The 72,089-nt window shown below is 39.7% G+C and overlaps 2 protein-coding genes across 2 annotated transcripts; one reads left to right on the top strand and one right to left on the bottom strand.

The window, feature by feature from the left end:
- Nucleotides 23,334-25,971, bottom strand: LOC109230037 (reticuline oxidase-like). The gene has a single exon (XM_019395575.1). It carries the CDS (start codon nucleotides 25,841-25,843, stop codon nucleotides 24,140-24,142), a length of 1,704 nt encoding a protein of 567 aa, XP_019251120.1. The 5' UTR covers nucleotides 25,844-25,971; the 3' UTR covers nucleotides 23,334-24,139.
- On the top strand, nucleotides 50,578-55,021 carry LOC109238130 (serine/threonine-protein kinase Aurora-2-like). The gene is made up of 2 exons (XM_019404561.1): nucleotides 50,578-50,823; nucleotides 54,827-55,021. Exons 1-2 carry the CDS (start codon nucleotides 50,578-50,580, stop codon nucleotides 55,019-55,021), a joined length of 441 nt encoding a protein of 146 aa, XP_019260106.1.

Below are 72,089 nucleotides of genomic sequence, written 5' to 3'. Positions count from 1 at the left end.
ATGGCAGCATCGGGAGGAAGAAGATACCGGGCTCCTAGACCGGTGTTCTCTAAAAGAACCCCTCAACACTACTATCCCCACACTGATATGGCTTACCCTCCCCCACCTTATGCGGTCATGAATGCTCAACCTTTCGGCCGACCGCAACCACAAGCTAACAGAAATCCACCTCCATTCCAAAGAAACCAACCTCCTTACCAGAACCAATATAATCCCCGACCACCGCAAAATAATTTCCGCCCTCGGGAACCGCCCAGACGTCCAAATTTTATGCCGATTGGTGAACCCTACTCCAGTCTGTTCCCGAAGCTCGTTCAGATGAATCTGCTGCAGCCTATCCCCCAAAACAGGCAGAACCCGGAATCTCCAGCTTATCAACGAGGTGTCCATTGTGCCTATCATTCAGGAGCTGAAGGGCATAGTACTGACAACTGCTGGACATTGAAGAAAGCTGTGGAAGATTTGATTGAACAAGGGAAAATAGTGTTGAGGGATGAAGAAGCCCCGAATGTGACCAATAATCCGTTGCCCGCTCACAACAACGGGCCGGTAATCGGGATGATCTGTGAAGACAGAGAATTTGATCCAGCATTAAAAGCTATAATTGCTATTGCCGACGCAGAAAAGAAACCCAAGGTACCCCCGAAGCAAGAGAAAGGGGAGAAGAAGAATAAAAGTGTCAAAACTGAGCCTGAGAAGAAATCTGAGACAAAAGCAGAGACGGAACCTCCTAGGAATGGAATTCTCTATGTTCCGCGAGGACGCCAAGAAAAACCATTAGTTGTCAGTGCTCCAAGGAAGTTTGAAGTAAAAAGGGAAACGCAAATATATGTGCCAAAAGGAGCTTATGTGGTACGGGGGACAATTAAGCCGCCTCGGCTGTATGAGCCAGTGGTTATTGGACGCGTACCACAGAAGCCAATGACAGACCCCTCTGCAGTGCCATGGAACTATCAGCAAACAGTGGTTACATGAAAGAGCAAAGAAATTTCGGGGGAACATCCAGGGAAAACCTCTGTTGAGAAATATTCAAATATACAGGAGGTAAACAATGCCGCTCGAAAGCGCTTTCCGTCCAAGAAGCCAGTGAGTGCTGAGGAAGCAGAAGCCTTCTTCCAGAAAATGAAGATGCCTGATTATGAAACAGTGGATCAATTGAGGAAATATCCTGAACAGGTGTCCCTGCTATCATTGGTGACGAAATCCTCCGAACATCAGAAGATCTTGATGAAAACTTTGAATGAGGCGTATGTGCCAATTGAAACTTCAGTCGAACAGCTCGAAAGGATGACAGAAAGGTTGTTCGCCATCAATCAACTCTCTTTTAGTAAAAATGACTTGCCTCTGAAAGGCGCAGCTCACAATAAAGCCTAGCATCTGACTGTCAAGTGTGAAGGTTATTATGTCAAGCGAGTCATGGTGGATGGAGGCTCGGGGGTCGACATTTGCCCACTCTCCATATTGCAAATGATGGAAATCGGGACAGGAAGGATTCGTCCGAATAATGTTTGTGTGAGAGTTTTTGATGGTGTTAAGAGGGATACCATCGGTGAAATTGATTTGTTATTAACCATAGGCCCGGTCGATTTTGAGGTGACTTTCCAGGTATTGGACATGGATACATATTACAATTTTCTTCTGGGAAGGCCTTGGATACATGTTGCGGGAGCCGTGCCCTCCACCCTCCACCAAATGGTGAAATTCGAATATGAAGATCAGGAAATCGTGGTCCACGGAGAAGACGAGCAGTCCATTTATCGTGACCCATCTATCCCATGTTTGGAGGCGAGGGAAGGAAGTGAGCATATTGTTTATCAAGCCTTTGAAGTTGTGGTGGCAGATCAGCACGAGGAGGGAAATCCTTGTCCTCAGCCTTTCCTGTCTAATGCTTCAATCATGGTGGCCAAAGAAATGATTAGACACGGTTTCAAACCAGGAAAAGGGTTAGGAAAAGCTTTACAAGGAATATCTGAGCCGGTAACTCTACCCACAGCAGAAAAGTTTTTCGGGATAGGCTTCCACCCTACCCCAGATGATGAGAAATGGGCCGAGGAAAGAAAGAAAGAAGGATGGGTTCTGCCACAACCATTGCCACATCTCTATGATACTTTTGTCAAGACCAAGTATGGCAAAGAAGAGGACGATGAGGTGTTCACAGCTGAGGAAATCGAAGATATATGTGGAGCTATGAGACAAATGCTTTATGAAATCAACATGGTTCAGCCAGGCGAAGGGACTAGTACCGCTGAGGTGCTCTATATGGGACTAGATGCTAAACTCCAAAACTGGAAGGCTACGCCATTCCCGATCAGGCGGGAGTCCCGGTAGACTAGCCCTGTCACCTTTTCTGCATCCCGAGTTATTTCAGGGTGTAACTCGGATGTTTCTTTTAGTTTCTTGTCTTTAAATTCCTGAATGTAAACCTTGTTATCTTTTCAATTCCAAGAAATGAAATCAATATTTCATCGTCTATTTTTTCTTTTTATTCTTTCTAATTTTGTTGTTTTTTCCTTTTCATCTTCTCTTTTCAGTCCTAATAATGCGGCTTTAAATAACATGACATGCTTGCGGACTTCATGCCCAGACTCAAACGCGCTGTCTAATTGTGAAATAATGAATCAAGAACCGGAATATGATGAGGAAGAGGCTTTTAGGGAAATCAACCGAGAATTGGAACAACTTGAGAACAAACCTAAGCCAAATCTGAATGACACTGAACCAGTTAATTTGGAACTGCCGAAGAAATAAGGGAAACCAAAATAAGCATTAACACAGATGAGCAAACTCGAGATGCAATAATCCAACTCCTGTTCGAATTTAAAGATGTGTTTGCTTGGTCGTATGACGACATGACAGGACTGAGTATGGATCTAGTGGTGCACAAATTGCCAATTTACCCCGATTGTCCTCCAGTACAGCAAAAGCAAAAAAAGTTTAAAACTGATATCAGTGATAAGATCAAAGAAGAAATCACAAAATAGCTGAAGGCAGGGGTAATCCGAGTGGTCTGATATACTACATGGTTAGCCAATGTGGTTCCAGTGCCAAAGAAGGACGGGAAAACTCGGGTGTGTGTGGACTACCGAGATTTGAATGGGGCAAGTCCCAAAGACAATTTCCCATTGCCTAACATCCACATCCTTGTTGATAACTGCGCCAAACATGAAATACAGTCCTTCGTGGATTGTTACGGAGGATATCATCAGGTGTTGATGGATGAAGAAAATGCCGAGAAGACAGCTTTCACTACACCTTGGGGTACCTACTGTTATTGGGTCATGCCATTTGGGTTGAAGAATGTCGGGGCAACATACATGAGAGCCATGACCACCATTTTCCACGATATGATGCATCAAGAAATAGAGGTGTATGTGGATGATATAATCATTAATTTCCGAACTCAGAGTGACCACGTGCGAGATTTGAGAAAGTTCTTCGAACGGCTGCGCAAGTATGATCTGAAGTTGAATCCAGCTAAATGTGCCTTCGGAGTCCCATCAGGCAAGCTCCTGGGTTTCATAGTCAGCAGGAGAGGTATTGAGTTAGATCCAACAAAGATAAAGGCCATTCGAGATTTACCTCCTCCAAGAACTAAGAAGGATGTGATGAGCTTATTGGGCAGGTTAAACTATATCAGTCGGTTCATCGCTCAACTGACTACCACCTGTGAGCCCATATTCAAACTGTTGAAGAAAGATGCGGCAATCAAATGGACATCCGAATGTCAAGAGGCCTTCGACAAAATCAAGGAATATTTGTCAAATCCTCCAGTATTGGTCCCACCGGAGCATGGGCGACCTCTCTTCTTGTATCTAACAGTGTTGGAAAATTCTTTTGGCTGTGTTCTTGGGCAGCATGATATAACTGCCAGGAAAGAGCAGGCAATTTATTATCTGAGCAAGAAGTTCACCAGCTACGAGGCCAAATACACTTTGTTGGAAAGAACATGCTGTGCTCTGACATGGGTCGCTCAAAAGTTGAGACACTATCTTCAAGCCCACACCACCTATCTAATAACCAGGCTGGATCCTTTGAGGTACATATTCCAGAAACCGATGCCCACTGGGAGACTGGCAAAATGGCAAATCCTGCTCACCGAATTTGACATAGTCTACGTCACTCGCACGGCAATGAAGGCCCAGGCATTGGCAGATCATTTGGCTGAAAACCCGGTTGATGAGGAATACCAACCATTGAGCACATATTTCCCAGATGAGGAGGTAAATTCAGTAGAAGCCATCTCTGAGGACACTCGTGCTTGGAAAATGTTCTTTGAAGGAGCAGTAAATTCAAGAGGTGTAGGCATTCGGGCAATCTTGATATCACCCAATGGTCAACACTACCCAGCTACAGCTAGGCTCCGATTCTTCTGCACAAACAATACGGCTGAGTACGAAGCTCATGGGCATGAATATGGCAATTGACCAAGATGTCGAAGATTTATTGATCATGGGGGACTTTGATTTGATTATCCGGCAAGCCCAGGGGGAGTGGGAGACTCGAGATGTTAAGCTCATTCCCTATCGACAGCATGTGGAAGATCTCACCAAACGCTTCAAGTCGATAGAGTTCAGGTATATCCCTCGGTGTCACTATGAACTAGCCGATGCACTCGCCACTCTAGCTTCAATGCTGCCTTACCCAGGCAATGCCCATATTGACCCTTTGGAGATTCAAATCAAAGAAAAGCACGGGTATTTTAATGCGGTCGAGGCGGAACCCAGCATTCTGCCTTGGTATCATGATATCAAGAGATTTCTGAAAACACAAGAATACCCCGAGCAAGCCACTGGAGATCAGAAGAGAACCATTAGATGGCATGCGAGCGGTTTCTTCTTAAGCGGTGATGTTTTGTTTAAAAGGACCCCGGACCTTAACCTGCTAAGATGTGTTGATGCCGAGGAAGCCGGAAGAATTATGCATGAAGTGCACGCAGGAGTATGCGGACCTCATATGAATGGTTATGTGCTGGCAAAGAAAATTCTACGAGCAGGGTATTACTGGATAACTATGGAAAAGGACTGTTTCAGCTTTGTTCGAAAATGCCATGAATGTCGGGTGCACGGTGATTTGATTCATGCACCTCCAACAGAACTCCATCCGATGTCAGCACCTTGGCCATTTGTTGCTTGGGGTATGGATATCATTGGGCCGATCGAGCCAAAAGCTTGGAATGGGCATAGATTTATATTGGTGGCAATTGACTATTTCACAAAATGGGTTGAGGCCATCACTCTCAAGTCAGTCACCAAGAAAGATGTGGTAGACTTTGTGCCACTCCAATCTCATTTGCCGCTTTGGCATTCCGGCAACTATCATTGCCGGCAATGCTGCAAATTTGAACAGTCGTCTGATAGGAGAGGTATGTGAACAATTCAAGATAATGCATAGAAACTCTACTCCTTATCGGCCAAAAGCCAATGGTGCCGTTGAAGCAGCAAACAAGAACATCAAGAAGATTTTGAGAAAGATGATTCAAAGCTCCAGGCAATGGCATGAAAAACTACCTTTCGCATTACTCGGGTATCGTACCACAGTGCGTACATCAATTGGAGCGACACCGTACTTGTTGGTTTACGGTACTGAAGCTGTCATACCTGTAGAAGTAGAAATCCTTCATTCCGGATAATTGTTGAAGCGGAGATTGAGGACAGTGAGTGGGTTAAGACCCGGCTAGAGCAATTGTCATTAATTGATGAAAAACGGATGGCCGCAGTTTGTCACGGGCAGTTATACCAACAAAGAATGGCCCGCGCTTATAACAAGAAAGTGCGTCCCAGGAATTTTGAAGTGGGACAGCTTGTACTCAGACGCATCCTCCCTCATCACCAGGAAGCAAAAGGAAAGTTTTCCCCTAACATAATCCGAAAGATATTTCCAAGAGGAGCACTGTACCTGGGAGACATCGAAGGAAATGACCCTGAAACAGCAGTCAATGCAGATGGAGTCAAAAGGTATTATGTCTAGGCCTCCTGCGATGATGGCTTTTGTGCAATTGAGATGACGAAGGCTTTCTTTCTCGCTACCCAAATACTATCAACCCTTCGTAAACCCCTTGAGACGGTTACGCTTCTTTGGCTACCCTCTTTGGAACCCGAAAGTAAAAAAAAAAAAAGAGAAAAAAAAGAAGAAAAGAAAATATGATGAAAAGAAGAAAAGAAAAGAAAAGAAAAAATATGATGAAAAGAAAAAGAAAAATAAAACAAAAACAAAAACAACAAAACCAAATGTTTTGCCTGAACTACGTTTGACTTGATTCCGAAAGGATGCGTAGGCAGCCTCTCGCTGAGGTTCAGTCACACCAAAACAAAAATCCCAATTTCCCCAAAAAATGAAACTGGGGCAGATGATATAATGGTTCGGCCATGAACCCGCCGAAATGGTTCCAAAGTTGTAGTTCCGCCCAAAATCCTTTTTACCCCAAAACCTTGTCCAAGTCCTTCCGATCAATTGGCGCAGGCAGGGAAGTGGAAAACGTTATTGTGGGAATATGACACAATGTAAACTGAGAGAAATAAAATGAGAGAGTCTTATCGGTGAAAACCTTCGGGCACCATAAAGCGATGGTGAGTAGAGAAACTGAAAATGAGAGAGTTCGCTTGGTGAAAAATCGCAAAGAGCACTATCGGGCGACGGTGAGAAGAGAAATGAGATAGGTCAATTGGCGAAAACCCGCAAAGGGCACTGTCGGCCGAAAAGAAGACATCTCGTCACTAAAAGAGTCCTGGCAAGTTTCCCTGGTTTTGAAATGCGGATCAATGGGTTTACGAGAAGCTGGAAAGTTTGTGTGGGTCGGGCATCCAGTCCAAAAAGCATGTCATGTTCATTTGAAGCGAGCATGCACCCCAGATAAGTCCTCCTTTTCCCCCGAAAGGGACGCTTCTCTTTAAAATCATATGCTTGCCTTTTGCATACGTCTTCTTTGAATCCCTTTCGGTTTAACTCTGATTCCGTAACTAGTACAAAGAAAAGGTGGCAGAACCGGCTTCACAGGGCTCCGCCTGGTCAGAGTCGAAGAAAATGCCCAGCCTCAGCGAGTGCGTCAGGCCAATCCCGACTGACCATGGTGGTTGATGCTTTCAAAGCAAAAACATTGGAAAAGAAAGGAAGTCAAAGGCAAAGGTCCCAAGGGCAGAATAAAGTGAAAAGGCTAGAGCCCACACGGGCGAGTCATCATGAAGTCCTAAGGCTGAACCCGATCGGTTTGAAAAGAGATTCACCCTCAAGGCAAACGAGCAGTAAAGTTCTCAACGGAAATGGGGCCGGGATCAAGCAATTGAGACGATCAAGGCCACAAAACCAACCACCGTTTCAAACTAACAAATTGTTCTTTGTTGAAAACAGGTCTAATTCAAAGCAACCGTGCAAGAAGCAGGTGCAATCCAAAATTAAATGAAATGTGCAAGCGCTAAAACAGCTTTGCAGCAGGAAAACGACCAAAAAGGAAGTTTCCCCCCAAATTCTTTCATGCGTTTTGCTAAATAAAAAGGAAAACATAAAAAGAGGAAAACAAAAGAAAAAGAAAGAAGAAAAGAATTAAAAATGAAAATCCCAAAAGAAAAACAAATCATTGTAGCATAGGATCCTATTCCTTAAATGTCCCGGCCTAAAACCGAGGATATCCCGGCCAAAAAACCGNAAGTCGGTCACCAAGAAAGTTGTGGTAGACTTTGTGCACTCCAATCTCATTTGCCGCTTTGGCATTCCTGCAACTATCATTACCGACAATGCTGCAAATTTGAACAGTCGTCTGATGGGAGAGGTATGTGAACAATTCAAGATAACGCATAGAAACTCTACTCCTTATCGACCAAAAGCCAACGGTGCCGTTGAAGCAGCAAATAAGAACATCAAGAAGATTTTGAGAAAGATGATTCAAAGCTCCAGGCAATGGCATGAAAAGCTACCTTTCGCGTTACTCGGGTATCGTACCACAGTGCGTACATCAATTGGAGCGACACCGTACTTGTTGGTTTACGGTAGTGAAGCTGTCATACCTGCAGAAATAGAAATTCCTTCACTCCGGATAATTGTTGAAGTGGAGATTGAGGACAGTGAGTGGATTAAGACCCGGCTAGAGCAATTGTCATTAATTGATGAAAAACGGATGGCCGCAGTTTGTCACGGCAGTTATACCAACAAAGAATGGCCCGCGCTTATAACAAGAAAGTGCGTCCCAGGAATTTTGAAGTGGGACAGCTTGTACTCAGACGCATTCTCCCTCATCACCAAGAAGCAAAAGGAAAGTTTTCCCCTAATTGGAAAGGTCCATACATAATCAGAAAGATATTGCCAAGAGGAGCACTGTATCTGGGAGACATCGAAGGAAATGACCCTGAAACAACAGTCAATGCAGATGCAGTCAAAAGGTATTATGTCTAGGCCTCCTGCGATGATGGCTTTTGTGCAATTGAGATGACGAAGGCATTCCTTCTCGCTACCCAAATACTATCAACCCTTCGTAAACCCCTTGAGCCGGTTACGCTTCTTTGGCTACCCTTTTTGGAACCCGGAAGTACAAGAACAAAAGAAAAAGAAAAACAAAACAAAAACAAAAACAAAAATTTGTTTTCCTGAACTACGTCTGACTTGATTCCGAAAGGATACGTAGGCAGCCTCTCGCTGAGGTTCAGTCACACCAAAACAAAAATCCCAATTTCCCCACAAAAAATGAAACTGGGGCTGATGATATAATGGTTCGGCCATGAATCCGCCGAAATGGTTCCAAAGTTATAGTTCCGCCCAAAATCCTTTTTATCCCAAAACCTTGTCCAAGTCCTTCCGATCAATTGGCAAAGGCAGGGAAGTGAAACACACCATTATTGGAATATGATATAATGCAAATTGAGAGAAATAAAATGAGAGAGTCTTATCGGTGAAAACCTTCGAGCACCATAAGGAGATGGTGAGTAGAGAAACTGAAAATGAGAGAGTCTGCTTAGTGAAAACTCGCAAAGAGCACTATCGGGCGACGGTGAGAAGAGAAATGAGAGAGGTCGATTGGCGAAAACCCACAAAGGGCGCTGTCGGCCGAAAAGAAGACATCTCATCACTAAAAGAGTCCTGGTAAGGTTCCCTGGTCTTGAAATGCGGATCAATGGGTTCACGAGAAGCTGGAAAGTTTGTGTGGGTCAGGCGTCCAGTCCAAGAAGCATGTCATGTTCATTCGAAGCCAGCATGCACCCCAAATAAGTCCTTCTTTTCCTCCGAAAGGGACGCTTCTCTTCAAACTCATATGTTTGCCTTGTTGCATACTTCTCTTTGAATCCCTTTCGGTTTAACACTGATTCTGAATTACTACAAAGAAAGGTGGCAGGATTGGTTCCATCGGGCTCCGCCTGGCAAAAGCCGGAGAAAATGCCCAGCCTCAGCGAGTGCGTCAGGCCGACCCCGACTGACCATAGTGGTTGATGCTTTCGAAGAAAAGACATTGGAAAAGAAAGAAAATCAAAGGCAAGGACAGAATAAAGGGAAAAGGCCAGAGCCCACACGGGCGAGTCATAATGAAACCCTGAGAGTTGAACCCGGTCGGTTTGAAAAGAGATTCACCCTCAAGGCCAACGAGCAGTGAACTTCTCAACGGAAATGGGGCCGGGATCAAGCAATTGGGATGATCAAGGCCACAAAACCAACCACCGTTTCAAACTAATAAATTGTTCTTTGTTTGAAACAGGTCTTATTCGGAGCAACCGTGCAAGAAGCAGGTGCAACCCAAAAGAAATGAAATGCGCAAGCACTGAAACAGCTTTGCAGCAGGAACACGACCCAAAAGGAAGTTTCCCCCCCAAATTCTTTCATGTCTTTCACTAAATAGAAGGAAAACATAAAAAGAGGAAAACAAAAGAAAAAGAAAGAAGAAAAGAAATAAAAATGAAAATCCCAAAAGAAAAACTAGCATAAGATCCCATTCCTTAAATATCCCGACCAAAAAACCGACGATCTCCCGGCCAAAAAACCGAGGAGCCATTTCTTTCCAAATCCTGGTCAAAAAATCGAGGAGCCTTTTCTTTCCAAATCCCGGCCAAAAACCGAGGATCTTCCGGCCAAAAAAACGAGGAGCTTTTTCTTTCCAAATCCCGGCCAAAAAACCGAGGATTTCTCGGCCAAAAAACCGAGGAGCCTTTTCTTTCCAAATCCGGGCCAAAAATCGAGGATCTCCCTGGCCAAAAAACCGAGGAGCCTTTTCTTTCCAAATCCGGGCCAAAAATCGAGGATCTCCCTGGCAAAACCCAAGGAGCTTTTCTTTCCAAATTCCGGCCAAAAAACCTAGGATCTTTTGTTTTCTATCCGTCCCGGCAGAACCCGAGGACCTTTCTTTCTTTTTCGGCATAACCCGGTCATTTTCCAGCATAACCTGGATTCATTCACAAGAATACACAAACCTAATTTGACTGCTTAGATATATGTCACAACTAACTCACGAAATTTTTCCTATTGAAAACTGGGGCAGAAAATTTCGTTCGTTTGTTTGTTTTGATATCTTAAGCAGATTGACCTCAAAACACAAGATGCGAGATGACTAATGGAATGAATTTCGATCCAGAATCAAGAAAAGAAGAAAAGAACAAAAAGAAATGAACTCAAATGTGAAGCAAGCAAGGGTGCGGATTGCTCAAAATCTGATTGAAGTCACAAGCTCCGCTGATCCGGTTTTGACCCAATGCTGCATGAAGAAGTAAAACACCTACAACTTGCGAGCATCAAGATTCAAATCGAAGTTTACAGCAAAATCAGCTAAGACTCAAGATCAAGTTTCAAGAGAACTATAGATAGGAATCTTGTAACTCATAGTTATTAGGCATAGCTAGCTTAGCTTTGATTTTTCTTTTTGGTGTAATAAGGAGGTCAGCAAGCAGTAGCAGCAGCAACAGCAGTGGCAATCACAGCTCCTGGTAGTCCCAGCTACCAAACCTTCCAGAACTACACTGACCTGACTCCTTTATAGCCAAGGATATGTAGGCAACCTTTGAAGTAGGGTTCGGTCAGACGGTTTTCAAAATGCTTCTCATGGAGTGCTGAGCAGGCAAAAATCCTTCATGGTGCTCATTTATCTTTGCCCGAAAACCCTTCGTGTCTTCGAGCAAAGAGGGGCAGCTGTGAGCACGTGATTTTTGCCTCACTCAAATATTCCTATAGAATTCATTAGAATTAGGATTTTTCTTTATTATTATTCGAATTTTAGGGAATTAATTGCATGATTTCGTGTTTTGTTTGCATTTTGTGTGCATTATTAATTGATATAACTCATAAAAAATACAAAATAGCATGCTTGCATTTAGGACCCATGTTAGCATTTTTATTAGTCAGTTAAGTTTACAAAAATGAAGAAAATAACAAAAATACCCCTTTTACATTTTTTTATCTTTAATTTCGTTTTTTCTTAGTTTTATTTAAAAATTAGGATTTAGTAAATTTTAGAAAGTTAATTAGTTTAGTTATAGAATTAAATTAGGTTCTCATTTTAAGTTTGTATTAAACAAAACAAAAAAAATAATACAAAAAGAAAAGAAGAAAAATAAATAAAAGAAATTGAAATAAAAGGCAGGCCTGTTTAAATACCCATTTGGGCCTGTTATCAAATAATGCACCAGCCCAAACCAACCCCCTGATACCAGCCCACACCCCAGCCAAATCTTACCCGGTCCAGTAGCTTAAATCCCCAAACGACGTCATTTCTGCTCCTCAGTTGATCTCAACCGTCGAGATTGATGGATCCAACGGTTGAGAACTAAGGAGCCCCGAATATATATATGTCCAAACGACCCCCTACCCGCCCCCCGCCCCCCTTTGCATCGTCTCTCACACCTAAGTACACAAACCCTAACGCCACCGTCCCCCGCCGTAAGCCGCCGGCCGGAAATCGCCTCCGCCGGCGGCGATGGTCCAAACAACCCCAAAAATACACCCCTGAACCACCTTCCTCTCCCCTCTCCAAATCCATGATTAGTTTTCTTCAAATACTAGCCAATCCTCTCGAATCTTGATTAGAAGATTCCGTTCAAAACCCTAAATCACCCAAGCCCAACCAAATTATCACCCTAGTATCCTCTCCCTCTCCTCTTTCCACTTCCGACTTCAGTTCCTCTTAAATCCCACTGGAGTTCCTCGAATCCGCAAAACCCTGCCGCCACAGTTTCTCCGGTGGCGGCGCCGCCTCCAAATCACTTCAAAACAACACCCTATAATCTTCATGCCCCCTTCACACCTAATATGGCACTGGTTTCCTTCGAAGTCGACCAGAATTTTTCAAACTATCGGATCTAATTTCGAGCTTCAACAGTTCAAGTCATGTCAACTCAGGCCTTTGTTTTACGAGACTTAGGAATGATTAGCTTCGAGCTCATATGAACCGGAACATTAAGCAGAGTTTTAAGTTTAATCAGTAAGTTTTCCTAAATTTCTTTGTTTCCTTTTCTTTGTCTGTAGAGTTTTTCCTTTTTTATGCATTAGCTGTCTCATTTTGATTTGTTCGTCTCAGTAGTTCTTTTGTTTTAGGACTAATTTAGGGTTTTAATTCAATTTTGCCTTGTTGATTTCGTCTGTGTGTTTTAACTCTTGTTGATCTTATTTGGTTTGGTTTTGGATTTTCTACTGATTTGATGACTGAAACTATGATACTGTTCTTTTAATCTTGTTATTGGAATTCTTTAATTTTTAAACAACAGTTTTCTGATTAAATCCATGCTTTGTTTGGTTAGTAGTAATTTGTATTCTAGGTTTTGTAGTTTAGATTACTTTAAGTTTCTGATTTTGTTGCGTTTTCTCTTAGGGCTATAGTTGTAATTTTGCTCTTGGATAATTCATGTTTGCTGTTAATTTTCTCCAGTTCTTTTGTTATTTTTGGTTGTTACAGTATAGTTTATTTGTTGGGTTTGTTCCAGCCGTAGAACATAGTTTAATTAGAATTAATTGTAGCTCTAATTAGAATTAGTTAGTTAAATTGATTAATCCATTTTGGGAAGTGTTTGGTTATAGCTGATCCTCTTAGTTTTGGGCAGTTAACTATAATCAAATATTAACAAGCTCAAAAGGGGTTTTGGGTTGGTTAGTAATTTCAGGGGCAATCAAGGGTAGTTTAGGCATTGAAAATGGTTTGGTTTGTTAAAGACCAGTAATTTCAAAACAAAAACAAGGGTAATATAGGTATTCCATAGGTAGAAAACAAGGCTAGAACACTCTAGGGCCTTCTAGAAGGGGGCCTTAGTGTAAGTTTCTGTATTTTTAATGCAGTAACTTGGGCAACAAGCCATAAAATTAGGGATTAATATATAATTTTTGAAAACAAAAAGGGAGAAAATTAGTAAAAACTTCCAGAGCATTCTGCCCCCTTTCTTTGCCTATAAAAGGCAGCCCTAGTGCCTTGATTAACAAGTTTGAGAACTCTGAAAATTTCCCAAACTCTCCAGCTCTTAAGCTCACCCCAAAAATCCCCTTCTTCAAGTTTAAACTTCAAATTTAAACCTCAACACTAAAGAGGTTCAGATCTGAAATCATATAGCTCTAGAAGCCTTTTGTTTAGATATGAAACCCTCCAAAAACAAAAAAAAGAGAAAACTTTCAAAAACCCCAAAATATAAGTTACATTGCATCTCTTAGGTTAATTCTGTATTTAGCGTGGTTTTTTTTAGTTGCTGAAGCTTCAGAAACTTCCTGAGTCAAATTCAAGTGATTTTGAGTGTATTCAAGTTGTTTGGGTGTTATAGTAGCTGAAGTTGATTCGGATTTGGTTTAATATCGCTTCCTGGGTTCCAATTAAGTCCAAATTGATTCCGGTTGCTGTGAATTGCTGTCTGAATTTGCTGTTAGTTGCCAACTGCTGCTGCCTATTATTTCTCTTTGTTGATTCGATACTCAGGTACATTTCTCCAACTTAGAAGTTCTGGAAACAGACATCGCTATGTATGCATGACTTTGAAGTCCTCTAATGAAGAAATACAAGATTTCTATTTGAATTTGCCTTCATAGTTGCTATTAGTCTTAATACTAGTAAAATTTATTTAATCTATACCTATTTGTAATTGAATGGACTGTTTAAATAGGACTGTTGACATGAATTGGAATTATTATGTGACTGCTAAATCATATAGGATTGTTAAGTATTCAATGACTTAGCATAGTTGTATCTGGTAACTATTGAGCTTTCAATATTAAGCAAGTAGCATAAGGAAGTGGTTTCAAATGTTCACTTGTAAAACAGCAAACAGTGTGTATATATCCGGTTTCATTTCAGCCATTAGTCTTTAATATAATTCAGTCGATTCATTTGTGTAATAGGTCAGGTCAGAAACGGAAAAATAGATATGATGTTATTTGGATAACTTCAGATTTGATCCAATCCTTGCAATTATGTTTTAGATTGATGAACTTGGTAAACCTATTTTAAGTTGAGAAGAAGTAAATAACCAAGAGTCAATATATTTTGCAACTACACAACTTTGTGGAGTAGGCTTTGAGCCTGGATTAACGGTAAATTTGGGCTCCTTAGAAGCCCAAGTAGCCTCATCAGTCTATCTGAAATTAATTGGGCTACTTGCCCAAAATCCCTTCAGCCTATTTTTGTAAGGCTCAGGCTAGTTGTGCAACAACAGGCCCAATGTGCATGGCACCAAGTCCACGCCTGAACAGCTTCACGCACCAGAACTGGGCCAAACCTTTAATGCCCAAAAAATTGTTATAAGTCAAAAAGCCAAATTATATTAGGAACACGGGGAATTAATTTGCAATGTAAATTTAGGTTTTCGAGTTAGGTAGCGGGTTCAAACTAAGAGGGTCCTCCCTTTTGTTTGAATTCGGACTTGAACTTGAGGCTCGAATTTATAAATGCAAATTAATTAGGCCTTGTTAGAGACAAATTAAATAGAAAATCATAGTTTGCTTTAGGTTGGCTTTTAAATAATAAAGTGAGATGAGCCTCGCAAAACAACACACACAAATTGCGGGGCCCTCATTAAATGCTTATATCAAAATACTTAGAATTCGGGACGTGCCGTTTAGCGAATTTCACGGCCTCCCGCAAAGATAATAATACGTTATTCACTTTAGGCGCGCTTTTTAATAATTTTACCTTCCTAAATACGGGTGTGCATTTCATGTGACCCAAATCCAAATCCAAAAACGTTGAATAAAAATGTGTCGAGGATCCGGGTACATTTCATGTGACGTGATCCGAAAATACGTTTTTAAACGACGTTCACTTTCTTAAAATTTAACAAAAAGCGGTGAATAATCTTAAAATTGCACTATAGGGTAGAACATATATAAAAAATTGGATTTTAGCCAAATATAATAGTTTAAGCGACCGTCCTAGAACCACGGGATCCGAGGGTGCCTAACACCTTCCCTCGGGTCAACAGAATTCCTTATTCAGAATTTCTGGTTCGCAGACTCCAATTGGGAAGTCGAAATTTTTCCTCGATTTGGGATTCAAATTAAACCGGTGACTTGGGACACCAAAAGCCAATCCTATCCCAAGTGGCGACTCTAAAAATAAATAAATAATCCCATTTCGAATAATGTCACTTTAAATGGAAAAACTCCCTTATACATTACCTTTCGGGGTAGGTGAGTAAAAAAGGAGGTGTGACACATATCCTCATCGAACCATCCTTCTTCTTCACAAACAACACGGGCGCTCCTCAGGGCGAGACACTAGGTCTAATGAAGCCCTTATCAAGTAAATCTTACAACTGTTCCTTCAATTCTTTCAACTTTGGCGGGGCCATACGGTATGGCGGAATAGAAATGGGCTGAGTTCCCAAAGCCAAATCAATACAGAAGTCGATATCTCTGTCGGGAGGCATCCCCGGCAGGTCTGCAGGAAACACCTCTGGAAACTCATGAACGAACGGTATTGTATCCATGGAAGGAACCTTCGCACTAGAATCGCGGACATAAGCCAAATAAGCTAGACACCCCTTCTCGACCATATACCGAGCCTTCACATAAGAGATAACCCTGCTGGTAGAATGGCCCGGAATCCCTCTCCACTCCAATCGAGGCAACCCCTGCAAGGCTAAGGTCACCGTCTTGGCGTGACATACAATATAGCATGATAAGGTGACAGCCAATCCATCCCTAAAATGACATCAAAATTGACCATATCAAGAAGTAGGAGATCTACACGAGTCTCAAGACTCCCAATGGTAACCACACACGAACGATAAACGCACTTTACAATGATAGCATCTCTCACAGGGGTGGATGCATACATAAGGGAACTCAAAGAATCACGAGGCACAACCAAATATGAAGCAAAGATAACACACACGAATAAGTAAAACCCGGATCAAATAGTATTGAGGCATCCCTACTGCAAACTGAAACCGTACTTGTGATAACACCGTCAGATGACTCAGCCTCAGGCCTGGCTGGAAAAGCATATCATCGGGGTTGCGCCCCACCACTCTAAACTACATCTCGAGGATGGGCCCTGTCTGGCTGGCCTCCACCTCTAGTGGCCTCACCTCCACCTCTAGCTGTCTGACCCCTACCTCTAGCGGGCTGAGCAGGCAGCGAAACACCTGGTGCCGGGACCATGGCACGAGAACCCTGATGCTGAGAACTACTCGATGCTCGAGGGCAAAACCTAACAATATGCCTCGGATCTCCACAGGTATAACAAGACATCAGCTGTTGTGAATGCTGAATCTTAAACTGACCCTGTCGGCCTGAATAAAGACCCTGAAAACTATGGAGCGGAGGTGCACTGATTGGAGCTGGTGGTGCATTGTAGGCTAGCTGATCAGAATAATGCATATGAGGACCACGACCACCTGAAGCACCATGGGATGCTTGGAGTGCTAAATGAAACGTTCTGGAAGGATGGCCTCTACCAAAAGTACCTCGGTCTCCAAATGAGGCCCCACTGAATCCACCGGAGTGACGCGGCCTCTTGTCAGATCCCTGACCACTCCCCTGAGCTAGTACCATCTCGACTCGCCTGGCAACATTGGTTGCCGCCTAAAAAGAAATCTCACTCCTAGTCTCCTTAGCCATCTGCAATCTGATAGGCTGAGCAAGTCCCTCAATAAACCTCCTCACCCTATCTCTCTTTGTAGGAAGTAGAAGAATAGCATGACGAGCCAGATCCACAAATCGAGTCTCGTACTGAGTGATAATAATAGAGCCCTGCTGCAGGCGCTCGAACTGCCTCCGATAGTCCTCTCTCTGAGTTATAGGAAGGAACTTCTCACGAAATAGCTGAGAGAACTGATCCCAAGTAAGAGTCGGCGACCCTGCTGGCATGGTCAACATATAACCCTTCCACCATTTCTTTGCAGAAACCGACAAATGAAATGCAACAAAGTCAACCCCATTGGTCTCCACTATCCCCATGTTCCGTAACACCTCATGACAACTGTCCAGATAGTCCCGAGGATCCTCCGAAGATGCATCACTAAAGTGAATTGGAAAAGCTTGGTAAACCCATCCAGTCTCCATAAAGCCTCAGAAGACATAGATGATCCATCACCGTTCTATGCCGCAACACCCGACTAAACTACCCCAACGGGCTGAGCTGCTGGAGTCTGAAACTGAGGAACCATCTGCTCAAGAGTGTGGGTAGCGGGAGTCTGTGCTCCTCCCCCAACTTGAGAATTGGCTGGTGCTACAGGGAATGTGTCGGTCTGTGTCATACTCTCCATGAGGCCCACTAAACGGACTAAAGAAACCTGAAGTAACGGGGTGGCGATGAATCCCTATGGGACCTGAGTTGGTCCTGCTAGAATGGTCTGGGCTGGAACCTCCTCTTCAAACTCCACCTGAGGCTCTGCCGCTAGTGCTGCTGCTCGAGCTCTGGGCTGAGCCCTACCCTTGTCTCGGCCTCTAGCACGGCCTCGGCCTCGTCCTCTGCCCCGTGTAGGAGCTGCCACTGGGGGCTCTGGCTGCTGCTCAGCTGAAGATGCGCTACGTGTTCTTGCCATTTGCGAAAGAACAAGAGTAGAAGAGTTCGATTAGCATTGAGAGAATAAAATCGCCAAAAGAGAAGAATAGAAGTGACATTGTTCCTAAACTCTGCGGCATCTGAGAGATAAGTACAGATGTATCCGTACCGATCCTCCAGACTCTACTAAGCCTGTTCGTGTGAGACCTAGGCAACCTAGTTCTCTAATACCAACTTGTCATGACTCGAAGTTCCCACTGTCGGGACCGTGAAGGCGCCTAACATTCCACTTACTAGGCAAGCCAACGATACAGATCATTAAGCCAAATTCTTAAGTTTTTAGTGATAAACACCAAATAAGCCATAACAAGGTAAAAAGAAAAGCGCGGAAATCCATAATAAATTTAATACTTATACACAACTACCTAGAATCTGTTGTCACACTCCACGAACTACTAAGATTTAGCTACAAGTAAGGTGTCTCAAGGAAATACAACTGCTTTCGATACAAATGACACAGTAAAGGAAATGCATAAAAGGGGATGCGAGGGCCTGCAAATGCCAATAGGACTACCTTGGGTCTCCAAACAGATCAAGCCAGCAGCTAGACTCAGGGTCAACTCGGTCCGGTACCAAAATTTGCACAGAAAGTGCAGAGTGCAGTATCAGTACAACCGACCCCATGTATTGGTATGTGTCGAGTTTAACCTCAGCGAAGTAGTGACAAGGCTAAGACAAGACACATTCATAAACATGTGTAGTTAAACAATATACGAGCAAAATAACAACTAATAGAAGCTGAACAGATAATAACGGGAGGGGAAACATGCTTAGGAGAGTACAAGATAAAGAAAATTGTAATAGTAAAGAAACCACAGCAGACAATATGTTTTGCACCAATGAAAGTATTAAACACAGTAAAGACAATTGCACGGCATCACCCTTCGTGTTTTTACTCTCGACCTCACCATAATAATTAAAAGAAACGGCACGGCATCACCCTTCGTGCATTAACTCTCATCCTCACCATATAAACAAAAGAAACGGCACGACATCACCCTTCATGCATTAACACTCACATATCATGGCACGACATCACCCTTCGTGCTTTAACATTATCCCTCACCAAAACAATGAGCAATAACAACACAGAGATAGAAATATTAAGAACTGGTCTTACTTCAACATTTAGTTCCACAATACCAACCTCAACTTTGAGTCAATACTCAATCAGTACTAAATTTCGTAAAACATGATAAGAGTTTCTCAACATAACGAATAGCTAGTCTAAGCATGAACAATATGATCAAAGAATACAACAGTTACAAGAATAAGACTCACTCGCATGTTATGACTCGACAACAACACATAGGTGCTCGTCACCCCACCTATACGTTGTACTCAACATCCAAACACGTAGCAAATAGGCAAATAATACATAATCCCTCAAGTCAAGGTTAACCGCGACACTTACCTCGCTCTAATGGCGAAACTCACAGCTCAATCACAGCTTTTTCCTTCGCACAAGCCTCTGGACCAGTAGAATCTAACAATTTACCAACCAAATGATTCAAATGAAGCCTTAGGATCTACCCACGATTGCAAAGAATTTAATTTAGGCCATTTTTGAAAAAGTCAAAACCTGGGCTCGCTTGGTCCAAACCCGAAATTCGGACCAAAACCCGATTACCCATTCACTCCTGAGCTCGGATATATAATTGGTTTTGGAATCCGGCCTCAATTTGAGGTCTAAATCCCCAAATTTTGAAATTCCTAGTTTCTACCTAGAAATCCCCAATTTCACCATAAAAACCTTAGATTTTTGGTTGAATCTTATGAAAAAGTAGTGAAAGGTTGAAAGAAATTAGTTTCAGATCACTTACCTAATATTTGGGGAAGAAAAGTTCTTTGAAAAATCGTCTCTTGTTGTTTAGGTTTTGAAAATTTGGGAAATGAATCAACAATCCCGTCTAAGTCATCTTTTGTTCAGCTGCAGGTATCGCATTTGCAAACAAAACTTCGCATTTGTGAATGAACAGTGTTTTCGCAATTGTTAATAAATGGTTCGCAATTGCGAATGAACAGCATTTTCACAATTGCCATAAAAGGTTTGCAATTGCGAATGAACAGTGTCGCACCAGAAATCAGCAAAATCTAAACTTCTCCGAAATGATCTGAAACAACCCCGAAACTCATCCGGAACCTCCCGGACACATACCGTATATGAATTTCAATCATAAAAACGGTACGGACCTGCTCGCGCACTCAAAACACATAAAAGAGGTCGTCTTAACCCGATATTGACCATGGTCAAACTCACAAGTTTCTTAACTTTACTAGTCTCTCAACCAAAGATCCAAACATACACCCAAGCCCCTCGGGTCTCCAAACCAAACAAACACACAAGTCTTAAAACATCATACAAACTTGCTCGTGTGATCAAATCACCAAAAAATACTTAAGCACCTAATCAAATGAAATTCTCAAGAACACTTTGAAATTCCATTTTCACAACCGGACGTCCGAATCACGTCAAACCAACTCCGTTTATCACCAAATTTCACAAATAAGTCAAAAATATTATATTGGACCTGTACCGGGCTCCGAGACCAAATTATGGACCCGATACCAATGAGATCAAACATCAATATCTTCTTAAAAACAAATAAATTTTCAAACTTTCAATTTTCAACAAAAATTCATAACTCGGGCTAGGGACCTCCGAATACAATTCCGAGCATACGCCCAGGTCCCATATTTCGATGCGGACCCATCGGGACTATTAAAACGCGAGTTTGTTTACCAAAAATATTGACCGAAGTCAACTCAAATGAGGTTTTTATGCAAAATTCCTTATTTTTATCAACTTTCAACATAAAAGCTTTACGGAAACACGTCCGAACTGAGCACGCAAATTGAGGAGGAATAAAATAAGATTTTTAAGATCTTGGAACACAGAATTCGATTTTAATTCATAAGATGACCTATCGGGTCATCACAAATTACTTATTGCTAATACAATTATATTTAGCTCACTAAGAAGTTGTCAATTAATAGCACTCCGTGAGATTATGTGATTAATTGAGTAAAAACTAGTGACGATTAAACCGAAATATTTTTCTTGCTTGAATTGTGTTAAGAGGTAGTAAAAACTTCGTGAGAATACTTTTACTAAAAAGTTAATAATCTTGCCCACGATAATTCCTCCGTGAGAATTAAAACTGAGGCAAACAAGATTATGAACTTGAAATAATAGTTTACTAAAAATTACTCTCACTCTATTATTGTATTCATTGGTTATTATATATCAATTTTGCTTCGTGAGAATTACAAAATTAATATAAGAATAACTTAGAGATAAAATATGTAGAAATGATAGTAATGATTAATTAAAACTATTATTACAGCACAGTACAAAGTATAAACAGAAAGTTTCAAGCCAGGGATGTATTAAAACTGATTATATATATATATATATATATATAAGCTTCATCAACTATCCCAACAAAAAAAGTTACTCCATTACAAAGTAATAAAAACTAATTTAGAAACAAAGAACTTATAAAGAAATATTATTCTTCTAAAAGAAACACAACTAGTAGAAAATACTAAAGAAAAGAGAGAGACCAAAGAGTAGTTTCTCTCAACAAGACTCTTCCCCTCACAATACAATATAAGTGACTATTTATAGAAAATGTGTAGCAAAGGTGAGATGATGTTGCAACTTTAAGTCTTGATGTTGTGACATCAAAAGTTGATGTTGTAACTTCACAACTTGATGTTGTGACTTCAAAATTTGATATTGTGACTTCAAAGTTACATTCACTCTTGTTTACCACGTGCATTGCTCTTTTTCCTCGTTGTTTTGCTTGTAGTCCTATTTCCTCAATTCATCTTTCCTCCGCAAAACTTGTTAGAAAATATAGGAGAATCAAATATATTTATTCATATTTTATTTAAAAATCCTTATTTATACGTATGAAATACATGAATAATTTATATTGATCATTCCCCTTTCCCCTTCTTTCGCCACCTCTCCTCTATCTCTTTTCTCGTTCTCCCATTTTTCCTTTCTTGTTATTCATCCTTCCCATTTTCACAAACTTTAAACTAATATTTGAGAAAAATATATTAAAACCCCTTTTTTGAAGAACAATCACCATTAGTTTTTCTGAGATGAATTAGATCTATGGCTACTACAGTGTTGAATCTGTTTTGGGTAAGGATCATTTTAGGACTATAATTTTCAGGTTGTTGAGTCGATATTTAATGGTGGATTTATTCAATGGAGAGATTCTGATTTTTTTTTTCCAGTTTATGGTGAGATTCTTGAGATGCGTTTTGGAGGGTGTGGTTGGCGGAGGTCTTTGCGAAATTAGGTGGGATATACAACGTAAAATTGTGTGGACATATGAGTATATTGAGCATTTTCACTGGTGGTGCCTTGGCATCAATGGAGGAAGGAGTTCAAGGTTGGTTCATATGGTGGATTGAAGTAGTGAGTGGCGGCATTGGACAAAAATCTTTGTAAGGGAGATGTGGACGATAGGAAATTGGAGAATGATGATTGTTTGGTTATCCATGGTGGTATTGTTGCTGGTAAAGCTAGAAAGTCAGAGTGTTGTTTCTTGCTTTCTGCTGTGAAAAATGGAGAGAGATGGTAAGGGTGGGGGAGGAGTCCGAGTGAAAAAGAAAAAGAATTTTTTCTTGAAATTAAAGTGAAAAAATAATGATGTGTCATAAAAAATTTGATGTGGAGGACGACGTGTCATCCGCATTGTGCATTTGAAGAACACGCGAGGTAGGGAGAGTTTAAAGTAGTGTGTTTTAATAACTATGAGTGTTTGGATAAACTCTTGTGGAGTATAGGGAGCGGGATGACAAAGCGGGACAAGTAGAGATATTTATTAGGCTATTATGCCAACTATAAAGGATTGTATCAAACGTTAGTTAATTTACTTGTTGAATTGGATCAATATCGCACACTAATCTAATTGAATCAAATATGTCTTGTTTAATAACACGTAGATAAAATCAGAAAAGGCCAATTATTTAAGGATCAATTTTACTAGGAAAAAAAGGAAAATTAACAACGGAATCTCTCACCTAAACAAGTGCAAAGAAGTACTCTGGGGCTACGCAGAATTTTTTGTAAGCCGAGTCGTATTTATATAAATAAATAAGTGTTATCTAATACCATTTTCTCATAGTTGAAAGCTTTGGCTCAATGGCTTAATTGAATATTATTGCAAAGGAAAGTAAAATAACAATAACCACAATAACAAAACCAGTAAAATCCTACAAGTGGGGTCTGAGGAAGATAATGTGTAAGCAGACCTTACCTCTACCTTATAAAGGTGGAGAGATTGTTTCCGGTAGACCATCGACTCAAGAACAGAGAAAGGAAGCAATAATAAATAAGTAGCAACAACAAGGTAAAAGGCAGCGGACGGAAGCAAATGGCAAAACATGTAATAACCAAGATCAAGGAATACAAGAATACAATACTATTGCCAACTACTGGTAATAGTAACGCACCGTGTAGTAACAAGGAACTAGGAATAGGAAAATACAAGACTAGTGCTAATACTATTAGTAGGACAAGGAGAAATTCTCGACTACTTGTCAACCCACAACCTTAATTCTAGACCTCCACACTTTTCTATCGAGGGTCATGTCCTCGGTAAACTGAAGTAGTGTCACATCCTACTTAATCACCTCTCCCCAGTACTTCTTAGGCCTCCCTCTACCCCTCCTCTGACCCGCCACGGTCAACCTCTCACACCTTCTGATCGGCCTCTTTAGATGACCGAACCATCTCAGCCTCGATTCCCGCAACTTGTTTTCCATGGGAGCTACTGCCACCTTGTCTCTAATGACTTCATTCCTGATATTGTCTTTTCTGGTATGCCTACACATCCATCTTAACATCCTCATTTCTATTATTACAAACAGAAGTGTAAGTTCAATTCTCTTTAGCCTCAATTTTTTTAACAAAAATTGTTCACTCAAAAATATTCAAAAAATAGAATATCAAGGTCCATCCATGAACCTACGGCCTTTACAAGCCCAAATATGAGCTTGACCAATGAACCAAGAAGTACTCTTTGCTAGGAATAATCGGTGCCATTATTATATATTGCTTTATTTTTATATAATATTAGTATAAATATTTTATATTTTTTCTGCGAAGCGCCGTCGGATGCATGACACTGCTTCCACCCTTGTGCATGCACCCCTAGCAGTACAGTTGATATCTCATTCACTACTATACTTATGCTCTTGCGTTGAACCAAGCATAGGAGGTATACTCTGTTCATGTCGAAAAACATTTAGTGGATCAATTTTTGTCTTAGCTTTAACCAACCTATCATAGTTATTCAAGAAATACTTTTCACCCCATGCTCTAGCTCTCTCCACAGCATCAACAGAGGAAGAATAATGACTACTAGCATTTCGCAGTAAGTAGTCGTCGTCCATATTCACTCCAAGATCCATATCCAAGTAGTTGATATAAGCTCCCCTTGGCGAGCTTGAAACAAAAGGCGCCATTTTATTGTAAAATCCTCTTAACCACTCTATGTACTCGTTGCTCTTGGCATCGTCCTCTTCATTCCACTGTACATAATATTGAACCGCGAAAAGGTTACCCTTACGATGAGGGAAAGCAATAGCTTGATCACTAATCTTGTCCATGGCTCCGCCATAAGGATCGAAGATAAGGTATCCCATCGGGTTTTTCTCGAGTTCAACAAGAAATGTTAGCATCCCATCCATTGAAACTGGCTTCTTCACATAGTCCGTTTTGCATTTGAAGAAACCTTTTGCGTCCATATTGTAACGTTCTTTCAGACGGGAGATATCACCAGAGGAGTTTCCGCTAAAGTCAGCTGATTCGGAGAAGTAAAGTGCTGACTCTACCCAAGTCATTTCCTTGCACTCATCATTCTTAACGCCTAGCTCCGGAAGTTTCTCATTTGATATGGAAAGAGCTTCAGCTTTTGGACCCAAATAAAGCGCGTTGAATTGGGCAAGTATTTCAATAGGAGTACTATTACCATATTTCATATCCGCCGGTAGACCTGCAGGTCCCAGGAGTGCTCCTAGAGTAAAATCATCGACCAAATTTGGAGAAACTATTTGCCATTTCTCAAGTATTTGAGCCACGTATTGTTTGGATCCAGGCCTATAGATCATACAAGTTGTTACGATTTTAGGCACTTTGAGTAATCGAATTTTCCAGGCATAAACAATTCCCCAATTTCCACCGCCGCCACCTCTGATTGCCCAAAACACGTCTTCTCCCATAGCTTTTCGGTCTAATAACCGTCCCTCAGCATCAATAAGAAGAGCGTCAACGACATTATCAGCAGCAAGTCCGAATTTTCTAGATAGAAGTCCAAATCCGCCACCAGAAATATGACCTCCAGATCCTACCGTTGGTCCCGAACCTGCTGAAAATGCATGAACGTCACTTACCTTGGCAATGGCGTAATAAATTTGGCCAATTGTTGCGCCGCCCTGGGCCCAAGCAGTTTCGGAATCCAAATCTACTGAAACGTCGTCTAATTTCATCAAGTCAACGATCACGAACGGGGAACCGTCAAAGGAAACGCAAGATGTTCCCTCGTAACTGTGTCCGCCGCACCTTACTCTGATTTCATAAGATGCTTTTCTGCAACAAAAAATGGTGCTCACGAGCTCCTCCCTGCTGCTTGGTAGGATAATGAACGTTGGTTTCGGCATGTAAGATGCAGCAAATCGAAGATTTTGAATGGAGAAGTCGAGCAAGTTAAAGTAATTACTATTTGGATCATTCCTTGTGGGGTAAATAGAGAAGTTATGGATATTGTGGTTGATTAAACAGGTTGAAAGACTTGTAGCTCCTCCTTCTGCTCCACTAGTAGCAGTAGCAGAGAGGGAAGTAAGTGAAAAGCTGATCAGAATTATGAGTGGAAACATGTTGTATGTATTTCTTCCAACTAATTGCTTCACCTCTCCGAAAATACATGTATAGCAGATATGAGCAGTTTGAGAACAAAAAGATAATAATATTATAAAGTACCGGGGGGCTAAGCGGCTTCACGTGCTTCAGGGGTGCGTAAAATTTATTCCCATCCAATATTTATAGTAATTTATTTGGATGGTTCTTATGTATTGTACCTTACTATTGTTTTAAATATAATATTTTTTCCGTTTTAATTTAGATGAGTTAGTTTGATTCGGTATAGTGTTTAAGAAAAAGAAAGACTTTTGAAACTTGTAGATTTAAAAGCTTAAGGGGGTAAAAGCTTTATGGGCCATGACATTTCTGTAGTTATAAAAGCTTCGCACTAAGGGTAAAATGGGTAAAATGAAGAATTAAACTTGAATTATTTTCAATTGTAGAAATGTGTCATTCTTTTTTGAACGGACTAATAAGGAAAGTGTGTCATCTAAATTAATACAGAGGGAGTATTTATTTTGATGGTTATTTTAATTTTATTGTATCATATCGTTAAGTTCATTTTTCACGTAACGATAAAAGATATGTAATGACAGATTTGCTATGATCGCGTCGTTGCCTTTTTTTCATCTTACCCTTACTATAATTTCTATTTTATTTTTACACTCCCTTTTTAATAATTACTCTACTTCATATTCTATTTTTACTTTGTAATATTTTATGTCTATTTTCAAATTGTTGGTGTATGATAATATAAAATGACGAAAAATGATACAATATATCTAAATATTTTATAGACTAAAATAATACAGTAAAATACAATACAACAATATATTAAGAATCTATATGAAACAACCCTCCAAAACAAATATTGAATCAATGAATACTTGGCATATGTATTGACATATACTCCTATCGTTAAACCATAGTTAAACTAATAAATATTCTCACCTTAGTTTAGGAGTTTGCAATAATTTGACGCGTGTAGTTAAATTTTTACCCACGCGGTACATAGATGTCCCTGTCCTGCCTTGATTAAAGATTCCCCTTAGTCACCCTTTTTTGACTATTTAATTTGTCTCTTTCTTTGTCTGATTGCTCTAAAAAGATTGATTTTTTTATTTTCTTACCTACCTCCCTATTATTTATACTATTTCTTCATCCTTTTTAATATATAATATAATATAGTTTGATTTAGTACAGTGGTTAAAACTAAAATAATTTTTTGAGCCGTAGAAACAGTTTCTTGCAGAAACAGAGTAAGACAACGTACAATAGATATTTATGATTCGGCCATTTTCCTAACCCCGCGCTAGCAGGAGCTTAGTGCAACGGGCTACCTCTTTATTTGTTTATTTATTTATTTATTTATTTATTTATTTATTATTATTATTATTATTATTATTATTATTATTATTATTATTATTATTATCATCTTAAACGTGTGATAATATTTATGTGCATATAAGTAAAACCTTGTCATAAGTATAAACAAGAAGTTCAAATAACATTATTCTAAAATTTAGAGATAATTGTGAAGAAAAATGGCTTTTGCCCAAACGTAAAAGAGTTTGTTTTGTTTAAAAAATATTTTGTGATAATCAAACATTAGCAAAAATGACTTATTATATTCTGAAAGGTATTTTCCAAATTAAATATAGTTTTTATCATACCAAACACACCTGCATCTGTTCTAACTTTTGCTGGGAAAGAATATCAAGTTAGGTATATATGTCACTGCTCAATTAATTACTAGATGTTAAACAGAAGATGCGACTAGCTTAAAAAATGAATACTATTATCTTTTCATGGTTGCTAAAAGCAATCATATAAGAAAATTAGAAAAATGAGAAGCAACAGGAGTGAATAATTATTAGTTGAGCTGTATTTGTCTAGAGTAATTACTATATAACTCAGCCTCTTACCGTACGTGTAAGCAAATTCTAAATTTATTCTTGACCATTAATACTCCCCCGTCTCAAATTATCTGTGGTAATTTCTAAAAATACTTGTATCAAATTATTTATTATTTTAGAATAAAGATAAATTAATTACTTTTTTTCATTTCACCCTTAATAATAATTATTCTTGAAGACAGAGATAACACATAAATTAAAAAAATAATAAATGAAGAGAAATTATATCTTAAAACATAAATAAATATTACTTCTGTTTCCATGTGAATGAATACGAGCATTCAATCTAAAACCTTAATATTGTAAATAAAGTGACCAAGTAATCTATATCTATCTATATTATTATAAAAGCACGAATATTATACACTAAATGTCGAACGACAAAAATATCCCTGAAATATTAATCGACTTTTATACCCTTTACAAATTAAATTATTGCTTTGTAACTATAATTTCGTGTGGGATAGTAATGTCATATTTTAAGACTGTCTAATTTTACGTCTATAAAACAAATTCTATATCCACAAGGTTATTAGATTTACGAGTCCTTCGAGTATGAACAACAATGAAATTGATCAAGAGGTTGAATCCTTCCGTGAAACTACCACTGAATGTTTAAAGAATATCTGGCATGTTGCTCCACAAACGCACACGCAAGTATACGTGATCGACAAGTAATATAGGATTGTAAGTCCAGATATCGTATCCACAGGGACTTGTGATTAACTATAACCTAAATTAGACCCAAACAATTAATCTATTCAAGCGAATTCTAAAGTACGAATATTTAACTAAAGCTAATCAAGAGTAACAAATTAAGAGATTAAAGAAAACAACGATAAGCTTAAAGACGAATTCAATGTGAGTGAATATTCTAGAGCTATGGGTTGGCTAACAATCCCGTTGAGTTTTCTACCTAAATTGTCTAATTAATTTATCTAGTTTATTGATTGACGGGGTTAATATTGCTCGTAGCCTTCTCCCTAAGTACAACTCGCCTATTCAAGCTAACCTAACGCCTATATTCCTATGGAATTAGGATTAACAAGAACGCATTTATAATTCACGTATAATAACCAAGCAAGGCGATTAGGTATATTCCTATCCTAACTGCAAATCCGCTCCCCCTAAGAGTTAAGATCTTGCTCTACTCAATCTTATATGCACTCTAGAATTTCCTCTCCCGAGTTCAATCCTAGATTCGTAGATAGTATTCAATTGGTGATCAAGCAATCAAATAATTAAGCGCAAGATTGAATAAATAAACCAATATGATAAAATAATAAGAACAATTCAAGCTTCAAACTACAACGTTCATGTAGCACCCAAAACTCTAGAACAAAGAAACTATGAAATTAAAGGAAGAGAAGAGAAGAAAAACTAGTTAGAAGCCTCCAAGCGCGGTGTGTGTTCATCCACGTGAATTCCCCTTCAAAGTATGTTAGATCTCTCTAAAGTGGCGTCCTCCCTCAAAATATATGTTTAGTCTTGCTTTTATACGTGTTGGGTAGGTCTAGGGTCGAAATAACCTTGTCCCGGGCAAAGTTGGACAAAATTCCACAGGTAGGGCTGGGCGCCACCTGTGGCGCCCAAATTCGCAAGTTCTCCGATTTCGTTCGTTTTGGCTCTAATTTTGCATGTTTCGCCCCCAATTGCTCCCGGATCATTCCTACACATAAAAACGCATCAAATTAATATAAATCAATACATTTCACATCCTAAATCCACGAAACAAAAGTAAGATATGAGGTGATATACATGCGAATATATATACTTTAAGCACAACATCAACACCCCACACTTAGACTTTTGCTCGTCCTCGAGCAATGGGACTATCAAATAAACCCCCAGCTACGTACAGTCTCAATTATGGAGGACCACTTTAACTTTTAACCACACACTATACCCTTTACTCTGACCAATACCGGCACACAAGCATGAACACTCAAAATTTCACATTCTTCCCGTTTAAGCATGCCCAAGTATAACATTTCAATTCAATCAATTCCAACAACCTATTCCTCACCACCCAACCTCAAAACCGACCTGTAACCACTAAGCACCCTCAACTCATGCACACCCAACAAGAAAGTTTAGAACATAACCAATCATTCATGAGATCATGTGCCTTCACCACAAACAAAAGAGTGAAAATATACTAGTCCACACATTCAAATGTGCTTTTGAATATAAATTAAGGACATCACACACTTTGAACAAAATTCGCTCACTCTCACAAAGAATTCATATGCATCCCGTGGTCGTATCATAAGCTTGCCCGTAGTGTATATCTCTACTAATTTAAGCTAGCCAAGTCTAGGATCAATTAGGACTTTAAGGTTGTAATGTATGCCAAGGGACGGGTATGATACATTTAGAAATAGTGACTAACCCTCCTAAGCACATTAATACACTAGATTCACAATTCAAGCACATATTCTTCTCAACCAATTAACTTGCCACAAACCATATGCACATAGCCCTTACGTTCATTCAAGCACTTCTATACTCCCACTAGCACAAATTATTAAGAATTGGAGGTATTTTCTACATACTTTCACTATCATTTTTTTTCTTTTCTTTCAATTTTTCTTTTCCTTTCTCTTTTTTTTTTTCACACACTCCTTACATTAAGGTTCATTGGCTAGTGTCTTTTGATTTCAACTTTAGTGCACCAACGGGCCCTTCCATGGTTCCACTCAAAAGCTACTCCTCAATCTCTAACCTTACTTCTTTTAGCGACTAAGTGCCTTAGGAGGTAAAGGTTCAATCAATATCCAATTAAGAACAAAATAGGAGTATGGCTTGTAATGTGGGTGCCAGAGAAAAGGTCTATAGGCTCAAAGGGGCTAGCAATGGAAAATTTTATTTTTATGTTACAATAACATCCATGACCAAGCAATAAAATGCCTACGTCATCTCCTAGATTAGCACAACTTATAATTTTGCTTCAATTAACACACGGGGCAAGTTCTAGACCACACAGGATAGCACAGAAAACCACAAATCCTCACACACACGTTGCACATGAATCAATCAAGACGGTTCTGTTCAACTCTCAAGTCAAGCAAGCACACATAATTGAGAAATTTAAGCAATATTGCACTATGTGGTATACAAGTCAAACAACTGAGAAAAGGCGTCACAAAATAGGTTAGTTACTTTACTTAGGCTTCACAATTCAAATCAAATACACGGAAAAACAGAATGTATGTCATAGCCTAATGTGCCAGCATCAACTATGTCAATGAGTATCTCGGAGCGACTCAGTTTCTTCCTAAACTACTCCTAAAAAAAACCCGGTTCGAGCTACATCCTTGGAAAAGAACCGGCGCCCAAAGAAAAACCAAGGGATACTACCTAACTATCCTAAAAAAAAATCTTTTTGGTATTTTTAATCGGACTTTATCCCTCAAGAAAATTGTCCAAAAGATCCATCGTCGGAAAAAATACGAACTTTTTCTAATTTTTTTTTTCAATTTTCGTGTTTTTTTATTTTTTTTATTTTTAAACCTAGACTGTGTCTACTACGAGTTCTAAAAGAAAAACTAAATTAAAAAAAATTAGTTTTATACAATTACACTTCAGAAAGTAGTTTCCCCACCCCACACTTATATTATGCATAGTCCCCGATGCATGATAATATTAAAACAAGGGTGAGAAATACTCCCTGAGGCCCTCTCGGGCCTAGCTCAGGCATGATAATCAATATTAAGGGCCGGGACGACCCCACACTTAAGCTCAAACATGCTCCTCAGCTTCAACTTCGGGTACTCAGACTTCCCCTACTCTGCAAAACAAAAACAACACTAAACTTGACGCTATATAAAAAAATTAAAAATTAAAAAAATTAAAATAAAGGCTGGGTTACCTCCCAACAAGCGCCTTATTAATAGTCGTGGCACGACTCACCACTTTTCCTTCCACTTTGAGGATATGAATTACGCCCCCAATTTTGCATCAATTTTTCTATCACGTTCATGAGGCGGTGGTGTAAAAATAAAGAACCCAAGTAGTAGGTATCGCATCTTGCAATTCTTGGCCTTTAAGTGAGGAATGTCGTTTTGCCTCCTTTGTATGGCAAATTTCAGAATATAAACACTTTGTTCCTTATCCATTGACTCCTCCATATGCTCGACTGGATCAATTTCCATGTCATCAACCAAACACAATGTTGAAAAGTGATTAGAATGAGGTCCAATACGTTCTAACTCCAAAATTGCATTATTTTTGACATCCTCAATTTTTCACTCTTCGTCAACCTTGGCATCACTAATAATATTTTGGTCGAATAGTTGGAATTCCTCTTTCTGCTTCACAAGCTGGCCATGTAACAACCCGATCGGTCGTTTTGAGTTTTTGCACTTCGCTCGCCAGTTCTCGGGCATGACTTGCCCCGTGTAGTATATTATGACTTATGTAAACCGTTGGTTTTGATTTTTCGGAGTAATCGGAATAAATTTGGAAGAACAGTTCTCAGTTTGAAGCTTGAAATTTGAAAGGTTTGACCAAGATTTGACTTGTTTGTATATGATCTCGGATCAGAAATTTTATGATTTGGTTAGCTCCATTAGGTGATTTAGGACATGAGAGCGTGATCGGAATGCATTTTGGAAGTCCGTGGAAGGTTTAGGCTTGAATTGGCGAAATTGAGATTTTGGCATTTTCCGGTTGATAGGTGAGATTTTGATATAGAGGTCGGAATGAAATTCCGGAAGTTGCAGTAGTTCCGTTATGTTATTTGGGATGTGTGTGCAAAAGTTCAGGTTATTCGAACATGGTTTGGTGGGGTTTTTGATCAAAAACGTATTACGGAAGATTTTAGAAACTTAAGCTTGAATCCGATGTGTTTTGGGTGAATTAATGTTAATTGAGGTGTTTCGATGATTGGAACAAGTTTGAATAAGGTATTTGGTTATGTTTGTGCTTTTGGTTGAGGTCCCGGGGGGCCTCGGGGTGATTTCGGGTGGTTAACGGAGAGATTTGGAGTTTTGTTGCAGCAGCTAATATTGCTACTTCTGGTATTTTCGCATCTGCGGTTTGGGGACAGCAGATGCGGTGCCGCAGATGCGGGTGATCTATCGCAGAAGCATGGTCAAGTGAGCAGATACCGCAGAAGCGGTCAAGAAGGCCGCATCTGCGAAGCCGCTGATGCGGAAGTTCAATCGCAGATGCGATCTTGGGTTTTAAGTGAAGAACCGCAGAAGCGGAGGATTTGACGGCATATGCAGTACCGCAGAAGCGGGTTTTGGACCGCAGATGCGGAAAGGCCTGGGCAGACCATATATGTTATTTCATTTCGCGATTTTGGGTTATTTCACCATTGTTGCCTTCGACCTTGGAGCTTTTTGGGCGATTCTGAAGAGGGAAATCAAGAGACTTCGTTAAGTAAGAAATTTTGGCCCTAAAAACTCAATTCTATGGTTGTATTTCATGAATTTAGGGCTGTAATTAAAGGAATTAAAGGGCAAAAAACGGAGGATTAGGGCTTGAGTTTAAGAGGCCTTTAAGTGGGGGCTTGAGGGGCCATTTAAGGTCCGATATTTATGTTCCTGATATGTATGAACTCGTATGAGGATGAGGAATCTATTGATGTGAAAATTTCTGAGTTTCGAGAAGTGGGCCCGGGGCTCGGGTTTTGCTAATTTCGGGATTTTTGATATTTTTCGAGTGTTTTCGCTTGGGCCTTGCTCCCTTAGCATATTGTGACGTATTCGTTCTGATTTTGGATAGATTCGACGCACCTGAAGGCCGATTTGAGGGGCAAAGGCGTCGCGAGCTAGAGATTTAGCCGGTTCGAGGTAAGTAACGATTGTAAATACTTTCCTGAGGGTTTGAAACCCGGATTACACATCACTGTGTTACTTTGAGGTGACTTACACGCTAGATGACGAGCGTGGGGTAGAGAACCGCTGGGGATTGTGACCTAGTCCATCCCGAACAATTATTTTAATGCGTATTTGATAGTTAATTGCTTGATGTTATTATATTTTGGGTAGTATGCCATATTTGGGGCCTTGTGCCGACTTATTGAGACCCTTAGGGGCATTTTTACTATCTTTACTCACTCTATTTGTTTGAAAGCATATCCTTAGTCATGTCTTACCTGTTTATTACTCAAATCTGGCTTTATCACTATATTCTTAAAAAATGTGGAAAATTGTCTTGGGTTGAGTTCCCTGTTTTACTGATGGTCCGAGTGATCGTGAGATGATGACTGAGATAGACCAAGGGTCTGATTGTGAAATTGATGATTGAGATAGACTGAGAGTCTGATGGTGAGGCTAATGACTGAGAGAGGCCGATGGCCTAGTTGTGAGGATTATATATCTATGGATCGGGCTGCACGCCGTAGTAATGTATATATATATATATATATACGGATATGGATCGGGCTGCACGCCGCAGCGATACTTATATGGATCGGGCTGCATGCCGCATCGATATAGCGCTTGGGCTGTAGGAGCCCCTCTGGAGTCTGCACACCCCCAGTGAGCGCCGTCGACGAGATATATGGATCGGGCTGCACGCCGCAGCGATATATGGATCGGGATGCACGTCGCAGCGGTTACTGTATGGTACCTATTGAGCGTGAGTGCTGAGTGCGAGTACTGATTGGTAAGAGTTGAGTCACGAGTGACAGAGAGGCTAGCTCGAGGGGCGATAGATATATACATGCACATGAGTGATGCTTTGCCTGAGAGGCCTGTTTATGAACTTATTGATTTCACTCCTCTTTAAAGTGAATTTCTATCGAATATGTTGATTTATTGACTGCTTTCACTCATTTTTATATTTAACCTCTGTCAAAATGTTGAACAAATGTTTTAAAACAACTTTCATGTTAGCTGGGATTTATGAGCTGTTCAGAATTTAATCACTGAGATTTTCAAGTTATGAGGTGTTTATGATTACTGTTTTGCCCGAGAGACTGTTTTACGAACTATGTTTTGCCCAAGGGGCCGATTATGGTTTTCATCTCTTTATTTATAATGGTATTGAACTCCTACTGAAACCGTTGGAAGGTATTTTAATGATTTCTACCAAAAAGCTGAATTTAAAATGAGACGATTGACTCGTATTATGATTTGAAAGCCTGTTGTGCTTACTGAGCCTAACGTAAAAATGTGGATTCATTGTTTCCTACTGCTTAGTCTTTATTTACTCTTATTACTTACTGGGTTGAAGTACTCACATTACTCTCTGCACCTCGTGTGCAGATTCAGGTATTTCGGAACCCGGTAGCGGGTGCTGGTTGCTCAGACGCGGACTCATCAGAGTTAGCAAGGTGGCTGCACGACTTTCGCAACACTGCTTCTTCCTTACCACTTTTATTTCTGTACTTAGTACATTTTTACTGTTGTTGTTGTATTCAGTCCTTGGTAGATGCTCATGGCTAGTGACATCCCGATGTCGGGCTTGTATATTAATTCCGCGATGTTCGTTCAGATTTATATTATGAAATATTATTTTAATTAAAAGTTTAAAAATGACTCTTAATGATTAAAGGGTTAATGTGAGTGTTGTGTCGGCTGGCCTTGTCTTCACGAGAGGCGCCATCACGACCGGGCCGGTTTGGGATCGTGACAAGTTGGTATTAGAGCCTAGGTTACATAGGTCTCACGAGTCATGAGCAGGTTTAGTAGAGTCTCGCGGATCGGTACAGAGATGTCTGTATTTATCCTCGAGAGGCTGCAGAACCTTTAGGAAAACTTCACATTCTTTAATTGTTATCGTGCGTCCTTGATTCAGCTTGAAAAGTAACTCTTGCAATTCCTTCCACGTGATCACATGCGCGCATGAGCGCTCAGTATCAGATGTGCATCGATGGCTTGTGATTCTCTGATCGAGGGGTGAGATGTGATCTCTGTGAGTTAATGTTAGGCCAGTTTGGAGGACTTGGGGCTGGATATTTGCCTATTGCTTGAGCACCGAGGTGCCAATTGTGCGAGAAAGTATCTTTGAACTGATATATTCGGTAGTGTCCCTATTAGTGGAAGTGACGTTGCATGGCTATGTGATGAGTATGTTGTGACTGCAAGATGTATTCTTATGAATTGGAAGCGACGAGTTATAGGTATGTGAAGAATATTTTCATGTCTCCTAGTTGGGAGTGGGGCAAATTCCATGTTGCGGTATGAGTTCAGGCTCAAGAAGACTAAGTGACTGCGTAATGCTTGTGACGGTGGATGTATACAGAAATGTCAGTTAGAGGCAAAGCAGGTGGGTTATCTCCTGCGGAGCGTTCTAAGGTTGTGTGATCCTTATGTTGTCTATTAGAAGATCTCATTTACAAGTGAAGAATGTGTGTTGAAATTTAAATTGGGTCGCCTAGAGAGTGGGCTTAACTGTTGTGTGAGTGAATGCGAGGTTTGCAGAAGAGTTAAAATTCTAGATGATTTGTGTTCCCACAAGCTTTTGAAGGACTGAGTTTAATCTCACTATGGTATTATGGCAGTAAAAGGGTATATGCGTTATGAGTTATTGTGTGTGTGCTTTGATCTATGACTTCGAGCCAAGTGGGGGAGTCTGCTATTGCTTAGTTATTTGCACGATTATGTGTTATGTTAGTTCCAGTTTGAGGCGTACTGGTGAATCAGTTATGGCTTATGGAGATTGAGACCGAGGATGTCTTGAGTAAAGGAAAATTTTGACAAGGGTTATGTCATGCTTCATAGGTGTTAGAGAATCTCAGAATGTCTTGAGTTGTTATTGGTAAAAGATGCTCGATGCAGAGAACAGGAAGTTGCTTGGTTGTATTGGGATGAGGTTGCATCCTGCAGTGTCTGAAGTGCTAATGAGGCACAGGTTGTTCGGTTCTTTTGATCGGGCTAATTGCGGTTGAGTAGAGTGGATGACTTGCGAGAATGGTTCTAATGTGTCAAGATTCTGCATATAACAATTGGGTATTTTAGAGTTGCATATGTGGTTAGCAATTGAGTTTTCATTGGTAGATGTCAAGACTTGTGGTATTTCTATAAATTGGGGGATTCTATGTATCAGTATCGAGAAAGTAAAGGTAATGGATTTAGACTCGTAGGGAGTCTCTTCAGAGCAAAGTATTTTGAAGGTGGTGTTTTTAGGGGGTATTTAAGAGAGTATTCAGCGGCTTATGAGTCTTAGACTGTATGGTTTTGTGAATGGGTCTCGTGTGGTAAGTCTGGGTTGAGAAACTATGATGTTATAACAAGAAGGAGTATCAAGTTGCAGTCAAGTCAGAAGGGAACTCGGATGGATGGGATAGCTTGGTAGTGGCTCGGATCGGTATGGTAAGGATATGGTTAGTTCTTGGGATGCCTATGAGGTAATGAGTTCATATAGGTGTTTAGCGACAATGCTCTTGGGTTTTAGTGGCCTGCATAGCTTGGTTGTTTAGAAGGATTCAGTCCTGACGGTTTAGTTTGTGCAAAAGAAATTTGGAGAGTTCGTGATGACTTTCTGCCACGGGTAGAGATGTATAATTTCTATGAGCATGAGGAGCATGGGATGTATAGTGTTTTTCTTCTAGATGGGATCAATGGAAGGTTCTTGGTTAGTTGAGTACATAGTTGCTTGTGGCTCGGAAGGGATATGAAGTTCTCATGATATCCTAGGATGGTATGGCACATGCGATATGTTATGGAGGATGGAGAAATGCGTGAGTAAGGTTACAATTCAGTTCTGAAAGGAAGGACATAAAATTCTTAGGCAGCACGGGCAATCTTAGATGATTAAGGAGAAAGTACTGCTGATTGGTGTGGCTTGATGAGGGTATACATTTCAGAAAGGGCAATGTGTTTGAGTTATGGATGCTTTATTGATATTACGGCACTACCTTGTCTTATCGACTGATGATATGCGAGTTTTCTAGGTGGCACAGAAGAATCTTAGAGTATCTCTCGTAGAATGATTGAATACTAGAGGTGAGCGAGTGGCGGAATTGGGATCAGATATGGTAATTTGTGTGTTTTACGGACATGGAAACTGGAAGTCCTCATATACAGGTTAGCTCATGGCGGTAGATGACAAAATGTGGGTCAATTAGTCAGCAGTTAGTATGTGTTATGATTCAGTCATTGTGAACCTTCGAGGGATTATTTATCTGTTGTGGGTAACTATAGTTGATGTGTGGTCCATTGGCAGACCTATATGGATAGGTGTCCGGCATCGAGACGATTTTGTTGACTTCGAGTTGCTGTTGGCATGGGATGTGTCAATTCGGTTGTTATTGAGCTATTAGCTATTAGGGGGATCTATGAGTTATCCTTCCGTGTTGCGAGACGTTAGGATTTGTTGGTTGTAGGCACAAGTGGTGCGGTTCCATTGGGGATTCATAGTGGAATTCGAGCGGGAAGAGTGCTGGTTATTGCTCGGTAGATGACGTATCGGTTATGTCCTTTCGGGTATGCATAGTGTATGTAAATTTCTTCGCGGTGGTTATGGTGATTGCTTTGGTCTTTGACATCATATTGTGCATGGTTGTCGATTTTGAGCATAGTGACTTGATGTGTTTCATGGACGGGTTCTCAGTCTTGTGTTGTGGTGGTACTAGTGAGCTTGCGGTACAGCGTTTTCATTCGAGCCATTTTCATGATTTGAGTAATGTTTGGATTGTGGCTTATTGGTGCACGGATTGCACAGGTCGTGGCTTTAGTCTGTATTGATGTGTCAATGTCACCAGAGTAGTTGTGTTGGATTAGATGAGATCGTCAGGATCTCTAATGAATACAAACGGATTCGATTCCAGCATGTTGGAAGGATAATATCGAGGTTCGGCTCAGAAATTTGCTATGGTCTTTGTCAAAGGAGAAGCGGCTTCATGAATGGTTGATCTGAGAAATGGTTATGGCTTACTGTGTGGTTTAATTATCATTGGCAGTATATGAAAGTGTTGGAATGAGACTTTAGTTGATAAGAGGTTTTCTACCGGTATTCGGTTGTTCGGTATAGCTGCTGTGATTAGAAGTTATCGCTACAAGTATTTGAGTTATGTGGTATATTATGTAATTACACCTGAGGTTGCAGGTATGGGTTATTACGGCTTGTTCGGGCTTATTCAGGGTATAGATGTGAGATTCTAATCTTGTGGATAATTTTCGAAGTAGAAATGTGGTTCTACGGTTTGTGGGCTAGATTGGATTGTGGAATTTCAGTTACAATGTGTTATCAGACCTATATGAGATAGGGTGACGTGGGATTACCCCCGGGTATGTGCATGGCAAGATTATTCAGCGATTGAGTGACTTCTGGAACAACTATGGGCACGTTCGAGGACGAACGTATGTCTAAGTGGGGAGGATGTAACGACCCGACCGGTCGTTTTGAGTTTTTGCACTTCGCTCACCAGTTCTCAGGCATGACTTGCCCCGTGTAGTATATTATGACTTATGTAAACCGTTGGTTTTGATTTTTCGGAGTAATCGGAATAAATTTGGAAGAACAGTTCTCAGTTTGAAGCTTGAAATTTGAAAGGTTTGACCAAGATTTGACTTGTTTGTATATGATCTCGGATCAGAAATTTTATGATTTGGTTAGCTCCATTAGGTGATTTGGGACTTGGGAGCGTGATCTGAATGCATTTTGGAAGTCCGTGGAAGATTTAGGCTTGAATTGGCGAAATTGAGATTTCGGCGTTTTCCGATTGTTAGGTGAGATTTTGATATAGAGGTCGGAATGAAATTCCGGAAGTTGCAGTAGTTCCGTTATGTCAGTTGGGATGTGTGTGCAAAATTTTAGGTTATTCGGGCATGGTTTGGTGGGGTTTTTGATCAAAAACATATTTCGGAAGATTTTAGAAACTTAAGCTTGAATCCGATGTGTTTTGGGTGAATTGATGTTAATTGAGGTGTTTCGATGATTGGAACAAGTTTGAATAAGGTATTGGGTTATGTTTGTGCTTTTGGTTGAGGTCCCGGGGGGCCTCGGGGTGATTTCGGGTGGTTAACGGAGAGATTTAGAGTTTTGTTGCAGCAGCTAATATTGCTGCTTCTGGTATTTTCGCATCTGCGGTTTGGGGACAGCAGATGCGGTGCCGCAGATGCGGGTGATCTATCGCAGAAGCATGGTCAGGTGAGCAGATACCGCAGAAGCGGTCAAGAAGGCCGCATCTGCGAAGCCGCTGATGCGGAAGTTAAATCGCAGAAGCGATCTTGGGTTTTAAGTGAAGAACCGCAGAAGCGGAGGATTTGACCGCGTATGCGTTACCGCAGAAGCGGGTTTTGGACCGCAGATGCGGAAAGGCCTGGGCAGACCATATATGTTATTTCATTTCGCGATTTTGGGTTATTTTACCATTGTTGCCTTCGACCTTGGAGCTTTTTGGGCGATTCTGAAGAGGGAAATCAAGAGACTTCGTTAAGGTAAGAAATTTTGGCCCTAAAAACTCAATTCTATGGTTGGATTTCATGAATTTAGGGCTGTAATTAAAGGAATTAAAGGGCAAAAAACGGAGGATTAGGGCTTGAGTTTAAGAGGCCTTTAAGTGGGGATTTGAGGGGCCATTTGAGGTCCGATTTTTATGTTCCTGATATGTATGAACTCGTATGAGGATGAAGAATCTATTGATGTGAAAATTTTTTGAGTTTCGAGAAGTGGGCCCGAGGCTCGGGTTTTGCTAATTTCGGGATTTTTGATATTTTCGAGTGTTTTCGCTTGGGCCTTGCTCCCTTAGCATATTGTGACATATTCGTTCTGATTTTGGATTGATTCGACGCGCGTGGAGGCCGATTTGAGGGACAAAGGCATCGCGAGCTAGAGATTTAGCCGGCTCGAGGTAAGTAATGATTGTAAATACTTTCCTGAGGGTTTGAAACCCGGATTACACATCACTGTGTTACTTTGAGGTGACTTACACGCTAGATGATGAGCGTGGGGTAGAGCACCACTGGGGATTGTGACCTAGTCCATCCCGAACGATTATTTTAATGCGTATTTGATAGTTAATTGCTTGATGTTATTATATTTTGGGTTGTATGCGATGTTTGGGGCCTTGTGCCGACTTGTTGAGACCCTTAGGGGCATTTACTATCTTTCCTCACTCTATTTGTTTGAAAGCATATCCTCAGTCATGTCTTACCTGTTTATTACTCAAATCTGGCTTTATCACTATATTCTTAAAAAATGTGGAAAACTGTTTTGGGTTGAGTTCCCTGTTTTACTGATGGTCCGAGTGATCGTGAGATGATGACTGAGATAGACTGAGGGTCTGATTGTGAGATTGATGATTGAGATAGACTGAGAGTCTGATGGTGAGGTTAATGACTGAGAGAGGCCGAGGGCCTAGTTGTGAGGATTATATATCTATGGATCGGGCTGCACGCCGCAGCAATGTATATATATATATGGACATGGATCGGGCTGCACGCCGCAACGATACTTTTATGGATCGGGCTGCACGCCGCAGCGATATAGCGCTTGGGCTATAGGAGCCCCTCCGGAGTCTGCACACCCCCAGTGAGCGACGTCGACGAGATATATGGATCGGGCTGCACGCCGTAGCGATATATGGATCGGGCTGCACGTTGCAGCGGTTACTATATGGTACCTATTGAGCGTGAGTGTTGAGTGCGAGTACTGATTGGTAAGAGTTGAGTCACGAGTGACGGAGAGGCTAGCCCGAGGGGCGATAGATATATACATGCACATGAGTGATGTTTTGCCTGAGAGGCCTGTTTATGAACTTATTGATTTCACTCCTCTTTAAAGTGAGTTTCTATCGAATATGTTGATTTATTGACTGCTTTCACTCATTTTTATATTTAAACTCTATCGAAATGTTGAACAAATATTTTAAAACAACTTTCATGTTAGCTGGGGTTTATGAGCTGTTCAGAATTTAATCACTGAGATTTTCAAGTTATGAGGTGTTTATGATTATTGTTTTGCCGGAGAGGCTGTTTTACGAACTATGTTTTGCCCAAGGGGAGATTATGGTTTTCATCTCTTTATTTATCATGGTATTGAATTCCTACCGAAACCGTTGGAAGGTATTTTAATGATTTCTACCAAAAAGCTGAATTTAAAATGAGACGATTGACTCGTATTATGATTTGAAAGCCTGTTGTGCTTACTGAGCCTAACGTAAAAATGTGGATTCATTATTTTCTACTGCTCAGTTTTTATTTACTCTTATTACTTACTGGGTTGGAGTACTCACATTACTCCCTGTACCTCGTGTGCAGATTCAGGTATTTCAGAACCCGGTAGCGGGTGCTGTTTGCTCAGACGCGGAGTCATCAGAGTTAGCAAGGTGGTTGCACGATGTTCGCAGCACTGCTTCTTCTTTCCCACTTTCATTTCCGTACTTAGTACATTTTTACTGTTATTGTTGTATTCAGACCTTGGTAGATGCTCATGGCTAGTGACACCCTGATGTCGGGCTTGTATATTAATTCCCCACTGTTCCTTCAGATTTATATTATGAAATATTATTTTAATTAAAAGTTTAAAAATGACTCTTAATGATTAAAGGGTTAATGTGAGTGTTGTGTCGGCTGGCCTTGTCTTCACGAGAGGCGCCATCACGACCGGGCTGGTTTGGAGTCGTGACAGGCCAGTATCTACAAAAATTGGTTGTAGGGCATCAGACGCTTCAACCTTAGCATCATCCACAAGAACATGGTCTGATAATTGGTATTCTCGTCTTAGCTCCTCAATTTGGCCTAGAAGATCTTTTTCAACTTTACACAACTCATCACTAAACTGTTGAACGTTTGACGCATCAACCTTTGCACTCAATTCTGCATCCATGTCGCGAATAGAGCTGCCAAATTGGTCGATTTCTTGTCTAAGATCAGTTCTTCCTTCTATCAGTTGTTCTGTCATATTTGAAATACCATCACGAAGAAACTCATGAGATTTTATCAGTTGAGCTTGTTCCTCTAGCCAAGATTGGCTCACTATATTTGTTTCTTCTAAATTATCTTCTAGTGGGAACTCGCCCTCTTCAGCCACTTCCTCCGCCTCGGCCTTCATTCTCATCATAATAAGAATAACCAATATTCGACCAATTCTCATTCCAAGAAGCCATGTCAACAAGATAATAAAATATTAAACTAAGATAAAAATAAAAAGAAACTTGAATGGACAAAAAAGTAAAAATCTAACCTAGTAGACTAGTTAATTTCTAAGTCCCCGGCAACGGCGCCAAAAACTTGTTTCTCCCAAACGCACACGCAAGTATACGTGGTCGACAAGTAATATAGGATTGTAAGTCCAGATATCGTACCCACAGGGACTTTTGATTAACTATAACCTAACTTAAACCCAAACAATTAATGTATTCAAGCGAATTCTAAAGTATGAATATTTAACTAAAGCTAATCAAGAGTAACAAATTAAGAGATTAAAGAAAACAACGACAAGCTAACAGACGAATTCAATGTGAGTGAATATTCTAGAGCTATGGGTTGGCTAACAATCCCGTTGACTTTTCTACCTAAATTGTCTAATTAATTTATCTAGTTTATTGATTGACGGGGTTAATATTACTCGTAGCCTTCTCCCGAAGTACAACTCGCCTATTCAAGCTAACCTAATGCCTATATTCCTATGGAATTAGGATTAACAAGAACGCATTTATAATTCCCGTATAATAACCAAGCAAGGCGATTAGGTATATTCCTATCCTAACCGCAAATCCGCTCCCCCTAAGAGTTAAGATCTTGCTCTACTCAATCTTATATGCAATCTAGAATTCTCTCTCTCAAGTTCAATCCTAGATTCGCACATAGTATCAATTGGTGATCAAGCAATCAAATAATTAAGCGCAAGATTGAATAAATAAACCAATATGATAAAATAATAAGAACAATTCAAGCCTCAAACTACAACGTTCATGTAGCACCCAAAACTCTAGAATAAAGAAACTATGAAATTAAAGGAAGAGAAGAGAAGAAAAACTAGTTAGAAGCCTCCTCCAAGCGCGGTGTGTGTTCCTCCACGTGAATTCCCCTTCAAAGTATGTTAGATCTCTCTAAAGTGGCGTCCTCCCTCAAATAAAATGTTTAGTCTTGCTTTTATACGTGTTGGGTAGGTCTAGGGCCGAAATAACCTTGTCCCGAGAAAAGTTGGACAAAATTCCCGTCACTGGTGCCCTGGCTAGCGCCAGGCGCCCTCCACGGCGCTCCAATTTAGAGTATACTGTTTTTGGCGCCACAGTTAGGGTTGGGCGCCACCTGTGGCGCCCAAATTCGCAAGTTCTCCGATTTCGTTCGTTTTGGCTCTAATTTTGCACATTTCGCCCCCAATTGCTCCCGGATCATTCCTACACATAAAAACATATCAAATTAACATAAATCAATACATTTCACATCCTAAATCCACGAAATAAAAGTAAGATATGAGGCGATATACATGCGAATATATATACTATAAGCACAACATCATGGCACATTAATAGATTTATAAAAAGGGCTCAATTGTTGTGTATTTGATTGTTGTCATATCTATTCAACAAATATGATACTTTCTTCTTTAGCTCGTCGGTGCTAATTTTGTATCTCAAATCTCGATCAAAGCATGCTCCTTTAAGTTGCTTTATTTTTCAAGTTTTTGTTTTAGATTTTCAAGAATAAGGTGATAACTTACACTTTTATTAGTTTTTCTTTGCCTTTACTGGTAATTTACTACTATTTTGTATGTTCTATCTCTATCAATTTGTGAAAATTTCAAATTATAGCGATATTAACTTTTGTAGCGTTTGTCATCTTTTCTAGCTATCTGATATTCTTAATTAATGTTGATAGGTTGCTGGAGTCCGTTTCGTTCTAGAGTATTCGAAGATAACATTACGTATGTGACGACCCGACCCGTCGTCACGTGAGTTACCGCCCCGTTTCCCCCATTTCTATTTATTTATGCTTCATTATCAGTGTTGGGTGTGAACGAGTTGATTTGGATTGGTTCTAGAAGGAAATGAGACACTTAGTCTCTTTAAGGAAGGTTTGTCTTGGAAAAGTCAATCGGACATTGACTTCTGCGTTAGAGGGCTCGGATATGAATTTCGATGATTCGGTTAGCTTCGGGGGATGATTTGTGACTTAGGAGTGTGATCGGAAGTAATTTTGGAGGTCCGGTGTAGAATTAGGCTTGAATTGGCGAAGTTAGTATTTTGGTGAATTCTGGTTGATAGGTGGGATTTTGATCCGAGGGTCGGAATGAAATTCCGAGAGTTGTTGTAGCTTCGTTATGTGATTTGGGATGTGTGTGCAAAATTTCAGGTCATTCGGAGATGATTTGGTTAGGTTTTTGATCGAATGCGTATTTCGGAAGTTTTTAGAGAACTTAGACTTGAATTCGATGAGATATGATGGTTTTAGTGTTGTTTGAGGTATTTTTATGATTGGAGCAAGTTTGAATGATGTTATAGGAGGTGTTGGTGCTTTTGGTTGAGGTCCCTGGGCCTCGGGGTGATTTCGGAGGGCTAACGGGAGGTTTTGGACTTATAAGGATAAAAAATCACTGCTGCTTCTGGTATTCTCGCTTCTGCGGAAATGGGACCGCAGAAGCGGTACCGCAGAAGCGAGAGGGGAGCTACAGAAGCGGCGGGTACCGCAGGTGCGGAGTGGCTGACTGCACCTGCGGAGTCGCAGATGCGACAAAGTGACCGCAGATGCGGAGCTTGGGGGAAATAAGGGGAAACCGCAAACGCGGAGTTTTGTCCGCAGAAGCGGAAAGCGCAAGTGCGGAAATTCAACCGCAGAAGCGGAAATATCCGCAGAAGCGATGCAATGACCGCATAAGCATAAGCGGGAGACGCAGATGCGGCTAAGGAGCCGCAGATGCGAAAATGACTGGTCAGTGCTATTTTTATTTCTCCTTCGCGAAATTTCAAAGGGTTTCATATTTTCACTTCGGGCGTGGAGAATTTGGGCGAGTTGGAAGAGAGAAATCAAGGGACTTCTTTGAGGTAAGGATTTCTGAGTCTAAAACACAATTCTATGGTGTTATTACATGAATTTAGACTGAAAAACCAAGGAATTAAGGAGTTAAAATGGTGGTTTAGAGCTTGAAATTTAAGAGAGTTAAAATGGGGATTTGAGGGGTTATTTGGACTCCTATTTTGGTAATCTTTATATGTATAGACTCGTGGCGAGATAAGGAATCCGTTGATGTTAAATTTTCTGATTTTCGAGAAGTGGGCGTGGGGCTCGGGTTTAGCTAATTTTGAGATTTCAGCTATTTTTCGATTGTTTTCTCTTGGGTATTGTTTCATTAGCATATTGTGATGTATTGATCAGATTCGACGCACGAGGAGGTCAATTTGAGAGGCAAGGGCATAGAGAGCTAGATTTTGGTCGGCTTGAGGTGAGTGATAGATGTAAATGCTGTTCTGAGGGTTTGAAACCCCGAGTTTGCACATCGTAGTGCTATATTAAGGTGACTTGCACGCCGGGTAGCGAGCGTGGGGTAGAGCATCGTTGGGATTGTGACTTGGTCCGTCCCGGTAGATGAATATACTACGTGTTTGACTGAAATTTATTTATTATTATTTTAATTGAGCTGATTGCTATATTTGGGCTTCGTGCCAATTGATTAAATCCTTCAGGGATTGTTAATACTGGTTTCTTACCATTTCTACATATCATTGAACTCAGTCCTAGAATTTAATACTGTTTTGCAAACTCAGCCACTTTTCTCAAACTAAAAACTTAATTAACATTGCAAATGAAGTTTGGGCTGAATATTTTTATATTATTGTGCCCGAGAGGCTTATGTGATTTTGGACTGAGTATGGGATCGGTCTGCGCGCCGCAGTGGTATGATATTGATATTGATATGAGGCCGAGAGCCTAGTTGATGCCACGGGATGGCTTATTATTGCGCTTGGGCCGTAAGGGGCCCCTCCCGGAGTCTGCACACCCCCAGTGAGCACCGTCGACGATAAATAAATGGAGCGGGCTGCACGCCGCAGCGGGTACTGGAGAGTACCGGTCTGTGTGTTGCATTGCATACTTGATTGTCATTTACTTATTTATCTGTTGTGATATTTCTATAATTGTTTTCACTGATTTACTGATTTTATGCTACTGGGTTCAAGTGGCTGTATTTATAGAATTACATTGTGCTATTCAGGATTTCTTATTCTCAGCCTTTATTTATGTTTATTACTCACTGGGTCGGAGTACTCACATTACTCCCTGCACCTTGCATGCAGATCCCGGTACTACTGAGGCTGAGTGAGGACTTCTCTGCCTAACATCATATTTGGGAGTTTCAAGGTAGCTGCATTTGACGTTCGCAGTCCTGATCTTCGTTCTATCTCATTTACTTTATTTCCGCATTTCTAGAGAACAATATGTAGTAGGTTGATACTCATGTATTAGAGGCTCAGACTTGTGACACCGGATTCTTCGGGCTGTGTAGTAGTATTTCTACTTGGGTTTTCCGCATGTTTTAATTATATTTTAGAGTTTCAGTATTATGACTTAGTAATTATTTGTGTTAATTGAATCATGAACTGTATAAAAAGGGTTAAGGTTGTTGAATTGGTCGAGCTTGCCTAGCAGTGTGTTGGGCGCCATCACGACCGGGGTTGGGGTCGTGACAATTATCTTATGTTTGATGCTATTTGAGATGGAAAGCTTGTAGGTATGCTTACAAGAACTGATTGGGATGATGTAAAGAGAATTGCACAATTTCTTGAAATATTTTATAATCTCACTTTGAAGGTATCCAGATCACTTTATGTAACATCAAATGCCCATTTTCTTGAAATTGGTCAAGTTGCTATTTACTTAAATCGATTAATAACAACTGAAGATGAACTTTTGAGTGAGATGGCACCAAGTATGTGGAAAAAATTTGAGAAGTATTGGAGTGAACCAAAAAAAAATGAACAAAATAATTTTCATTGCTTGTGTTTTGGATCCTCGCTACAAGTTTACTACTGTTAGTTTTGTACTTAAGAAGATGTTTGCAGATGAAGGGACAATTATTGAAAAAGAGGTTCATACTTATATGAGTTCATTGTTTAATGAGTATGTCTCTAAGTCGGTTTCAAAAGATACTGGTGGTAAAGTTTCTACCTCTTTGCCAAGCTCTTCATTCAGCACAATGGAAACTTCAACTCCTGGTTTAGGTGAACTTTTAGATGAAATAAGGAAACATAAAGCTGCAAGTGGAGGTGTAGATTCTAAAACAGAATTGGAAAAGTATCTTGAAGAAGATCCTAAAAATGAAAGACCGGACTTTGATATCTTGGCTTGGTGGAAGGTGAACTNGTAGAGGAAAGGCGGTATTGGAGAGTTGATTGCTATTCTTGGACCGAGGTAAGTGTTTGATCTAACTTTGGTTAGAGAGAATAGGATTAGAATATTATTTGCTAATTGCTAAATGAAGAGTACGGTGTATAGGCATGGTGACGGTTATCCATACACCGGAGTCTAGCATGACTGTGGGTCTTAAATGTGTTTGACCCGGACTTTGTGAGACTTTTCTTGTCTAATTGCTAGTTTCCTATAATGTGAATGGTTGAGGAGGAATTGTGATTTGTATATTCTTGGATTGTTGTCTCGAATTAGAATGATTATGAGTAGGAAGTGATTGAAAGAGGAAGTGTTGTGATTTTTCCCTTGCCGGGACGAGTCTGTGATTGTTGTTGTTCCCTTGCCGGGATATTTGGGCTGTTAGTTGTACCCTTGCCGGGTTAAATTGTTATGTTGTTGAATTTCCCCTAATGGGGCCTCCTTTAGAAAGATTATATGTATTATTCACTATGAAATGGGATCGTGTGGCACGCCGACCACTTATATATTATAAAATGGGATCGTGTGGCACGCCGACCACTTATATATTATAAAATGGGATCATGTGGCACACCGACCACTTATATATATAATGAAATGGGATCGTGTGGCACGCCGTCCACTTATGAATTAAGAAATGGGATCGTGTGGCGCGCCGACCACTTATATATGAGCCATGGTATTGAGGTAGTTTCGTCGTTATATCCGTTGACCTGTATTCACTGTATTTTCCCCGAGCATGCCCCCTTCCCCTTTTTAGTTGATGTTCTCTGTTGTTATTTCCGTTGCCTTTGTATATATATATCTGTACAGGTTGTTTTTGGTAGGTCCTGTCTAGTCTCGTCACTACTTCGCCGGGGTTAGGCCAGGCACTTACCAGCACATGGGGTCGGTTGTGCTGATACTACACTTCTGTGCTTTTTGCACAGATTACGGTACCGGAGCAGCTTTTGGACCTCAGCAGTAGGAGCGTTGGGAGCTTACTTCAGTCCGGAGATTCCCGAGGTAGCCTTGCTGGCGTCCGCATGGCCCGGAGTCTCTCTTATCTCTGTCTTTCGTTTGATTTTCCCTTGTATCGGATCAGACAGTACTGTATTCTTATTCAGACTTTGATTGTAGCACTCTTTAGTAGTTCGTGAGCTAGTGACACCAGACTCTGGGTAGGGATTTGTTTTTAAACTTCCGCATTTCGTTTTCAGTTATATAAACTTAAAGTCTTCCACTTTTATTTAACTGTTTTCGTATATTTATATTGTTGAGAAATTGTCAGAGAATGTTTAAAGTTTGGCTGGCCTAGCTCCGTTAGTAGGCTCCATCACGACTCCCGATGGTGGAAAAATCCGGGTTGTGACACTAACGATGCCCGCTGATAGCCAAAGCGATATGAGTTTCTACCAAGATCTTAGAAGTTCTAATACTAATATAAGAAAAAATATTTTGTTATAAATCTCCGAATGCTCTTTAGAATTCTGCTCTGATACAAACTTGAAGGATTGAAATATCTCAGAAATCAAGATGGGCATAAGTGAAATTTTTCAGCAAAGTCTTTATAGAAGAAATAACTCTAATTTTAGTGGCTTCGGAAAAACATTAACTACCCGCTCTTTAGTCTTGCAATAACTAATAATTATATCCTTGTCTTGAACCGGGTCACGAATAAAGTAAAATTTGTGTCTAATGTGATGCTCATGAATTATTGAATTCTTTGTTAAATCAATTGCCTATCATAAGATATTTTTATAAGACTGTCTTGCTTGTGTTAATGAAATCGAATCATCCTTCTTAACTATAATGCTTGTGTAGCACTACTTGTTGCTATATACTTTACTTCAGCTGTTGACAAAGCAACACCTTGTTGCTTTTTGAATGACCAAGAAAATATACTAGAATAGAAATAAAATGCAGTGCCGCAATTTTTTTTTTATTGTATCACTAATCCTTTCATTGTGTTGGGCCTTATTTATAGGTTATTGTTATTGCTTTTCATCTTATTAACATAAATTAATCATTATCAATATAAATAATATTATTATTATGAGAAGTTAAAAACTTTATGTCCGGTAAGAATACTGCAAAAACTCCAAAAAATAACAAAAACCAAAATAAAAAATCAAAGAAACAATCTAGATTTGTCGAGTCTTTACCCCATCTACTTTATCTCCTCGATCTGATTCAGTTGTCTGAACTCCAGCTGGTCATTCTCAAGTTCAAGCTACATCCCTCGACATTTTTTAGATCTTCAATTTTTAGCTCTTTGTTTATACACAAGAGCATCATGGCTTCTTCGTCCAATATTTCTTTGAAAATTCAGCAGGGTTCTTATGAGGGCCCTAAGAAGTGGACAGTCGAGGACTTTAGGATCCTTAAAGTCCTTTAAAAAGGAACATTATTTTTCACGCGGGAAGAAAAGATCGATAAATTACGTAATAAAGAAAGCGTCGAAGAAGCGAGTGGAGGAGTCTAATCTTATGTATTAGTTACGTCGTGAGGTTGACAATCACAACCACCTTCAACATGAAAATATCGTGGCACTTCATGCTGGCTTCGAAGATAAGGAATACTATTATTTGGAGCTAGATAATGTTTTCATTAGTTGTCCCTATGACTAAGATGAAAGAAGGAAAATGTTTTGGGGAAAAGCTTGCCGCAAGATATGTTGCATCAGTCGCAAAAGGCCTTATATACTGTCACAAGAAGACTATGATACATAGACGTATTTTCCCAGAAAATCTTTGGTTGGATGCAGAGGGTATTCTTAGAATTGCAATCTTTTCTTGGCGTGTCCGCACTGTCAAAGGAAAAAGTCGTCCTGCTTGTGGCAAAACATACTATTTACCACCTGAGAAGATGGAAGATGTTAGTCGGGAGTATGACAAAAATGTCAAAATTTGGTGTCTTGACAGTCACAACCCAAATCTCCCTCCGTAAGATGTCGTGACGGCACCTCGTCTCTACGACTAGGTAAGCCTAACAATTTGCGGAATAACGGAAATAAAAGCAGAATTTAACAATAAAACTGTAACAGATAACTATATCACTAATAAAATGTCACTCGGCATGTACAAGTAAACCAGCACTCGAGTATACACAGTATTCCCCAAATCCCGGTAGTCACAAGCTCTATGAATTTGTCTAACTGATTATATACATCGGCAACTAGAAGAAATAAAGAAGGAACAACATAAAAGGGATAGAGAGGGACTACGAGGTCTGCGGATGCTGCCAGATATAACTTGAAGTCTCCGGAGCAGCAACAAGTACGCAACAAATAGCGGGGCTGGTAAGAGGTACCTAGATCTGCACACAAAATATGTGCAGAAGAGTAGCATGAATAAACCATAACGGTACCCAATAAGTGCCAAGCCTAACCTCGGTAGAGTTGTGACGAGGTAGGGTCAAGGCTCTACTGGTATATAATAAATAAGACAAAATATATAATAATGTGAAAAGACTGATAATCTAACAAGGGGAATTCTACACAAAATAACAACACAACACATAGTGATAAACAATAGGGGCGCTCCCGAGATACCATCTCGTAGTCCCAAAAGTAAATGCTCAACAAGGGATCTCTCGAGATACCGTCTCGTAGTCCCAAAAGTAAATATGCGAGGATATCTCTCGAGGTACCACCTTGTAGTCTCAAAAGTAAATGTGCAAGGGGATCTCCCGATGTACCTCCTCACAGTCCCAAAAGTAAATATGTAGGGGATCTCCCGAGGTACCGCCTCGTAGTCCCAAAAGTAAACACATAGCTCGAAACCGATGGAAACAACAATTAACAATAAGAACTCTACAGTTAAGACTGATACAAATTAAGGAAAAAACAGGAATCTAATTAAGCATGGTGCACAGATTTACAATAAGGATTTAAGACATGTAGACATGTGATATTAGGCTAACCATGATAAGTACACATGATGGTATAACTCAATTAAGATGTAACAGGTTACTACTCAGTATAAATCAGATTTTGCAATAATTAGCCCGTGTACGCACTCATCACCTCGCGTACACGGTGCTCACATATCACAGAAGTATCAAAACAGTACCAAATCCTAAGGAGATTTCTCCCACACAAGGTTAGGCAAGCCACTTACTTCGGACCAAGTTCAATCAATCAGTAAGAATGCCCTTTCCTTAATTTTCTGACTCCGAATGGCCCAAATCTATCCAAAAGCAATACATACCATAAATATAACTATAAGAAACTAATCTAATTAATGAAATAAAGATTTTAACAAAAAATTAGAAAATTGCCCCCAAAAAGTCGATCTGGGCCTACGTCTAGGTAAAAGTCACAATACGAATACCCATTCATCCACGAGTTCACTCGTACCAAAATTACTCGAATCTGATGTCAAAATCTCAATCAAAACCCAAAAATTTGGTTGAAGAACTTTTCCCCAAATTTCTCAATTCAAATCTTAAATTAGAAGGTGAAATTAATGATAGATTAGTGGGATATAACAAAAAACAAGTGAAGAATCATTACCCAATCGATGCCTCTGAAAATCCCTCAAAATTTCATCCAAATTCGAGCTCTCTATCTCAAGTTTTGATAAAAATAGCAAACCCTCATTTTTGAAATATTTATAACTGCCCAGACATTCCTTCTTCGCGAACGCGGAAACACCCTCGCGTTTGCGAAGCATTAAATTTCCTTCAGCCCAAAAACCTCCTTCGGCGAACGCAAGAATCCACTCGCAAACGTGGAAGCTCACACAGTCTGACCCTACGCGAATGCGGGACCCTCATCGCAAACGCGTAGACTAATTGCCTGTAACCCTCTCTGCCCATTCCTCTACGGGAAAGCGAGGTCCTAATCGCGAATGCGTAGACCCAAAGCTCCAGTGCTCCGCGAACGCGAAGGGCGAAACTCAGCTGGACTTACAGATACCCTACGCGAATGCGAGTCCTCTCTCGCGAGCGCGATGAAGGAAACCAACAACTGATACACCAGATTTTTCTGAAAATCCAACAAGTCCAAAATTAGTCCGTTAACCACCCAGAATCCACCCGAGGCCCCTGGGACCTCAACCAAACATACCAACAAGTCCTAAATCATCATACGAACTTAGTAGAGACTTCAAATCATATCAAACAACACAAAAATACGGATCACACTCCAATTCAAACATAATGAACTTTGAAACTTCAAACTTTTACAACCGATGCCGAAACCTATCAAATCACGTCTGATTGACCTCAAATTTTACACACAAGTCATATTTGACATTACGGACCTATTCAAACTTCTGGAATCGTAAACCGACCCTAATATCAAAAAGTCCACTTCCGGTCAAACTTCCCAAAAAATTCAACTTTCACCATTTCAAGCATAAGTCAGCTACAGACCTCCAATTCACAATCCGGACATGCTCCTATGTCCAAAATCACCCAATAAAGCTAAAAGAATTGACGAAACTCCATTCCGGAGTCGTCTTCATACAGTTCCAACTACGGTCAAAATCCTAGAACTTAAGCTTATGTTTTAGGGACTAAGTGTCCCATTCCACTCCAAAACCATGAACTAAACTTTCTGGCAAGTCACATAAGCAAAATAAGATACGGGAAAAGCAGTAAATAGGGAATCGGGGCTAATACTCTTAAAACAACCGGCCGAGTCGTTACATGTGTCTTCTTCTATGAACTTCTATATGAGGTACCATTATTTACAGTAGAAAGAACCATTAATATAAACAAACTCACGAAATTACGTGAGAGGATTCTGAAAGTGGAACTACAGTTTCTTCCTACGCTAAAAGTTTTAGAAGTAGTAAAGGAGCTTATTTGTAAGATGCAAATGGGAGATCCTCGTGAACGTCTTTCCATGAAGGAGGTTCCATTGTTGGAAAGATTCTACAGCTAGATCAAGCGCTTGGTAGAGGATGTATATCACATTGTAGATTTATTATATATCTTGTAATGTTCTTCTTTGGTATATTTTGGTGTAAAATTTGATTGTCAGCATATCCTTATTAAAAGAAATAGGATAAAAGACTTATACATAGTCTAGCAATAAATTATATAACGTGCTCTTGCACCATTTTATATATTTTATCTGATATGGATTGTGTACATATAAATTATTGTAGATGATAAAATTCAATTGCTGATGCACCTGTCACTAGCTCCTAAATTATTATTTTTTAACTGCTTCTCTCCAACTTTTTAAAGAAGAATTTTTGCTTCTTGTGTGACGACCCGACCCGTCGTCTCAGGAGTTACCGCCCCGTTTCCCCCATTTTATGCTTCTTCATGTTTCATTATCAGTATTTGGTATGTTAGAGTTGATTTGGATTGGTTTTGGTAGAAAATGAGACACTTAGTCTCTTTAAGGAAGGTTTGGATTGGAAAAGTCAACCGGATGTTGACTTATGAGTCAGAAGGATCGGATGTGATTTCCGGCGATTCGGTTAGCTTCGGGGGATGATTCGTGACTTAGGAGTGCGATCGGAAGTAATTTTGGAGGTCCGGTGTAGAATTAGGCTTGAATTGGCAAAGTTAGTATTTTGGCGATTTCCGGTTGATAGGTGAGATTTTGATCCGAGGGACGGAATGGAATTCTGAGAGTTGCTTTAGCTTCGTTAGGTGATTTTGGATATGTGTGTAAAATTTCAGGTCATTCGGAGGTGTTTTGGTCGGGTTTTTGATCGAATGCGTGTTTTGGAAGTTTTTGAAGAACTTAGGCTTGAATTTGATGTAATTTGATAGTTTTGGTGTTGTTTTTGGTGTTTTGATGATTGGAGCAAGTTTGAATGATATTTTAGGATGGGTTTGCACTTTTGGTTGAGGTCCCGGGGGCCTCGGGGTGATTTTGGATGGTCATCGGGATGGATTTTGGAATTTTGAATAGCTGATGGGCTTATATCTGGTATTTCCGCATCTGCGGAAAAAGGGCCGCAGAGGCGGCTCCGCAGATGCGATGAGGGCGTCGCAGGTGCGAAAGTCTGATCATGGGAGGACTTCCGCAGAAGCGGATGGTTGTCCGCATATGCGGCATTCGCAGAAGCGGTGGACCGCAGAAGCGGACCTGGAGGCAACTGTATAGTTCCAGAAGCGGGAAAAGAACCGCATAAGCGGTAAATGTATCGCAGAAGCGGAAATGAGGCCTGGGCAGAAGGGTTTAAAATAACATTTCATCCGCGAACCCAAACGCATTTTCCACCATTTTTGAGCATTTTGGGAGCTACTTGGGAGCATTTGAAGAGGGATTCGAAGGAGATTGACTGGACGTAAGTTTTATGAGTTAAAAACACAATTATATTGTGGAATTATCCTTGAAATTCTTGAGAATTTTTCTAAATTGGAAGAAACTAGGGCCTGAGATTTTAAGACTTTAAATTGGAATTTGAGGGGCCATTTGTGGCCCGAATTGTGAGTTTTTGGTATGTATATACTCGTGGCGAGATAAGGAATCCGATGATGTTAATTTTCTGATTTTTCGAGAAGTGGGCTCGGGGCTCGGGTATTGCAAATTTCGAGATTCTTGCTATTTTTCGATTATTTTCGATTGGGTAATGTCCCATTGGCATATTGTGATGTATTCGCTCTGATTTTGGATAGATTCGACGCGCGTGGAGGCCGATTTGAGGAGCAAAGGCGTCGCGAGCTAGAGATTTCGCCAGTTCGAGGTGAGTAATGATTGTAAATGATAGTCTGAGGGTTTGAAACACCGGATTTGCACATCATAGTGCTGTATTGAGGTGACTTGCACGCCGGATAGCGAGCGTGGGGTAGAGCACCGTTGGGGATTGTGACTTGGTCTGTCCCGATTGATGAAATTACTGCGTATTTGACTGAAACTACTTGTTATCATCATAATTTGGGCTGATTGCCATATTTTGGATTTGTGCCAATTATTTGAATCCTTCTGGGATTGATATCACTGTTTTCGCATTATTTTTGCATATTATTTGATCTCGGTCCAAGGTTTTAAATACTATTTTCGCAAACTCAGCCATCTTTCTAAGATTTGAAAACTTAAACAATATTTTATTGACGTTTTGAGCTGAGAACTATTATTTTAATATTGCCCAAGAGGCTTATGTGCATTTCTGGACTGAGCATGGATCGGGCTGCGCGCCGCAGTAGTGTTATATTGATATTGAGGCCGAGAGCCTGGTTGATTACATTGATCTTGAGGCCGAGAGCCTGGATGATTATATTGATATTGAGGCCGAGAGCCTGGTTGATGCCACGAGATGGCTTGATATTGCGCTTGGTCTGTAGGAGCCCCTCCGGAGTCTGTAATACCCCCAGTGAGCGCCGTCGACGATAAATAAATGGATGGCTCGGGCTGCACGCCGCAGTGGGTACCAGAGTGTACCGCCATATGCATTGCATTGCACTTATGCATTTGTTCTTATTTGTATTATCTGTCATAATATTTCTGCACTCTTATTTCATTGGCTTTTATGCTACTCCTTGCAATAATTACCTGATATCGTGGCGTTATCTGTTAACGGAGTGTTGTGCCCGAGGGGCTGACTTTTGTGCTTGCTTGCACTACTTGTTTCACATTCATTTGCTTAACTGTTGGAAAAAGATATTTCAAAAGAGGTTTTAAACTGAGCCAAGATATTTCTAAAGATTTCACAGATTCACTGTTTTCTCAAAGGGTTTACACTGCTCCTATATAGCATGATGGCTTACTTTACGTGATTTCTTACTGCCCAGTTGTTATTTGCCCTTATTACTCACTGAGTGGGAGTACTCACTTTACTCCCTGCACCTCGTGTGCAGATGCAAGTATTTGATCACCGGTAGCGGGTTTTGAGATGATTAGAGATTTTGTTATCGTAGCTGAGTCAGGTGACCGCCAGCGTTTGCGACACCGGATTGCTTCCTTTTGATTCTAAATTCTATTCTATATATTACAGGACTTGTAGTTGTATTAAAATCCTTCTAGATGCTCGTGACCTCTGACACCCCGATTTGGGCTGTGTTGGGTTGTAATTTTGTTAATTAATATCATTAAATCATGTTTGAACTATTTAATTGCTTAAAAGTGGTGTTCTAAAATGGTCTGGATGGCCTTGTCTTCACGAGAGGCGCCATCACGATCGGAGCGGGGTTTGGGTCGTGACAAGTTGGTATCAGAGCCTAGGTTACTAGGTCTCACGAGTCATGAGCAGGTTTAGTAGAGTCTCGCGGATCGGTACGGAGACGTCTGTATCTATCCTCGAGAGGCTGCAGAACCTTTAGGAAAACTTCACATTCTTGAATTCTTACCGTGCGTCCTTGATTCAGCTTGAAAAGAAACTCTTGAAATTCCTTCCACGTGTTCGTACGCGCGCGTGAGCGCTCAGTATCAGATGTGCCTCGATGGCTTGTGATTCCCCGATCGAGGGGCGAGATGTAATCTCTGTGAGTTTATGTTGCGGTATGAGTTCAGACTCAAGAAGACTAAGCGACTACGTACAGTTTAGGACGATGGAGGGTATACATAAATGGTAGTTGGAGGCAAAGCAGGTGGGTCATCTCTTGCGGAGTGTTCTAAAATTGTGTGATCCTTATGTTATCTATTAGAAGATCTCATTTACAAGTGAAGAAAATGGGTTGACATCTAAATTGGATCGCCTAGAGAGTGGGCTTAACTGTTGTGTGAGTGAATGCGAGATTTGCAAAAAAAAAAAAATTCTAGATGATTTGTGTTTTCCACAAGCTTATGAAGTATTGAGTTTAATCTCACTATGGTATTAAGGCAGCAATGGAGTATGTGCGTTATGAGTTGTTGGGAGTGTTTTGATCTATGGCTTCGAGCCAAGTTGGGGAGTTTGCTATTGATTAGCTAATTGTACGGTTATGTGCTATGTTGGTTCCGGTTAGAGGCATGCTGGCGAATCAGTTCTGGTTGCGGAAATTGAGCCGAGGATGGCACGAGTGAAGCAAAATTTTGACAAAGGTTATATGGTGCTTCGTAGATGTGTGAGAATCACAGGATGTCTTAAGCTGTTGTTGGTAAAGAATGCTCAGTGCATGGAGCAGGAAGATGTTTGTTTGTATTGGGATGAGGTCATATCATGCGGTGTTAGAGTGCTAATGAGGCATGGGTGGTTATGTTCGTCTGATCAGGTGAATTGCAGTTTGAATAAGAAGTAAATGACTCTCGAGAATGGTTTTAATGTGTTCAAGATTCTACATGTAACAATCAGGTGTCTTAAGGTTGTGTATGTGGTTAGAGACTGTGTTTTCATTAGAAAAAGGGTCAAGACTTGTGGTATTTTTATGTTAATTATGGGATTCTATGTATCAGTATCTGGAAAGTAAAGGTAACAGATTTAGATTCGCAGGAAGTTCTTCAGAGTAAAGTATTTTGGAATGTGGTGTTTCTGGGAATATTTGAGAGAGGATTCAGTGGCTTATGGGTCTTAGACAGTGTGTTCTTGTGCTTGGGTCTCGTGTAGTGAGCCTGGGTTGAGGAACTGTGGTGCTACAGCAAGGGGGAATATCAAGTTGATGATGAATCAGAAGGGAAATTAGATAGATGGAATAGCTTGATAGTAGACCCAATCGGGATGGTAAGGATATGATTAATTCTTCGTATGTGTTCGAGGTAATGAGCCCTTACAAGTATTTTGCAGCAATGCTCTTGGGTTTTGATGGCTTGCCTAGCTTGGTCGAGTTAGAAGGATTCCGTCCTGGCAGTTTAATTTATGCAAACGGAATTGAGAGAGTTCTTGTTGATTTCTACCGTGGTTGAAGAAGTGCATTTTCTACGAATATGAGAGACATGGAATGTGTAATGATTTTTCTTCTAGATGGGATCAATGGAAGTTCTTGACAAGTTGAGTGCGTAGATGTCTGTGGCTCGGAAGGGAGATAAAAGTTTTCCTGCTATCCTTGGATGGTAATATGCGGTATGTTGTGGAGGATCGAGATTTGCGTGTACGAGGTTTCAGTTCAGTTCCGAAAAGAAGTTCATAAAACTCTTAGGCAACGGGTAGCCTCAGATAATCAAGGAAATGGTGCTGCTAATTGGAAGCGATTTGACGAGAGTATATGTCTCAGAAAAAGGGTAATGTGACTAAACTGATGATACTTCGGTAGTATTGCGACATTTTCTTATTGGATTAACCGGTGGTATTCGGGTTTGCTTGGTGGCACAGGAAATTTTAAAGTATCTATCGTGGAGTGATGGGGTATTTAAGGTGTGGTATGCGTTCGGACGGCAAAAATTCGTGTGCTATATGGAGTTGGAGACTGGGAGTTCTCATGTACAGGGTATGTCGTGGTTGTGGATCGTGTGTATTCGGCACAGTTTAGTTGCAATCGGGATTTGGAGGCTCGAGTGGATCTTTATTTGCTGGTATGTTAGAGTTTGGATGTGATGTTGAAATTCATACTGGTTGTCTTAGTGTTAGGTGATGCTGAACTATTGCGCTGCGGGCTATGCCGGAAATGCCACGGGTTGAGTGGCCAGGTGCATTGGATTATGTTCTTGCAGAGTGGTTTATATTTCAAAGACCCGGCGGACGGCTGGGAAGGATTGCTTTTCTTAATTAGGCCTTCATGATGGATGTCAGTGCAGAGGTTCCTACCATTGGTTCCGTTCCGGTGTTAAGGGACTTTTCGGATGCGTTTCTTGTGGCCGGGCATGTCGCCGGGCGAGGTTGTGGATTTCGATATTGATTTGGTGTCGGGCACCATATCGTACGGCTCTGGCAGGAGTTATAGTAGTGGAAGGAGCAGCTTCAGGCTTTCTTGGTAATGAGTTCGTTGGTAGGCCGATGTGGATACGTGTTTAGCTTGAGTTGGCTTGGTTGGCCCCGAATTGTATTATTGAGGGATAGGTTGATTCAATCGTTATTGAGCTTGTTAGTGATCTGAGGAGAGCTATCTGTTGCTTTTCGGTGTTGTGAGACGTTATGATTTGTTGGTTATGGGCACATGTGGTGCGGTTCTATGAGGGATTCATAGTGAAAGTCGAGCGGGAAGAGTAATTGGGTGTTGCTCGGTAAATGGAGTATTGTTTATGACCTATCGGGTTGCGTGGCATATGTTATTTGTTTCACCGTGGGTGTAATGAATTGCTTTGGTTCCAGACATCAAATTGTGCGTGGCTGTCGATTTTGAGCATAGTGACTTGAGGTGTTTCATGTGTAACAGTGTTTGGATAGGATCGCGTATTGTAGCGAGGCCACGTGGAGATATGACCTTTCGGGGTAGATTGGGTATTCTATTTCTACGATGTGAGACGGGGTCTCAGCCTTGTGTTGTGATGGTACTGATGAGCTTGAGGTACAGCTCTTTCGTTTGAGTCATTTTTTTCATGATTTGAGTATGTTCAGACCGTTTCTTATTGGTCGCGTATTATGCAAGTTGTGGCTTAGGCATGTATTGAGGTGTCATATCACCAGAGTGGTGTGTTGGATTCGAAGTGATCGTTGGGGTCACTAATGAATACGAACGGATTTGATTTCAGCTAGTTGGAAGGATAATATCGAGGTTCGGCTCGGAATCTGCTGTGGTATTAGTCAAAAGAGAAGTGGCTTCATGAATGGTTGATCTGAGAAATGGTTACGGTTTATTGTGTGTTTCATTTATCGTTGGCAGTATATGAAAGTGTTAGAATAAAGCCTTAGTTGATAAGAGGTTTTCTACCGGTATTCGGGTGTTGTGGGCAACTGCTGTGAATAGAAGTTATCGTTTCGAGTGTTTGGGTTATATAGTATATCATATGATTGCACCTGAGGTTGCAGGTATGGGTTATTACAGCTGGTTCGGGCTTATTCTGAGTATAGATGTGAGGTTCTGATCTTGTGTATGAATTCGGAAAGTGCAATGTGGTTCTATGGTTTATGGACCAGATGGATTGTGAAATTTCAGCTATGTTGTGTTATCGGACCTATGCGAGATAGGGTGACGTGGGATCACCCCCGGGTATATGCTTGGTAAGGTCATTCAGCTATTGGTTGGCTTCTAGGACAACTCTGGGTACGCTCGAGGACGAGCGTTTGTTTAAGTTGGGGAGGATGTGACGCCCCGACCCGTCGTCACGTGAGTTACCTCCCCGTTTTCCCCATTTTCTGTTTCTTTATGCTTCATTATCAGTGTTTGTGTGAACGAGTTGATTTGGGTTGGTTTTTGAAGGAAATGAGACCCTTAGTCTCTTTAAGGAAGGTTTGTCTTGGAAAAGTCAATCGGACGTTGACTTCTCCGTTAGAGGGCTCGGATATGAATTCCGATAATTCGGTTAGCTTCGGGGGATGATTTGTGACTTAGGAGTGTGATCGGAAGTAATTTGGAGGTCCGGTGTAGAATTAGGCTTGAATTGGCGAAGATAGTATTTTGGTGAATTCCGGTTGATAGGTGGATTTTGATCCAAGTGTCGGAATGGAATTCCGAGAGTTGCTGTAGCTTCGTTATGTGATTTGGGATGTGTGTGCAAAATTTCAGGTCATTCGGAGATGATTTGGTTAGGTTTTTGATCGAATGCGTATTTCAAAAGTTTTTAAAGAACTTAGGCTTGATTCGATGAGAAATGATGGTTTTAGTGTTGTTTGAGGTATTTTTATGATTGGAGCAAGTTTGAATGATGTTATAGGAGGTGTTGGTGCTTTTGGTTGAGGTCCCGGGGGCCTCGGGGTGATTTAGGAGGGCTAACGGGAGGTTTTGGACTTGTAAGGATCAAAAATCACTGCTGCTTCTGGTATTTTCGCTTCTCCGGAAATGGGACCGCAGAAGCGGTACCACAGAAGCGAGAGGGGAGCCGCAGAAGCGGCAGGTATCACAGGTGCGGAGTGGCTGACCGCATCTGCGGACTCGCAGATGCGACAAATTGACCGCAGATGCGGAGCTTGGAGGAAATAAGGGGAAACCGCAAACGCGGAGTTTTGTCCGCAGAAGCGGAAGGCGCAAGTGCGGAAATTCAACCGCGGAAGCGGAAATATCCGCAAAAGCGATGCAATGACCGCATAAGCGGGAGACGCAGATGTGGCTAAGGAGCCGCAGATGCGGAAATGACTGGTCAATGCTATTTTTATTTCTCCTTCGCGAAATTTCAAAGGGTTTCATATTTTCACTTCGGACTTGGAGAATTTGGGCGAGTTGGAAGAGAGAAATCAAGGGACTTCTTTGAGGTAAGGATTTCTGAGTCTAAAACACAATTCTAAGGTGTTATTACATGAATCTAGACTGAAAAACCAAGGAATTAAGGAGTTAAAATGGTGGTATAGGGCTTGAAACTTAAGAGAGTTAAAATGGGGATTTGAGGGGTCATTTGGACTCCGATTTTAGTAATCTTTATATGTATAGATTCGTGGCGAGATAAGGAATCCGTTGATGTTAAATTTTCTGATTTTCGAGAAGTGGGCCCGGGGCTCGGGTTTTGCTAATTTCGAGATTTCAGCTATTTTTCGATTGTTTTCGCTTGGGTATTGTTTCATTGGCATATTATGACGTATTCGTTGTGGTTTTGATCAGATTCGACGCACGAGGAGGTCGATTCGAGAGGCAAGGGCATAGCGAGCTAGGATTTTGGCCGGCTTGAGGTGAGTAATAGATGTAAATGATGTTCTAAGGGTTTGAAACCCCGAGTTTGCATATCGTAGTGCTATATTAAGGTGACTTGCACGCCAGGTAGCGAGCGTGGGGTAGAGCACCGTTGGGGATTGTGACTTGGTCCGTCCCGGTAGATGAATATACTGCGTATTTGACTGAAATTTATTTATTATTATTTTAATTGAGCTGATTGCTATATTTGGGCTCCGTGCCAATAGATTAAATCCTTCAGGGATTGTTAATACTGGTTTCTTACCATTTCTACATATCATTGAACTCAGTCATAGAACGTAATACTGTTTTTCAAACTCAGCCACTTTTCTCAAACTGGAAACTTAATTAACATTTCAAATGAAGTTTGGGCTGAATATTTTTATATTATTGTGCCCGAGAGGCTTATGTGATTTTGGACTGAGTATGGGATCGGGCTGCATGCTGCAGCGTTATGATATTGATATTGATATGAGGCTGAGAGCCTAGTTGATGCCACGAGACGGCTTATTATTGCACTTGGGCCATAAGGGGCCCCTCCCGGAGTCTGCACACCCCCAGTGAGCGCCGTCGACGATAAATAAATGGAGCAGGCTGCACGCCGCAGCGGGTACTGGAGAGTACCGATCTGTGTGTTGCATTGCATACTTGATTGTCATTTACTTATTTATCTGTTGTGATATTTCTAAAATTGTTTTCACTGATTTACTGATTTTATGCTACTGGGTTCAAGTGGCTGTATTTATAGAATTACATTGTGCCTATTCAGGATTTCTTATTCTCAGCCTTTATTTATGTTTATTACTCACTGGGTCGGAGTACTCAAATTACTCCCTGCACCTTGCGTGCAGATCCAGGTACTACTGAGGCTGAGTGAGGACTTCTCTGCCTAGCATCATATTTGGGAGTTTCAAGGTAGCTGCATTTGACGTTCGCAGTCCTGATCTTCCTTCTATCTCATTTACTTTATTTCCGCATTTCTAGAGAACAATATGTAGTAGGTTGATACTCATGTATTAGAGGCTCAGACTTGTGACACCGGATTCTTCGGGCTGTGTAGTTATTTTATATTTTGGGATTTTTCGTATGTTTAACTCTATTCCCGGATTTTTTGTATTTTGACTTAGTAATTATCTGCGTTAATTAATTCATGAACTGGATAAAATGGTTAAGGTTATTTAATTGGTCGGGCTTTCCTAGCGGTGTGTTGGGCGCCATCACGACCGGGGTTGGGTCGTGACAACGTATTTTCTATTCTTCACTATTAACAAGTATTTTTTGAATATATGTATAATTTAATACTTTGATATTGTGTTGTAAGGATGACAATGATATTAAGATTTATATTTAAATAATATAAGAGGAATAGGGTATCTAACTGAAGTATTAACTTGAGGATAATTTTTTCTTCTGTGTTTTTGCCAAAAAAATATCACCGCCAATAGGAACGAGACCTTTTTCTTCCACGAAGGATTAACAAAGAAGGAACAAAAGACATTTTTGAAGTAACTATATTTTGAATGTGTTATGTATTTGTTCAATGTACAGTAAGAGTCCCATTGTAAATTGCATTAGCAATATATTTAAGTTTTAAATGTGTAATAGGTTAAAATTGTGAGGAATGAAAAGTGGAGATGTTGTCTCTCCTATTGTTCTATATATGAATAGACGTTTAAAGTATATTTGAAGAACTTCAAATTAAAGAGCAATTACGAGAGTGTAAATCATGCAAAATAACCAAAGTAAAATATAAGATTTATCACCTAATACTAACGAGTTGCAGCATCTTAGAAATACCAATGAAAGAGCATCCACAAATATACACAAAATAGAAAAATATTAAGTAATATATGACCAAATAACATATTTGGACCTTATAACTAAAGGTAATGCAATTACAAATTATATGTAACTCATTTTAATTGTAAGTCTTTGGAGGGACAAGCAATGGCCAATTACGCTTTAAACAGTGATAATTTATTAATTAGTTCCATTCTTTTTTTAATTCTAACAAGTCTATATTAAATTCATTGCAATTAATATTTTACTATCTTTTACAAAGTTATGTCATACTTGGCTTGAGATATTCGTGCAACGCACGAGTATAGAGACTAGTTATTATAAAAATATGAATACAATATCGATTTACAAAAATAACCTTATAATATTAAGCATAATAACTTATAGTAAAAGGATATAAGCGGAATTCTAGACATTAGCCTTGTAATCCTATTAGTTTTAGGACATAATACTACACATTAAAAATCCTTCGTGATGAATCCCACGATCTCACCTAACCTATGAGCATTAAGTTGGCACAATTAAAAAATGTTAGTAGTTTCACGCCAAATATTTCAAAGAATAATATTCTATAATTTCGGACTTCACAAATATAGTTAGAATATAAAAATTAAGTTGATGTATATGCATTAGTTTATTTCCTAAGCATTTAAAATATGAAAACGAAAAACACGTCAAAGAAAAGTGCTCTAATTTGATCGATATATATGTATAGGACATATGTCTTATTCGGGTAATTTGAAGTTCCGATTACTAATTTAATTTGAAAACTTATTATAATGGCCGTTATTAATATAATTTGATAATGTATTATATTTTTCAAATTTATTTAGAAAAAAAAAGAGTCTATATCTATCTATATATTATTATAAAATCACAAATATAATATTGATAGACTAAAATAACCGTAAAATATTAAACAGAAGAACTCACAGGGAAAGGACATAATTGCAATAACCTATTTTTTTGGACTGCAATACCTTATATGCTAATTTTTTAATACATAAGATTTTAAAATTAGTAAAATTTTGTCTATTACATTCTTATTAAAAATATGTAGGAAGGTTTAATAAAATCAATTTCATAAGGATCCTCCGTATTGGCAACACATTCCATTTCATAATGTTCAATACCAAGAAAAGATAAAAGTAATTTTAAATTAACTGCATAAAATATTGAAATTGAGAAGAAAAAAATCCCCACAGTATATTTTTATATTATATTTGAACTATTTTCCTACTCAAATAATATTTTTTGTTATCAATTTTCGTGTAATATTAAAAAATATACCAATTATTAAACAACAACTGAGAAAATACTTATGAAAGAGAAAGAAAAATGATTCATAAGAGTCAATAGTAGTAATAATTCTGCAAAATATAAAGATCTAAAAGTGGAATGTCAGATCAATCTTTTTACTTTTTGAAAATAAAATTTATGATGGATAAAATTATAATTAAGATTAAATATTCAAAAGAAGAGATGGAGAATTTAATTAACATNNATTTATAAAGAATGGACTCTTGGATTAGGGGGATTTAGCCTTTTTTAGATGCCTTCGGCAAAATCGAAATAATTTTTCTATGTCGTGCATTACTTGCAAATATCATATCAACATGCATGATACTGTTAGCAATAATAACAAGTAGTGTACCAACAAGGATTTAATTATGAGGTCACTCACTTTAGACTTGATATACCTCTTCAAACAACTGAAATAACCATCACAAATATAACAAAGCAGAGCAATGGTGCTAAATTTAAAAGGAAAGCATAATTGATAATATGGGATGAAGCGCTTATGGCTAAGTGTCAAATGATCGAAACAATGCCCGTAGTTCTAGAGATATATTAAATATGAATGAACCGTTTGGTGAAAAACTAATGGTTTGGGTGGTGATTTCTGTCAAGTACTACCAGTAGTTCCAAAATCGACGAAAGAAGAGACTGTACTACCTTGCCAAAATTATACTTATGGCATCAAATAAAAAAATTCAGCTGACAATAAATATAAAGTAAAAACGAATCCAGTATTCAGTGACTTCTTGCTTCGTGGCGGAAACAAAGAAGAGCATCCAATTAAAGATGAATTGGTTCTTCTAGAACACTTTGTTATCAACCCTAATGGTAATAATAGTGTATTTAATAAAGGAAATATTTCCATCATTAGATTAAAACGCAATTTGTGCAAATTGCATGATAGAAATTAAAAAGTAATTTTAGCTAGCAAAAATGAATATGTTGGTCAACTAAATAAAAAGGTTGATTGCAAAGTTTTATGGTAAAAAATAAAGTATTTTTCAGTTTTTGACTCAGTAAAAAATGATACCAACAATTACTACCAAGAAGAATACTTAAATACTTTAATACCAACTGGCCTTCTATCATACAAGTTTGTTGTCCAGTTTATTTTTCCTTATCTATGTTAGGGTCACCGTATATATAATAGACTAAGTTAAAATTGATCTTTCATTGCATATAGATTAATTTTGAAGAAAAAATGCCCGTCACGCTACTTAAAAACTTAGATCCGCCGAATAACTTATGTAATAGCACACAGATGGTATATAAAAGTTTTGACAATAACGCCATACATGCAAAAATTATGATACTGGTCAATATGCTCTAAGTATATTTTATCCCCGAGTTCAACTTTCGTCTTCCTAAACTAAGGAATATACTTTAAATTTGTGTGTAAATAATTTCTGGTAGTAAATAAAGTACAAAGGCAAACATCCTAAATATTGAAATATATTTACCGCAATATATTTTCTTGCACGAACAACTATATGTTGCACTTTCAAGAGGGATATCAATATTGACAACAAAAGTTCTGGTTATGGTAGAGCAATCAAAGCATTAGAAGGAAACATACACTAAATATCATCGTCTACAAAGAAATGTTCGGTAAGATACCATCACATTAAATATTTTTAAAACTATAGAACATAATTATCTAACTAACATAACTAAATTGATCATTTATGTAAGTTCTGATGATGTCCTTTCATTTTAAATTCAGGTATTATGCTAATGTAATAATATTTTTCGATATTTAAATAATTTAAATATTTAAACCATTATGTGCCATTATTAACGTGCAACGCATGTTCATAAATACTAGTTTCATTAAAAAAAACAAATTATTGGAGTTCTCGACCCAGCAAATTTGGTGTCACCTAACTTACATTGGAGTTCTCAAGCCCAATTAAAATATTGTAGCCAGCGAATATAAACAAAGAAACATGGCCTAAAGGAGGAGAATAATTAGCACATAAGCTAAAAAACAAATTATATGAGACAATTGCTGCTGCTAAATTTAAGAGATCAATAAAAAACTTTTGGATGTGTATGTATGACAGTATATATAAAGTTGAATAAACTTTCCCTATACTTTGTATAACATATATAGATTTTCTGCACTAGCTAGTGTGTTGTTTATCCTTCCATCTCTTGTTTGTTCAACTTCTGGTTATTTAAAAACTGTCTTCCAACTTTCTACTATTTGCATTTACATACTGCAAAATGGAAAAGAGAAATTTAGAAAATTCTAAGACGTGCATGTGTGTGTGTAATAAATAATGTACAAGTCCATGTTTGTAACACTCACTTCAATTCTCAATGCCTTGGTTTTGTTGCATGAACTCGCACGTATCCAAATTCTGTTGTTCTTACCAAACTCCACTTATCAGCATATGTAAACAGGAATAGTTCAGTTACTTTAATGTAACAAAATATAGTATTGTAGTTTTAATTTTATACTCTCTCCGGTCCAAAATAAGTGATCTTTTGGCCTTTTTTTGTGGTTCAAAATAAGTGATTTTTTCAGATTTCAAGAATGAATTAATTATTTTTTCCTACATTACCCTTGGAGTAAATAGTGTTGGAGTATGTGTTAGGAGTGTTTATGTGAGATAGTAAAGGTTAATATGGTCAATTTCATTGCTAATTAATGTTAGAAGGTGGATTTCTTAATATGAATGAAAACATCCAAAAAATCACTTATTTTGGACCGGAAGGAATAGTATATTTGCCAGTAGTAGAGGCTCAGCAGCTTTGACAAAATCATCATCAACACTGTTAAGAAACACCCCATTAACTGATGAATACATGGGTCGATCGATGCCTATGAACAAATCAACATAATCATAAATCATTAGCAATAGCATTAGAGGTAGATTCAAGATTTGAAACAAAGATGTATTCAGCACTCAAAATTTTAAGCACTATAGGCATTGTACTTTTAAGATACTATTTTACATAATTCTCAACCAAAACTGATCAGTATACTAATCAATTCAAATGTTTTACGCTTAATACATCAAATGGAGAAAATACTAGCATAATTACCATTTACCAACATGTTACATCTTAAGAGCACTTTAATATAGTAAACTCTATTGAAATATATATATATATATATATATATATATATATATATATATATATATATATATATATGAGTTTAAGTTACAAGCTCTAATAGTGTAAAAGATGTTTACACTATCAGATCACTTATAAGGTAATTACAGATGATAAATGCTGCATAGATAGGATCATAGGAAGAATATTCACTTAACCAGTAACAATTAACCAAGGAGTTCTTGATCAATCAACTGAAACCATGTCTTTCCTCATCCATTCATACTGTTAAGATAATTAGTTTATATTTTTGACAAGAAATTAGTAAATTAGAATCTGCAAATAAATGGGAATTAATAACAAGTATAAAAAACCTAAACTGGATGGTGAATCATACTTGCTCTGAGTTGTGAGACCAATTATGCTCAGTTGAAATAACTGTGAAGTGAACACTTCCTTGTTCAATGGAGTACCATGGCTTATCTTTTGCTGCAGTTGGCATTTGAAAATAAGTTTCATAAGGCACTCCACATTCTCCACCTGAATCTGGTGTTACATACAATGATCCTGTTCCTACTTTATCCCGGAATGTTTTTGCACATAAAAATATAAGAAAAATGTTCATATTTTCCCCCTAAGTTTATTTTATAAAATTTATGAAAATTTCAAGATCTTGTTTTTTTTTAAAGTAAGATAGTTGATCTGTCTAGTTCTATTTTGACTAATATGAATGTCACGACCCAAAATCAACCCGTCGTGATGGTGCCTATCATAGTACTAGGCAATCCGACTTCTCAGATATTTCCAACACTTTAAATCTTTGAAACATACAGAAACAGTTAATAAAAGGAAAATCTTTTTTAAAATAGGATTGGAAGTCATAACTCAATACATAATATCTCCCAAAATCGGGGTGTCACCGAGTACATGAGCATCTACATAAGGATATAGTCTGGTACACCGTCTAGAGAATAAAACTGAACAATAAAATGAAAGATAAGTGAAGAGAGTCAAGGTCTGTGAACGCCAAACAGCTACCTCGATGATCTCCGAAGGTCCGGACTCCGCAACTCAGCAACTGTCGTGACCAGAAGCGCCTGGATTTGCACACGAGGTGCAGGGTGTAGCGTGAGCACAACCAACTCAAAAACTAACAAATCTAACCTTTGGGCTAAAAGTAGAGACGTTCTCAGCAGTTACAGTTCAATATAGGAAAAACAGTACAGAAATGTAGGCATGGTTTCAAGTTCATCAGATGAAAACTCAATCCAAGTAAAATAGGTCAACTCTGAATGATATGAGGGATATGACATTTCTATATCTACATGCCATTGTGCAAGTTGTATGTGATGCACTACAATGGAATCCTCGCGTACTCACACTCTCAGAGTACTCAATAACTTAGTACTGTATATGGCCAATCCAGCCCAGAGAAAATTCATCCCAAATATATATATCAACTGACAATCAGTCACTCCGTACTGTATAAGGCCAATCCAGCCCAGGGAAAAAACCCATCCCCAAATACAAATGATTCGGGAAAGATCCATGCCTAGAGAAAATCCATCCCTCAATATAAATCAACTGCGCTCACTGGGGGTGTGCAGACTCCGGAGGGGCTCCTTCAGCCCAAACGCTATAATAAGCCAAATTCAGGCATAAATAAATAAAACATGATGCGACGTGCAGCCCGATCCCATAAATATCACTCACAATCAGGCCCTCGGCCTCACTCAGTCATCAATCTCTCCAGTCTCTCGGGCTCATAACGCTCATACTAAGCAGTCGTAATCAATGATACAAGATCTGACAATGTACAATAACAGAGACTGAGATATGATATGAATGATGCATACGACTGAGTACATGATTGAAATTAAAAAATTAACTCAACAGCAAGGAACGACCATTGTGGGTGCCAACAGTAGCAGCATATAGCCTAAACATGGTTTCTAGCATGATTGGCAGCTTAATTACTTTATCACATGATGAAAATACGGATAACAACAAGATAAATCGACTATACACTTCCATGGAATCGACCAAGTCACAGATCATTCGGTGCACGCCTACACGCCCGTCACCTAGCATGTGCGTCACCTCAACACCAATCACACAACACCTAATTCGGGGTTTCGTACCCTGAGGACCAAGTTTAGAAGTGTTACTTACCTCAGACCGCGCAAATCTCTACTCCAACACGCCCTTGCTTTGTGAAACGGCCTGTGAATGCCTCAAATCTAGTCATAAACAGTTCGATACAATCAACACGAGCTAAAGAAATTAATTCCATAAGAAAATACTAAGCTCTTAATCAAAAGTCAAAAAGTAAACTCAAAAGTCGGCCCCCCGGTCCCACATCTCTGAATCCAGTAAAAGTCACAAAATATGGTAGCCCATTCCGCCATGAGTCCAACCATACTAAATTGACCAAACTCCAACACCAAATCGACACCCAAATCCCCAATTTAAACTCTCCAAATTCTTAGCCTCAAACTCCAAAATTACACCCCAAAACCACACAATCTAGGTGAGAAAATTAATGGGGAAACATAATTATTAAGTAAATTAAACCACAAGTGACTTACCTCAAGAAACCCCTTGAAATCCTCTCAAGAATCGCCTAATCCCGAGCTTGAAATGTTCAAAAATGAAGAAAAACACGGTACCCTTGTTTTTAATAATCTGCCCAGGCTTTCTCGCTTCTGCGGTCCAAAATCTACTTATGCGGTACCGCTTTTGCGGTCAACCATCCGCATCTGCGGAAGTCACTTAATGCAGACCAACCGCTTCTGCGGTCGCAAATCCCGCTTTTGGAGGTCTGCATCTGTGCAAATCATCCGCTTCTGCGGACCAACCTCCCCAAGTCCTTTTCAGCTTCTGCGATCCTCCACGTGCAGGTGCGATTCCACACTTGCAGAATTCCTTCCGCATCTGCAATCCACAGCCCCCAATCCAATCTCCGCTTCTGCGCTTCCCAGCTTGCACTTGCGATCAATGCTCTGCAGGTGCGATTACACCAGCAGACTACTAGCTTCAGCAATTAATCAAACTCCGAATTCGATCCATTAACAATCCAAACTCCACCCGAGGCCCGTGGGACCTAAAACAATTATACCAAACAAGTCCAAAACATGATACGAACTTAGTCGAGCCCTCAAATAACATCAAGCAACATCAAAAATACGAATCGCACCCCAATTCAAGCATATTGAAACTAAGCAATTTCCAACTTCTACAACCGACGCTAAAACCTATCAAACCAAGTCCGATTGACCTCACATTTTGTACAAAAGTCACAAACGACACCACGGACCTACTCCCACTCCCGGAACTCAACTCCGAGCCCGGTATCCACAAAGTTCACTCTCGGTCAAACTTTCAAATTTCCAATGCCAAGCCTAATTCAACTGCGGGACCTCCAAATCACAATCCCATCACACTCCTAAGTCCAAAATCAC

This window comes from Nicotiana attenuata, chromosome 1 (assembly GCF_001879085.1).
Source record: "Nicotiana attenuata strain UT chromosome 1, NIATTr2, whole genome shotgun sequence".
In the NCBI taxonomy this organism is placed as follows: Eukaryota; Viridiplantae; Streptophyta; class Magnoliopsida; order Solanales; family Solanaceae; genus Nicotiana; species Nicotiana attenuata.
Note: the sequence above shows the minus strand (reverse complement) of the source record. Positions and strands in the feature narration are given on the sequence as shown.

Coding starts and splice junctions, on each gene's coding strand:
- LOC109230037 (XM_019395575.1), bottom strand. CDS start 25,843: ATGTTTCCACTCATAATTCTGATCAGCTTTTCACTTACTTCCCTCTCT.
- LOC109238130 (XM_019404561.1), top strand. CDS start 50,578: ATGAAAGAAGGAAAATGTTTTGGGGAAAAGCTTGCCGCAAGATATGTT. Junction 50,824..54,826: donor CACCTGAGAAGATGGAAGAT/GTTAGTCGGGAG, acceptor AATTTTGAATAG/CTGATGGGCTTATATCTGGT.